Below are 72,089 nucleotides of genomic sequence, written 5' to 3' on the forward strand. Positions count from 1 at the left end.
TGTTTGTGCCGCCCATTTGTGTCGCTTAGCATAGTCATCCAGCGACCTCGGTGCACCACTTTTTTTTCTTTGCAATATGTGCTGTTTTTGCCAAAACCTTACCCGACTATGAGGTTACTGTGAAGTGGTGGGGAAGGCCATAATTTTTGCCAAGATTATGCGAAAACCCTCATATTACAAAATGTATTTCAAAATGTATTTTTTTTTTTAATTAGTTATGTTTGAATAGTACACCTGTACTCATTTTCTTTGTATGTGGCACATCTAGAAAACAGAATGGCACTGCAGTGGCAGAAGGGTATCAGTTTCATTAATTGTGAAACTGAAACTGTTTGTAATCTACAAAATAAGTTTGTCAGCAATACTCCAAACAGCGCATAAAGGAAAGAGGTGCAAGATGAAACTGTCCTTGATAACTCCAATGCACCCTTATGTAGGTCCGAAACTAGGATTTTTGTCACCCGGGGCAAGGCAGTAAGCTGGCGCCCACCCAGGTGTAAATCTGTGTGCGTATATATATATATATATATATATATATACTAGATGCTTCATCACACCCTACGGGTGCTCTTCACGCCGTCGCAAGGGGCTATGCCCCTTTAACCCTTGCATGCCTATATGGGGTTCAATATTTGTATTATATGGAGTATTACCTGCATTTCTTTGTTAGTGGTTAAATATTGCACAATGAAAGGGCGTGCAATGGTGAAGGAGGCGCAGCCCCTTGCGACGGCGTGAACAGCACCTGCGGGGCATGATGTACAGAATGAGCGTGTGTGGGGGGGACTGCGGATAGGGGAGGGTGTCTGTAAATGCTGCAGGTGGAGGGGGCAGATGTGGGGGGGCACGGATGGGGAAGGGTTGGGACGTGCTGCTGGTGGGGGACAGACAGAATAGTGGGGGCTGTAGATGGGGAAGGAGTCTAGAGGCACTGCAGGTGGGGGAGGGGCAGGGGTGCCATGGGGAGGGGCAGGTGCAGGGATGTTGCAGATGGGTGAAGGGTTCTGGAGGTGCTGTGGGATGGGAAGGGGCGGGGGTGCTGGGGGTGGGGTCGGGGGTCCGGAAGCACCGCAGTGGGGGAGAGGCAGGTGCGGCGGATGGGAAAGGGGGTCCGAAGGTACTGCAGGTGGTGGAGGGGCAGGTGCGGAGGTGCCGTGGGTGGGTGAGGGGGGAACTACGAATGGAGGAGGGTGTCTGCAGATGCTGTGGGTGGAGGGGGGTTGGTGTGGAGGGAGACATATATGGGGGGTGGATGGTGGAGGGGGTCTGGAGGTGCTGTGGGTGGTGGGGGAGTGGGAGCCGCTGGTGGTGTAGGGGGTCTGGAGGCACAGCGTGTGGGGGAGGGGTGGTTTCGCATGTGGTGAAGGGGAAGGTGCGGAGGTGTGGTGCATTAGGGAGGTGTCTGGAAACGCTGCGGGTACTGTACCTGCCAAAAAGTAGTTGAAGGGTATGTAGTAATAGGGCCAGGACAGGGGTGACGGGGCCAGGACAGGGGCGACAGGGCCAGGGTAGGGGCGGCAGGACCAGGATTTGGTTGACAGGGTCAGGATAGGGGTGACAGGGCCAGAATAAGGGTGACAGGGCCAGGATATGGGTGACAAGGCCAGGATATGGGTGACAGGGACATGACAGAACACAGGGCACGGGAGAGATTGGTATTAGGGACAGAACAGTGGTGACAGACAGATGTGTCTTACCGGAGTCACTGCTGCTGCTCACAGTTTTAGGGGAGCCGCCAACTGGAGTAACTCTGTCCCAGCTCTGAAGCTCCCTCGTTCTGCCAGTAACAGCAGCAGCATTGTGCTGCAGTCAGCACACGCTGCTGCGTGTTGGCAGGTCTGTGGTGTAGCAGGGAGGCAGCAGCCTCCCTGCTTTCTTCTGCCTGTGTGGGTGTGTAAGGTGGAGCAACCACCCCCTCTGGATTTACCCCTAGCTGAGGGGCCAAAATCCCATTAAAAAAAACCACACTGGAATTTGCATAAGGGGGAGTGGTCACGAGGGGCACAATTAGGCCACGCCCCCAAACCCACAGCAGGCACAGCAATGAGATAGTGTTCCTGTCTCAAGTGCTCTGGGCACCCCGGACTCATAATCTGCCGCTGGGGGCATGCCAGCAGCTCACAGAGCGCTGGGCATGCCCCCTCACTGACGAAAACAGGGGCATGGCTCGCGATCGCGGGTCGGCTCGCGATCGCGGGTCGACCCGCGAAACCACGCCCCCTTTCCCGTTGCCCATGCCCCCTTTTTGCTGTGCGTGTCTCTCCTGCCTGAAGAAAGTTGGGAGGTATGCACCCCTGCCTGTGCCATGCCCATACCATCTGCTCCTGCTCCAAGTCTCCTATAGATTTGCCCCGATCTGTGACTCATTTGACTAACTCCGCCCATTGTTTTTACTCCGCCCAGCGTTAGCAAATGAAGCACAAAGTCACAGATCTGGGCTATTATATAGGAGATATATATATATATATATATATATATGCACACAGTATGTACTCTATTCCTGTGCCCGGCACTCCTCGTGTATAAATACCGTTCCTTGCTGCAGTGCCTTCCCAAGTGTGTCAACCCTGTGTGGCGCAATGAGGCGGCACTCACCAGACTTGCAAATAATCATAAGCATCCTTTATTGGAGTCCTACGTTTTGGGCCTCCGTCCGTCGTCAGGGATAAGTATCACTACTGATTATTTGCCAGTCTGGTGAGTGCCACCTCATTGCCACAAATATATACAGTATGCATATATATATGGGATGCAGTTACATGGCCTATGCATGGGATCCCTGTGGACAGCATATTGATGCCACGATCCTGAAGACTGAGAATGCCGCCAGGCAATACCAGTTAACAGGTGCTATTTCCAGTCATGGGTGTCAACAGAACAGAACCTGTGGTGAGCGCAGCAAGCCCACAAGGGGCTTTGTTGTGCTTGCCCCCTGCCGGCATTCTGGCATCGGTATGCTGACCGTGCACCGGTCACGTAACCCCAACCCATATATATATATACATAGATATAAAAACTCCAAAAGGTCAAAGGGCTGGTAGCTGCTGTAAAGCTTCTTATCTAGACATTTAGCTGGACTTGGTTAGATATTTGGGCTACAGATAAAGTAGAAAAGGAAATAATTAGTGATGAGCGGGTTCGGTTCCTCGGAATCCGAACCACCCCGAACTTCAGCCTTTTTACACGGGTCCGAGGCAGGTTCGAACCTTCCCGCCTTGCTCGGCTAACCCGAGCGCGCCCGAACGTCATCATCCCGCTGTCGGATTCTCGCGAGGCTCGAATTCTATCGCGAGACTCGGATTCTATATAAGGAGCCGCGCGTCGCCGCCATTTTCACACGTGCATTGAGATTGATAGGGAGAGGACGTGGCTGGCGTCCTCTCCGTTTATAGAGAAGAGAGTAGAGAGTTAGAGACACTATTTAGTATTTACTAATTTTGGGGAGCATATTAGGACTGGAGTACTACTACTTGCTGATAGTGTGACCAGTGACCATTGACCACCAGTTTAATTAATCCGTTCTCTGCCTGAAAAAAAATGATACACAGTGTGACACAGTCACATACCATATCTGTGCTCAGCCTCAGTGTGCTGCATCATCATATGTAATACTGTATATCTGACTGTGCTGAGTGCTCACTGCTCACACAGCTTAATTGTGGGGGAGACTGGGGAGCAGTTAGAGCAGGAGTACATAAATAATATATTTTAAGTTCACTGCACACTTTTGCTGCCAGAGTGCCACACTGCCAGTGTAACTGACCAGTGACCACACTGACCACCAGTATATTGTGATTGTCTGCTTAGGACGGAGTACTACTTGCTGATAGTGTGACCAGTGACCAGTGACCACCACCAGTTTAATTAATCCGTTTTCTGCCTGAAAAACGATACACAGTGTGACACAGTCCCATACCATATCTGTGCTCAGCCCAGTGTGCTGCATCATATGTAATACTGTATATCATTATCTGACTGTGCTGAGTGCTCACTGCTCACACAGCTTAATTGTGGGGGAGACTGGGGAGCAGTTATAGCAGGAGTACATATTTTAAGTACAGTGCACACTTTTGCTGCCAGAGTGCCACTGCCAGTGTGACTGACCAGTGACCACTGACCACCAGTATATTGTGATTGTCTGCTGACCACCAGTATATTGTGATTGTCTGCCTGAAAAAGTTAAACACTCGTCGTGTGGTGTTTTTATAAACGCATTCTGCAGACAGTGTCCAGCAGGTCCGTCATTACATAATATATACCTGTCCGGCTGCAGTACTAGTGTGATATATATATATATATTTTAATTTTATCTCATTATCATCCAGTCTATATTAGCAGCAGACACAGTACGGTAGTCCACGGCTGTAGCTACCTCTGTGTCGGCAGTCGCTCGTCCATCCATAATTGTATACCACCTACCCGTGGTTTTTTTTTCTATCTTCTTGATACTAGTAGCTTACTTTAGGAGTCTGCAGTGCTGACAGACAGTGTCCAGCAGGTCCGTCATTACATAATATATACCTGTCCGGCTGCAGTACTAGTGTGATATATATATATATATATATATTTTAATTTTATCTCATTATCATCCAGTCTATATTAGCAGCAGACACAGTACGGTAGTCCACGGCTGTAGCTACCTCTGTGTCGGCAGTCGCTCGTCCATCCAAAATTGTATACCACCTACCCGTGTTTTTTTTTCTATCTTCTTGATACTAGTAGCTTACTTTAGGAGTCTGCAGTGCTGACATACAGTGTCCAGCAGGTCCGTCATTACATAATATATACCTGTCCGGCTGCAGTACTAGTGTGATATATATATATATATATATATATTTTAATTTTATCTCATTATCATCCAGTCTATATTAGCAGCAGACACAGTACGGTAGTCCACGGCTGTAGCTACCTCTGTGTCGGCAATCGCTCGTCCATCCATAATTGTATACCACCTACCCGTGTTTTTTTTTTCTATCTTCTTGATACTAGTAGCTTACTTTAGGAGTCTGCAGTGCTGACAGACAGTGTCCAGCAGGTCCGTCATTACATAATATATACCTGTCCGGCTGCAGTACTAGTGTGATATATATATATATATATATATATATATTTTAATTTTATCTCATTATCATCCAGTTTATATTAGCAGCAGACACAGTACGGTAGTCCACGGCTGTAGCTACCTCTGTGTCGGCAGTCGCTCGTCATCCATAAGTATACTAGTATCCATCCTTCTCCATTGTTTACCTGAGGTGCCTTTTAGTTGTGCCTATTAAAATATGGAGAACAAAAATGTTGAGGTTCCAAAAATAGGGAAAGATCAAGATCGACTTCCACCTCGTGCTGCAGCTGCTGCCACTAGTCATGGCCGAGACGATGAAATTCCATCAACGTTGTCAACCAAGGCCGATGCCAAATGTCATAGTACAGAGCATGTCAAATCCAAAACACCAAATATCAGTAAAAAAAGGACTCAAAAATCTAAAATAAAATTGTCGGAGGAGAAGCGTAAACTTGCCAATATGCCATTTACCACACGGAGTGGCAAGGAACGGCTGAGGCCCTGGCCTATGTTCATGGCTAGTGGTTCAGCTTCACATGAGGATGGAAGCACTCAGCCTCTCGCTAGAAAAATGAAAAGACTCAAGCTGGCAAAAGCACAGCAAAGAACTGTGCGTTCTTCGAAATCCCAAATCCACAAGGAGAGTCCAATTGTGTCGGTTGCGATGCCTGACCTTCCCAACACTGGACGTGAAGAGCATGCGCCTTCCACCATTTGCACGCCCCCTGCAAGTGCTGGAAGGAGCACCCGCAGTCCAGTTCCTGATAGTCAGATTGAAGATGTCAGTGTTGAAGTACACCAGGATGAGGAGGATATGGGTGTTGCTGGCGCTGGGGAGGAAATTGACAAGGAGAATTCTGATGGTGAGGTGGTTTGTTTAAGTCAGGCACCCGGGGAGACAACTGTTGTCCATGGGAGGAATATGGCCATTGACATGCCTGGTGAAAATACCAAAAAAATCAGCTCTTCGGTGTGGAAGTATTTCAACAGAAATGCGGACACCATTTGTCAAGCCGTGTGTTGCCTTTTTCAAGCTGTAATAAGTAGGGGTAAGGACGTTAACCACCTCGGAACATCCTCCCATATACGTCACCTTCAGCGTATTCATAATAAGTCAGTGACAAGTTCAAAAACTTTGGGCGACAGCGGAAGCAGTCCACTGACCAGCAAATCCCTTCCTCTTGTAACCAAGCTCACGCAAACCACCCCACCAACTCCCTCAGTGTCAATTTCCTCCTTCCCCAGGAATGCCAATAGTCCTGCAGGCCATGTCACTGGCAATTCTGACGAGTCCTCTCCTGCCTGGAATTCCTCTGATGCATCCTTGCGTGTAACGCCTACTGCTGCTGGTGCTGCTGTTGTTGCTGCTGGGAGTTGATGGTCATCCCAGAGGGGAAGTCGTAAGACCACTTTTACTACTTCCACCAAGCAATTGACTGTCCAACAGTCCTTTGCGAGGAAGATGAAATATCACAGCAGTCATCCTGCTGCAAAGCGGATAACTGAGGCCTTGGCATCCTGGGTGGTGAGAAACGTGGTTCCGGTATCCATCATTACTGTAGAGCCAACTAGAGACTTGTTGGAGGTACTGTGTCCCCGGTACCAAATACCATCTAGGTTCCATTTCTCTAGGCAGGCGATACCGAAAATGTACACAGACCTCAGAAAAAGAGTCACCAGTGTCCTAAAAAATGCAGTTGTACCCAATGTCCACTTAACCACGGACATGTGGACAAGTGGAGCAGGGCAGGGTCAGGACTATATGACTGTGACAGCCCATTGGGTAGATGTATGGACTCCCGCCAGAAGAACAGCTGCGGCAGCACCAGTAGCAGCATCTCGCAAACGCCAACTCTTTCCTAGGCAGGCTAAGCTTTGTATCACCGGTTTCCAGAATACGCACACAGCTGAAAACCTCTTACGGCAACTGAGGAAGATCATCGCGGAATGGCTTACCCCAATTGGACTCTCCTGTGGATTTGTGGCATCGGACAACGCCAGCAATATTGTGTGTGCATTAAATCTGGGCAAATTCCAGCACGTCCCATGTTTTGCACATACCTTGAATTTGGTGGTGCAGAATTATTTAAAAAACGAGAGGGGCGTGCAAGAGATGCTGTCAGTGGCCAGAAGAATTGCGGGACACTTTCGGCGTACAGGCACCACGTACAGAAGACTGGAGCACCACCAAAAACGCCTGAACCTGCCCTGCCATCATCTGAAGCAAGAAGTGCTAACGAGGTGGAATTCAACCCTCTATATGCTTCAGAGGTTGGAGGAGCAGCAAAAGGCCATTCAAGCCTATACAATTGAGCACGATATAGGAGGTGGAATGCACCTGTCTCAAGCACAGTGGAGAATGATTTCAACGTTGTGCAAGGTTCTGCTGCCCTTTGAACTTGCCACACGTGAAGTCAGTTCAGACACTGCCAGCCTGAGTCAGGTCATTCCCCTCATCAGGCTTTGGCAGAAGAAGCTGGAGACATTGAAGGAGGAGCTAAGATAGAGCGATTCCGCTAGGCATGTGGGACTTGTGGATGGAGCCCTTTATTCGCTTAACAAGGATTCACGGGTGGTCAATCTGTTGAAATCAGAGCACTACATTTTGGCCACCGTGCTCGATCCTAGATTTAAAACCTACCTTGGATCTCTCTTTCTGGCACACACAAGTCTGCTGGGGTTCAAAGACCTGCTGGTGAGAAAATTGTCAAGTCAAGCGGAACGCGACCTGTCAACATCTCCTCCTTCACATTCTCCCGCAACTGGGGGTGCGAGGAAAAGGCTTAGAATTCCGAGCCCACCCGCTGGCGGTGATGCAGGGCAGTCTGGAGCGACTGCTGATGCTGACATCTGGTCCGGACTGAAGGACCTGCCAACGATTACGGACATGTAGTCTACTGGCACTGCATATGATTCTCTCCCCATTGAAAGAATGGTGGAGGATTATATGAGTGACCGCATCCAAGTAGGCACGTCAGACAGTCCGTACTTATACTGGCAGGAAAAAGAGGCAATTTGGAGGCCCTTGCACAAACTGGCTTTATTCTACCTAAGTTGCCCTCCCACAAGTGTGTACTGTCAGCAATCGGCGTACGAGGTTACTTCCAGAAAATGTGGAGAAGATGATGTTCATTAAAATGAGTTATAATCAATTCCTCCGTGGAGACATTGACCAGCAGCAATTGCCTCCACAAAGTACACAGGGAGCTGAGATGGTGGATTCCAGTGGGCACGAATTGATAATCTGTGAGGAGCGGGATGTACACGGTGATATATCGGAGGATGATGATGAGGTGGACATCTTGCCTCTGTAGAGCCAGTTTGTGCAAGGAGAGATTAATTGCTTCTTTTTTGGTGGGGGTCCAAACCAACCCGTCATTTCAGTCACAGTCGTGTGGCAGACCCTGTCACTGAAATGATGGGTTGGTTAAAGTGTGCATGTCCTGTTTATACAACATAAGGGTGGGTGGGAGGGCCCAAGGACAATTCCATCTTGCACCTCTTTTTTCTTTAATTTTTCTTTGCGTCATGTGCTGTTTGGGGAGTATTTTTTTGAAGGGCCATCCTGCGTGACACTGCAGTGCCACTCCTAGATGGGCCAGGTGTTTGTGTCGGCCACTTGGGTCGTTGAGCTTAGTCACACAGCTACCTCATTGCGCCTCTTTTTTTCTTTGCGTCATGTGCTGTTTGGGGAGTGTTTTTTGGAAGGGCCATCCTGCGTGACACTGCAGTGCCACTACTAGATGGGCCAGGTGTTTGTGTCGGCCACTTGGGTCGCTTAGCTTAGTCATCCAGCGACCTTGGTGCAAATTTTAGGACTAAAAATAATATTGTGAGGTGTGAGGTGTTCAGAATAGACTGAAAATGAGTGGAAATTATGGTTTTTGAGGTTAATAATACTTTGGGATCAAAATGACCCCCAAATTCTATGATTTAAGCTGTTTTTTAGGGTTTTTTGAAAAAAACACCCGAATCCAAAACACACCCGAATCCGACAAAAAAATTCGGTGAGGTTTTGCCAAAACGCGGTCGAACCCAAAACACGGCCGCGGAACCGAACCCAAAACCAAAACACAAAACCCGAAAAATTTCAAGTGCACATCTCCAGAAATAGTATCCCATACATTGATAGATATGTAAAATCACACACATTCATACTGTCACACATCTAAACACATACACGCATGCATGCATACATTCACTCACATACATACAGTCCATGAGCAGCCCTTGGTGCAGGCAAGCAGTGCCTGCACCCGGGGCGCTGCGGCCTGGGGGCGTGGCTGCAGGCACCGCCGCCTACCCGCACTCCGCTCCCCGGCTGCAGCGGACACCGTGGGTTGTGTGGGCATCCGCTGCAGCCGGTTCCAGTGACAGACACTAGAGGTAATTACTGACCTCTAGTGTCTGTGCGGTGCTGCTATGGGAGAGACGTCATAACATCTCTCCCATAGAGGAGCCGGAGGCTAGACGGAGCGGCAGCATCGGTCAGGAAGTAGGAGCGGGGCAGTGGTAAGTATTGTCCTCCCCTAGTCTCGGTGGTTGTCCTGCTTTCTCTGGTCCTGCGTTCTGAGACCTGCAGCAGCTGAGCTGAGCGAGGACTCGGAGGTGGAGCTGAGGCTGCTGCTCACTCATTCATCAGACAAGTAATTTCTTCTTTATCCACTTCACGCATCCTCTCGCACAGAAACCAAGAGGAGCCCGGGCCTGGCTATGGACACATAAAAAGTAATATACTTTCCAACACAATATAAATGTTATTTACACATGGGAACATGACAGCACACACACCTCCGCCCCCGCCGCACACTATAACGGTCAGTGTAAGGATATGCATATAAATAGTAGCAGCCTTTTCATACATTGCTGCCAAGGGGTTTAGGAATTGCTGGGTGATGGGGATCGGGCGATGCTGACCTGCATGCACAATGGGCATAATCCTCTATTGTGCATGGTGTGGGAAGGATGGGTGGTGGGTGACAGTGCTGCTGCTGCATGTGATCGTATGCGGGGACATAATCATGAGTGTGGATCGGATGTGTCTGAGGTGTTCTGGCATTATGTCTGATATTTAGCTCATGCTTTCTCCCTAGTAATGTGCTGGTGGCTTTGTAGCATCCAGCTGTAAACTACATGTACTCTACTGCATGGAAGTGGGACATCTTGCTAATGCGACAGGGGACACAACTACTGCGGGCAAAGCGACGGGACACAATTACTGGGGGCACAGCAACAGAGAGCACAGCTACAGGGGGCAAATCTACTGGGGGCAAATCAACTGGAGGGCACAACTACTTGGGGCAAATCTGGGGGCATAGCTGTGCCCACGCGCCTCCCCTATGAAGCCACGCCCCTACTTTTTGAAACACAGGGAGTGGGCTCCAGTGGAAACTTTTGCACTGGGCGCCACAAGGTGTAGAACCGGCCCTGATACAGTCACACACCTGTATACTGTATATACAGATGGAGCCATGCTCATCTGAGGCGGCTCCATCGTAGGTGTGCACTCCCAGCGTGACTAGGTGATCCATCCGCCTTGTCATGCCGGGAGTCCACCGAGAGGCTCCCATTCTGAGCATCTCCGTCTGAGCGCATGCGCCTGCCCAGACGGAGATGCTCTTCATTCAATTGAACATATAGGTATATACATACATACAAAATACAGTGACACACAAGCACACATAAAGATTTATGGTGACACACCTATTCACATACAGTCACACACATGCACACATTCATACACACATATATAGTAGTTGCACACACATACAGTGCCCCTTCACTATAACACACTTACTATTTAGGCTGTGCTGTGCTGCTCTTCTCTCCACTCCTCTCTCCGCTGGTGCTGGCTGCCTTGGCACTGAGTACAGTGCCATGTAGCTCCGCCCCCTTTTTGGAACTCCGGCTGTCACTTCACTTTCCAGCTCAGCAGTGCAATAGTGCACTGCTGCGCGGATCAAAGGATGCAGGGGGAGGCTGGGGTAACTTATTCCCTGTGCCCCCTCTTAGGGCAAAACAACCAGCCCACGACTGTCCACATAGAAGAAACTGAAAGTAAACTACAGCTCCCGCTGCAAGGGCTTCTGGGTGCTGTAGTTTATTTTAAGTTTCATCACAGTAGGCGGCAGCTAGTAGAGTCCGGGCTGCCTTGTGCAGCTCTGACGTCTCTAAGGGACCTGTGCGCATCGGGACTCCGAGGGGGTGTTAGGTGGGTCTAAGTGACCATTGCGGCGCCCCCTTCCTATCCGGCACCCAGGTCACATGCCCCCCTAGCCCCCCCTTAGTTGCGGCCATGCCTTATGTTGTACATATTAAACAGGACATGTACAGTTTAACAAACCTATAACTTCAGTAACAGGGAGTGCCTCTTGTGGCTGAAATGATTGCCAATGTGCAGCGAACATTGCTGGCAGTGATCTCAAACTGGCTCTCCATAGGCAAAATGATGTCATTGTCATCATCATCCAATTCCTCATCCTCATCAGTGTGTACATCATATTCTTCACACAATATTAATTCATCCGTGCTGGAATCCACCATTATAGGCGCCTCTATATTTTTTTGGACGGATTTGCTGGCAAACGTCTTTCTTGTGGAATTGGTTTATTCATTTTGATGATGAACATCATCTTTTTACATGTTTTAGGGAAGTAACCTCCTAAGCTGATCGCTGACAAGGTTCCCGGCTGCACTGAAAACTATTTCTGAGTACACACTGGAGGGGTGGGCAACTTAAGTAAAGCAAAGCCAGTTTGTGCAAGTGCCTCCAAATTGCTTTTTTTCCTGCCAGTATTGAAATGTACTGTCTGAATGCCTTTTTGGAAGTTATCACTAAAATAATAATTAAGCATTCTTTGAATGGTGACCATGTCCGATGGTGTCACGGTAGACACGTCAATAATAGTAGGCAGTTCTTTTTGGCCCAACCAGATTTCATAATGTTTTGCTGACTTATCTGTATCTGCACCATTGGGTCTCTTAGGAAATATTTTTTTTCCTGGCAGCCACAGTTGCAGAGAAACTGAAAGAAGAGATGTTGCCATGTCACATGCTGCTTTAGCTGACAATTTTTTCACCAACAGCTCTTTGCACCTCTTCAGAATGTTGTCCGTCAGAAAGAAAGATACATTATATGACTTAAACATAGAATTAAGTATGGTAACCAAAATATAGTGATCTGATTTGAAGAGATTGACAACCCTTGGATCCTGGCAAAGCAAAATAAGGGCTTGATCTACAAGTCCAACATAATTAGCTGAAAAGCTCCATATCAACTCCTCCTTCACTTTCTCCAGCTGCTTTTGCAAAAGTCTGATTAGGGGAATGACCTTACTCGAGCTGGCAGTGTCTGAGGTAACTTCACATGTGGCAACTTTAAAGGCTTTGTGACCATGCACAACATGGAAATTATTGTCCACTGCACTTGACTAAGGTGCATTCCCACTCCTTTTTCTATTTCATAGGTCGATGTGTAGCTTTGGTTGGCCTTTTGCCTCTCCTCCATCTGCTGAAGCATATAGAGGGCTGAATTCCACCTCATTACTACCTCTTGCTTTAGCTGATGGCAGAGCAAACTCAACAGTTGCTTGCAAGTACTGCAAACTTCTACATGCACTTGCAGAATTATGAAATGTCCCAAAAGTTTCTGTGCCATAGACAACATCTCCTGCACACCTGTTATTTTTGAAAAAAAAATGCATCACCAAGTTAATTGGGTGAGCAAAACATGGGACGTGTTGGAATTCACGCAGATGTACTGCTCTCACAATGTTGGTGGCAGTGTCAGATATCACAAATCCTGATAAGAGTAAAAGTGGGGTGAGCCATTTTGCAATGATTTGCCTGAGTTTTTCTAAGAGGTTGTCAGTGGTATGCCTTTTACTTAAACTGGTGATACACACAGCAGCCTGCCTCTGAATGAGATGGCATTTGTGAGATGCTGCTTCTGCTGTTGTTGGTGCTGCTGAAGGCAATACATCTACCCAGTTGGCTGTTACAGTCATGTAGTCTTTAGTTTGCCCTGTTCTGCTTGTCCACATATCTTTACAGTTGGACAGTGGGTACAATGGCATTTCTGAGGACACTAATAATGCTTTTTTAATGTCCTTGTACAGGCTGGGAATTGCTTTTCTAGTGAAGTGGAATCTAGATGGGATTTGGTACTGGGGACACAGTACCTTAATTGACTGTCTAAAACCCACTGCATTAATGGTACTTGCAGTAGTTGACAATCCTTTGCAAGGAGGACTAAGTATGACAGCAGTCACCCAGTTGCACAGCAGATTACTGACACCATAACAACTATGCTGTATGCAGTATGCATGTCTAATACCAGCATAGTTGTTATGGTGTCAGTAATCTGCTGTGCAACTGGGTGACTGCTGTCATACTTAGTCCACCTTGCAAAGGATTGTCAACTACTGCAAGTAGTCTTCCTGGTCCGCTTTCTGGATAGCAGCAACAGGCATAGCACTTAAGGATCATTCTGAGGAATCCCGGATAGGAGATGAGTCAGTCATCCTATTGAAATTGGATGCAGGACTACTTCCAATCATGACTGAGGATGTTGATGATGCAGTTGTGGTGGTGGAGATTGCAGGCCCTTGGATCTAACAGAGAGAAAGGAGCAGCTGTGTAATGCTGGACTGGCTGTTACTCTTTAGCCAAAGTTTCTGAATTTGAAAAAAACTTTTGATAAATGCGCTGCAAGTGTTGTAACATGGAGGATGTTCTTAGGTGGTTTAAGTCCCTACCTCTACTTACTGTGGCTTTGCAAAGGCTACAGATGGCATGACAGTTGTTGTACAGATTTGAGTAGAAATAATTCCACACATAAGAGGTGGATTTTTTTGTCTTTTGGCTAAGCAGGACAAGGGCTACGGAGAGCTGGCGGCAGCGGGCCAATCAGTGAGGATGCAGGGAGAGACGTCATCACGTCCCCCTCACCTACCAGAAGTGCCACGGTCCACGGCTCCCAGTCCCAGGAGGATGCCGGCGGGGAGGGGAGGACAATTTCATCATGCACCTCTTTCCTTTATGCGCTGTTTGGAGCATTGCTGACTATCTTCTTATGTAGATGACAATCAGTTTCAGTATCACTATTACCTAAACTGATACCCTTCTGCCACTGCAGTGCCGTTCTGTTTCCTAGATGTGCCACATACAAAGAGAATAAATGCAGGTTTACTATTCAAACATAACCAATTAAAATAATACAGGTTGAGTATCCCTTATCCAAAACGCTTGGGACCAGAGGTATTTTGGATAACGGATTTTTCCGTATTTTGGAATAATTGCATACCATAATGAGATATCATGGTGATGGGACCTAAGTCTTAGCACAGAATGCATTTATGTTACATATACACCTTATATACACAGCCTGAAGGTCATTTTTGCCAATATTTTTAATAACTTTGTGCATTAAACAAAGTGTGTCTACATTCACACAATTCAATTATGTTTTATACACACCTTATATACACAGCCTGAAGGTCATTTAATACAATATTATTAATAACTTTGTGTATTAAACAAAGTTTGTGTACACTGAGCCATCAAAAAACAAAGATTTCACTATCTCACTCTCACTCAAAAAAGTCCGTATTTCGGAATATTCCGTATTTCGGAATATATGGATATGGGATACTCAACCTGTAATACATTTTGAAATACATTTTGTAATATGAGGGTTTTTGCATAATCTTGGCAAATATTATGGCCTTACCCACCACTTCACAGTAACCTCATAGTCGGGTAAGGTTTTGGCAAAACCAATACAAATCCAGGACATACTGTAGATACAGATCAAAATCTAAAACCAAAAACCTATGATTTGGGCCAGCGCACAACCCTAATAATATTCAGATACATTATTTTATGGTAAATAAAATAATTTCACAGTTTTTTTATCAGAGGGTCAAGGGAGGATTTATAAACTTTAAAAATGTGCATAATTTATATTTGTTCAATATGTTTTATTTACTTTAATGTTAATTAATGTGAAAAAAAACTTTTTCTCCAAACTTCATAACATTTTTTACTATTGTAAATTCAAAAAGTTTGAGCAACATTGAAACATGTGGAAAATGCAACTAAACATTATCCATCACTATAAGTAAAGGGATGTTTGACATGTTATTGGAAATAATATATTTAATCATTTATTACAAATTGCAATTCGCAGGCTGGTTACACACTATGGAGGTTATTCAGAGTTGTTAGCAAACCAAAAAAGTTAGCAATTGGGCAAAACCATGTTGCACTACAGGTGGGGCAGATGTAACATGTGCAGAGAGAATTAGATTTGGGTGGGTTATATTGTTTCTGTGCAGGGTAAATACTGGCTGCTTTATTTTTACACTGCAATTTAGATTTCAGTTTGAGCACACCCCACCCAAATCTAAATCTCTGTGTACATGTTAAATCTGCCCCACCTGTAGTGCAACATGGTTTTTCCCATTAGTGTGCCCATCCAATTGAGAAGTATGGCCAAACAAATCATGCAACCAATCGCTAAGTGTATATGCTTACCAGAATTGGCCTGCGGATACATGGCGGGTCAGTAATTTGTGTATCCAGCCTTATATTCCTGACTCTATAAAATTTATTAACAAACTGTATCTTTGTGATTGATGTCTGCTAACTGAACTATTTTGCTTTGGCTTTACTTGTTATTTTTATCAAATATACAGCCCAGTAATCTACACTGTAGAAAAGTTGTGTTAAATGACTTCATACTGTTTGGAGACAACGCTCCCATGACACTTCTGAACAAAACTTTGCAAACAAAAGAAAGTTAATATAATACAGAAAGTTAAGTTCAATGAAAACCAGTGATGTCATTGTCCAACTTTCTTCTGTTCCCAAAAGGTATAAATTCTGTTTAAGTATGAGCACTTCTTTGAGGTAGAGGCAGTATATGGTACTGCCTTTATCTCCTCTGTGTAGCACGAAGCAGAACACGGAGATCTAATGTGTGAGGTCTTATTGGTAAGTTCTGCTTTTTTTCTGTATCATGTTACTATGCAGAAGATTGTGGGTAACAACAAAATACTCAATAGATGGTAGAAAAGGTTCATTATTTAAGAAGTAATGTAATTCAATTTTATTGTTACAGCAATATTGTTATAAACTTATATGGATCAATTTACTTATATGCTATGTGTATCCTCTATACTGTAAGTTTTCACAATCTTGGTCATCTCTATTCTATATCTACCTCAATTTATTTGTTATGTTTTTATGTTTACATTTGTAAGATTGTTTTGTTCAATTTGGAATGATTTATTTTCTACTTGAAAATTTGCTACTTAAAATTATGCTTGTGGGGTTTATACTAATTTTGCCATAGAAATTTACAACGATGATGATCAGATGCCTTTACCTTTGTTAGTAGCTTGTAACTTCTAATGAACAAAAATGATTTCAGCAGTGTGCAATCTCTTTGTGCTTTAAGTATACCATTTAGTATTTAGCCTCATTAATCCAGCTGTTTTCTTCTTTTCACTCATGTTTATAAAAACATTTTTACGGATACACATCTTGTATTTACTCTGAAGCAATTATTTGTTCTCTTGCCTCTATATGTATCACATGAGAACTTGTTCTGTTTAGTGTATTGGTCACTGTGGGGGTCTACAGTATAGGAACTCATACTCAGACAATTGTATTAATAAATCAAATACATTTTACATTTCTAGTAAAATACTTGTCTTATTGGCAGAGGAGATTAAGCATTCACATACTGTAGTATCCTACAAGAACACTGTCAGAGGAATAACATGTAGTGTTAGTGTTAAGATAAATGTTCATATATTCCACACCTTTATAGTTATTTGTGCTGTGTCTCTAATATGAAAGTTTATACACAAAGATACAACAAAGTGCAGATCGGCGGGGCACCACCAACTACACTTAGCTAACACAGTGCTGAAAAACTACACATACCTATTTAAGAATAACCAAAAATTGTCGATCAACCATAAGTGCACATTCTCATTGGATTACACAACAACTAATACCCTTACAACATAAGGATAGATCCAACATCAGCTGAGTGCAAATTTTTCTTGAATCATCAAACACTTACAGCAATTGTCTTTTCCATTTTTTATTTAGCTATTTAATTTAGTTTTTATGTTACATTTACATTTTTTTGTGTTTTTGCTTTTGAAAATATTTTCTATTCTGCAGTGTTATACAGTATATTGATTTGATCATGTAATTACCTATATAATTCTTAATTAATTTAAGAAGTATCCTTTGGTCACTGGTTAATATTTATTCTATCTCAGTATAGATATTTTATTATTTTAGATACATATTGATCCAACTCCCAGTTTGCATAGCACTTCAGTGGTTGTGCGCAGTACAATTATCCACTAATCATTGTTGCATATAGATAGGGTCACCTATAAGTATGGCAGTTCAACAACCCCCATTTAGCTCACTGGTTTAGTGCGCAGAAACAAAAAACAAAAACAAATATTCATTACATTAAATAAATAATGTTTCTAATACCTTAGTGAATGTTTACCCTCTTAATGTTAACCAAGCCTCCTGCTTTGCATTGTTAGATTCTAAACTTTCTCATTATAGAAAGGGTATGTTATCCTTGCAGGGAACTTTAATATAGTGCTTCATTATAAATACAATTGGTCTCATCCTCTGTCCCTTCCTTAGCTTCATCTATTAACTGTAATTCCAATGCCCTCCTTTCATTCCTTAATAATAATTTATTATTTGATCCCTGGAAAGTTGAAGACCCACTAGCAAAAGACTACATTTACTTTTCCCAGGTTCCTAGCAGTGACTTGCGGTGAGGTGAGGCTAGTTAGGCAGAGACTTTCCTTTTATACTAACTTATGTGCCAGAGTTTTGACTATATAGAGTACATGTAAAATACAAGGAATATATTATAAATATCTTCTTTGTATTATTCTAATCATTTTTATAGTCAAACCTCTGGAGTAAAATGTCTATGGCAGCCGAGGCAGTGCTTCACTTTCCTACTTTTTATTCTCATCTCTGATCAAAACCTACCAAATTTCCAGCATTTTATACTGCTGCACCTTTGTATAATGCCAACATGAACCATTGGCCTCATATATTGTGTGCAATTCTGACTATGGTACTAGCCAGTGCTTCCTCTGCCATTTACCTCACCACACGTCAATGGTTCCTAGTATTTATACCTGATTTGGTATGTTCTTTATCAGCCAGGTGATGTCCACCAAAATGAATGTAGTCACAATTCATCCTATTTCATAGTCCGATCACACCCCTGTATCTTTTAAGTCATCCACTATATCCCTTATCTCCTCTTACTCATCTTACAAAATAATGAAGTCACATCACAGATTACTCAGTTGTCATCAAAAATGTTCTTCATTAATCAGTTTCTGGATGTTGGTGATATGCCTCTGTGGGAGGCTCATAAAGTGGTATTACGCAGACACTTTATTCAATTTGTCTCATGTCTCATGTCTTAAACACCACACTCAATTCATTCTAGACCTGACTTACCAATTACATTGCTTAGAGGCCACACATAAGTCATCTCTTAGCCCATGTGACCTGGATAGGCTAAGAAAAGTCCAAGGTGAACTCAACATTCTACTATCTGAAAAAAACAAAAATTGTCTTAGACATCATAATCAATTTTATTGTAAAATAGAGGATAAGGCTGATAAACTTTTGCAAGGAAATTAGGAGCTAAAATTTCTTCTGAAAACATTTTATCTATCAAAACTTAAAATGGATTTTTAGCTGATGATGCTGCTAGGATTGTCAAATAATTTGAAGTGTAAACTCTCTACAACGCCAAGAACATCTTGGACCATCCACCTCTGAATAAGATATTAATACTTTTCTAGCTCAATGTAGTATTCCTAAATTCAGCTGATTCAGTGGTTCTTAGGTTGTGCTCAGAGATCACATTGGAAGAATGAGAGGGGATTTTAAATCTACAGAAATCTGTAAAAGCCTCTGGGTTTAACATGCTATATGAAGTTCAAATCCATATTAAGTTTAGTTTTCTTAAGGGTGAACCGTAGTCATTCTGTGCCTTAGAAGTAAGATGTGCTCTGGCTCAAATCTCAGGTTTTGTTTTCTTGTTTTGGATCTGTATTTCCTTCGTGTTTTGGATCTGTATTTGTTTTGGATCTGTATTTAAAAAAAAGAGAACAAATCATAAAAACAGCTAAAATCACAGAATTTGGGCCTGTTTTTGTTCCTACAGTATTATTTACCTCAATAACATTCATTTCCACTCATTTCCAGTCAATTTTGACTACATCATAATATTGCAGGTTTTGAATTCCATATAGGGGAGTAGCATCCGGGTCTTGGTGCGATTGCATTCCCTTTGCCACAATGTCTGCAATAAAGTGGAAATATGTTGAATTAATACAAACATTAGTTGTGAATATTGGTAATTTTTTTTTTACATGGTACAACATACTGTACCTTGTGTAAAGCTGGACGAAGCGGAACTTACTTCAGGTCGAACATTACTTTCAGGAACTGATCCTACGTTGAGGCAGAAAATAATCTGTACAGATGATTACAGCATCTAAAAATATATATTGTACAATATATATTTTCATTGTTTGTACTGTGGTCAAAATTGCCTGGAAATGCATGGAAATTAATGTTATTGGGGTTAATATAACTCTAGCTACAAAAAAGTCCAAGCTATGAGATTTTAGCTGATTTTGGAAATTTTTGGGGGGAAAAAGAAACCAAAATCAGCAAAAATGGTTTGACACTGATCTTTATCAATAACTAGACCACAGGCCCAAGGAAGGTAGAGTAGGTATGTATGTAGTGGAAGGAAGGATTGATTAGTAATTTTTTTTTAAATTGGTGACGGTCTTTAATGCATAGACAACAGTTGTTATTAGTTATGTTATTGCACTAATCTGATTTTTACTAATCAGACTTTTACTTTTTATTTTATTTTACATACCCTGAATTAAGCTATCTTTTCCTCTCCTCTCAATTATTTGTCCTCCATATCTATAAACAAACACGAACTAAGTGGGGTACAGCACAAACTTCAATTTGTACCAAAAATGTACCACCTACAGTGTCACAATATGTGTATGATTCAGAGATAATAATCTAACCCTACGGTTTAATTTCACCAACAATGTCGCACAATATTTATCAATGATCTAGGAATAGGCCTGGAAAGCACAGTGTCAATCTTTGCAGATGACACTAAACTGTGTAAGGTAATTAACTCAGAAACCGATGTGGAGTCTCTACAGAATGACTTAGTTAAACTGGAATTCTGGGCATCTAAATGGAAAATGAGATTACCCACCCTTTTTCACTTCACTTTAAAGAAATTCACAATTGCTCTACGGATCATATTACATCATTTTGGGCTATAGAATTAACTAAGGATCAATGGCGAAACAATAATAAAGAGATCAGATTAGCCAAAAGTGAAATGAGGTGGATTTATAATGTAGAATCACTCATACCTACTGGTTTGAATCATGAATTCGAGTTAAGATGGTTTCTATGATGTTTCTGTATTTTTCAGTTGTGATGCACAATTACAGTCCCAAGGGGTTAGTACTATAAAGATGGGATAAGAGGGATTTTAACCCTTTTTGTCGTTGATGATACAAAGGGAAATTTCATATACACATTAATGTATGGATTGGAGGTATATTTATGCACGTATTAATGTGCAATACTATTAATTAAAAAAGATATAAGATCCACCAAATATTAGCTTATTCCCATCGTTGCCAGTGTTTACTTACACAGCAGACATCAGGTTTATCCATTATGAAAATGGATATCTATTCCGTGGCAGTGTGTGTTTTCACGCACTACCATGGCAACCCCTACAGGAAGTGACGTCCCTGCTGGGGGAAATAGTAGATTCGCATAAGTGACACCTCCCTGTTCATATTCAGAGTTGAGGTTGTCAGTTACATTTATTCGTCCTGTAGGCACTATAACAACAAGGTTAAATAGTCATATTCCTGTTTCTCTGTGGCGGCCCGTAGCGGTACGTGTTGCCATGGAAATGGTGACAGGAAGTGACGCCACGCCACTACGGGCGGAAGTGATCTTCTCGTCCGTGGGCGATGATGCCCATACAGGATGTTAACTCATTTTAATTTAACTCCCAGAACACTTATTTGTTCTGCCGGCACTATAGCAACAAGGGCAAACAGTTTAATTCCTGTTTCTCTGTGGCGGCTCGTAGCGGTACGGGTTGCCATGGAAATGTTAACAGGAAGTGACGTTACGCTACGACGGGCGGAAGTGAGCTTCTTGTCCGTGGGCGACGATGCCAATACAGGATGTAATTCATTCTAATTAACTCCCAGTGCATTGTGGTCCCACGTGGATAGGAGTTGCTATAGCAACACAGCTGATATAATTGAATTGTATATGAGTCAATTTCCGGATATTTCATTTAAATAGTAGATAGTTATAGACACTCTTGTTCCTTGAAAAAGCCCCATTTATGGGGAGAAACGCGTTGGAAAGGTGCAGAACAGGTAGTATCACATATATTGAACACTTGGGAGTGTAGTTGTGCATTACATCTGGCTGGGATTGCCGTTTTCGGCCGGCGGCTTTACACTGGCTTTGTCACTTCTACCCCTGAGTTGATATATGTGTGGTCTCCTGTTTATTTTGTTTTTATTCCTATTTTAATAAACTAGTTTTTATCAATACTTCACTTGTCCATGATTGGATCAGAACATCTAAAGAAACCGTTATGGGAGGATCCAAACCATATTCTGAGTGAGTAATGGTACGCTTTCAATGCTATTGAATATCTTCATTATCCAGTCTAAAAAGATACCGTTATGTGTGGAGTCATACTCTTTCCATTGTGAGTGGGGTACGCCACCCTTGAATATTTGGCTTAATTGTCTGAAAGAATATTGAAGTGGTATTGGACATACTACACCATGATTTTCCATTTGTTTTTCCATTGCATATCATCGTGAGTTATCTGTGGATCTGAAGATTCAACAGCATCTCTACAGGAGGTTCTTATTGAAGTTGGACTCTTCTTTCCATTATCGTACATATGGACTTTAAGTATTGAATATTTTTGACTGTATGAAACCACACTCAGCGCCTATTTTGAGTATTTGTTTTTTGTAAATGGAAAATGAGGTTCAACATAGAAAAATGCAGTTATGCATTTTGGGACAAAAAACACACTGGCATCCTACACTCTAGATGGAGAAAATCTAGGGGTAACTATGGTGGAAAAAGATTTGGTGGTGCTCATAGACCATAGGCTTAGTAACAGTACACAATGTCAAACTGCAGCAAAGAAGGCAAGTAAAGTGCTTGCGTGCATTAAACGGGGCATTGAGACCAGGGATGAGGATGTAATTCTGCCGTTGTACAAATCATTGGTACGCCCACACCTGGAATATTGCGTTAATTTCTGGGCCCCATATTACAAAAAGGATATTGGGGAACTAGAAAGAGTTCAAAGATGAGCTACTAAATTGATTAAAGGGTTAGAGACACTGGAATATGTGGAGAGGCTTACTAAATTAAACATGTATTCACTAGAAAAGAGGAGACTAAGAGGAGACATTAATATCTTCAAATATGTAAAGGGTCATTACAAGGAGTTAGCAGCAGATATGTTTATTAAAAGAACTCTGTATAAGACGTGTGGGTACTCACTGAGACTAGAAGAGAGAAAATTCCGTACACAACGTAGGAAAGGGTTCTTCTCCGTAAGGGGAATAAAAATTTGGAACTCACTGCTGAAGAAGGTAGTAATGGTAGACTCTAATTTCATTTAAAAATGGATTGGACACATTTCTAACAGGAAAACGTATCAAGGGCTGTAGCATTTAGCATATTGACATTAATATTCTGGGAGTGGTTGGAATCATTGCTGTAAATCGGTACTAAACCAATACTTCGGCATGCACAGTATAATATGAACAGATTAACACAGAATACAGGTTGAACCCGATGGGCATTTTGCCTCTTTTCAACCTCACTGACTATGTAACTATGTAACTATGTAATATGTGTATGAGTAGGAAATAAAATATATTACTGTGGTACCACCTTCACCCACAGTGTCACACAATATGTGTGTGTATCAGAAATAGTAATCAAACACTGCTGTTGACCTTCACCAACAGTGTCACACAATATGTGTACAAGTAGGAAATAAAATATATTACTGTGGTACCACCTTCACCCACAGCATCACACAATACATATATGCATAAGAAATACTAATCGAACTGACCTTCACCAACAGTGTCGCACAATATGTATATGAGTACGAAATAAAAATAAACTGTGGTCTTACCGGCAGTGTCACAGTCAGAGGTAGAACTCTGGGAGGCAACGGAGTCATCGGCCGCCGGGCTCCTGCTCTCCTTCTATTCTGTGACACCATTGAATTAAGTTAAATGATAGTTGTCTTTTCTGTGGCCGACTTCCTCACTGTTCCCTGCACCTTACAAATCACACCCTCTTTATTATACACATTTTACAAGTGTCACACCCAGGATTAGAAACCACAACCTATTACACTGGAAGCAGACACCTTACTGATGAAGCTGTTTGCTCCTGCATAGGAAATATGAGAATTTTAACTATATGAAGCTACTTCTCTGACAATTACACGTAACTTCATATAGTTAGAATTCTCATGCTTCCTCTACAGGAGCAAATAGCTCCATCAGTAAAGTGTCTGCTGTTAGTGTAACAGGCCATGAGTTCTAATGCTGGGTATGACTGCTAAGAAATGTGTAATTTAAAATAAAAGACAAATAAATGTATTAATACAGTATATAATTTTTTTTCAGAACACTCCACACACACACACACACACACACACACACACACACACACACACACACACATACACACACACTATATTTATCTTGATATAGGAAATAGGGGGCACCAATATTTATCTTGCCTCCGGGCAACTGGGATGAACTTACAACACTGGTCACAGTACTTGTGAAAATGAACTAAAACTTGTATAGTACACTGGGGTACAGCACACAAAAAAATTATAATTATATTTGTATGCTTTTTGTTTTTAGCTTTTATTAATTTCAATTTACACTGGGGCGGAGCACCTGGATGAACAGACAGATCCCCCTTTCAGTTACAACAGACAGAGCACCCCTTTCAGATACAGCAGACAGAGCACCTCGCCTGGACTGATACAGTAGAGCACGCCTTTCAGATACAGCAGACAGTGCACCCCATCTGTGTTAATACAATAGAGCACACCTTTCAGAAACAGTAGACAGAGCACCCCTTTCAGATACAGCAGATAGAGCACCCAATCTGGACTGATACAGCAGAGCACACTTTTCAGAAGCAGCAGACAGAGTACCCCTTTCAGAAACAGCAGACAGAGCACTGCCCTACACCAGACAACATATTACTTAGATGGACACGTCTGTCCAGTACACTCTCCACAGCTGGAGTGAAGATGGCACCAATCAGCAGGGACCTTTATAGATGCCAAAACCCGTGATAATCCAACAGTGGGAAGATGATGTTAAGCCTCGATTTGGAATCCGAGTAAGGCGGGAAGCCCTGAGCCAGACACGGATCGGGTGGGTACAGTTCTCTGAGAACTGGACTCGCTCATCTCTAATTAAAAGCCAAAATTTTTTAATTGTTAAGCAGGGGGAGGACCCTAGTGCCTCTTCTAGTTACAGGCCCATCTCTCCCCTCAACAACAATATTAAACTGTTCTCTAAAATCCTGGCTAAGAAAATGAATATGGTTCTTAACTGCTTATTTATGAGGATCAAGAGGACTTCATCCTAGGCAAACAAAATAGTTATACTACTAGAAGAACAAAATATCTAATTCATTAATTTAAAAACCATGGCACACCTTCTCTGCACCTTTCATTAGATCCTGGGAAGCCATTTCATAAGATTGTATGATCTTTTATGTTTACTATTCTTAGGGGGTTTTCCTGGGAGAAAGCCTTCAAACTCTATATTTCAATCCAACAACTAGGTGCAAGTACTATAAATGATTGTGATTTTAATATTTTTAATAGTTGTAATGGTAATAGTCAGGGGTGCCCTCTTTCACCACTGATATTTGCCTTATACAGTATAAAGAGTCTACTGATTACTTCCTCCCACTCCTACCTCCAAGATTTTTCATGTGCTGCTCCATTTCTCTGGAATTCCCTACCTCTCCCCCTCAGACTCTCCACCTCTCTACAAAACTTCAAACGGGCTCTCAAAACCCACTTCTTCACCAAACCCAGCCAAATCTCATTGTAACCCTCTGTTCCATGCTCTCTATGTACCCCGTCTGTGTCACCCTGTCTGTCTACCTCTCCCCTTTAGAATGTAAGCTCTCCTGAGTAGGGCCCTCTTCCCTCATGTGCTTATCCTTTCTCTTACTTTAATAATCTTTAACTGCACCAAATCCAGCAGACTTCTGCCACCTGATACTTATTCCAGTGTCATCTGCTGATGTAGCTATGTTTATTTACCCTGTACTTGTCCTATATTGTCATCAACTGTACGTTGCTGTTTCCTGTTTTTGGTTATTAGTTTATGTACTCTGTAATTGGGCACTGCGGAACCCTTGTGGCGCCATATAAATAAAGGATAATAATGATAATAAAAGAGTGCCTTGCATACTTAATCCTCTCCATCCCAGATATTAAAGGATATTTTGTCGAGGATAAGGAATATAAATGATTATTAGTTGCTGTTAATGTACTGCTCACTCTTTCCTCCCCTCACAGCTCCATACCAAATCTTTTTCAGAATCTAGTACACAATTCAATACCCTTCCTCCTGCACATCAGAAGCTGCCTAAAAGAAAATCCTATTGAATATACACAATATAAAGCAATACACAGAAAAAAATAGGTTACTACAGTTATCAGCCAGACAGGTTCTTAAATAGTCTGCAATAGTTTAATCTGTTAAAAATCCACCATGCACTCGACAATTACCTCACAAGAATGGAAAGGGATTTGTTGAAGCGATCAACACAAAACAATAAATGGATAAACTCCAAGGTCCAGCATGTACCAGTCACAGAGTTGGACAAGATCACTGGTATCTACATTAACTTGGTCTGGATGAAGATAGACAGCAAGAAACTTCCAATAATGTAGAAGTTTTATTATAACATATTTAAATCTTCTGCATTACTGGAAGTTTCCTGGCACGGATGGAGACAGGAGGGCGACTTTGTTCACATATGTGTACTTGTCCAAAAATTACCCCTTAATGGGCTGATTTCAAGAAGCTGTTGGGCGATATATTGCAAACTTCAGTTCCTCTAAGTCCCTGGACAGCATTGTCGGGGCTCGCAGTTTAAGAATTTAGTAACTCCTCTAATAAACTTATTCTCAATGTTCTCCATCCTTAGCCGAGTTTTGGAAAAACTCTTCTCCCCAACCCACACATCTGGAAAAAAAAATTGGTTTATTGCAAGAGTGGAAATTACTTTTTCCCTCTATGATAAAGTGGACAGGTTTGATGATCTAGGAACGATGGTTTACGTATGCTTCCGGTTTTACTCCTACAAGGAATCTATCCAGAGACTTTAATTATGGCTATGTTTAGAGTTATTTTCTTATATCTTTCATTGTATCTATTGTCTCTTTTAATATTAATTCAAGATGACATTACAGGGAAATATTAAAAGCTGTTGTACTCTACAGAAGGAAGAACATCCAGAATCCATTATTCTGCTAGTAAATACTTAATTGTAAAAGAAAAGAAAGCTAAGTACAATATGTAATAGTGAATATATTTTTCATTTTGTGCTTGGTAAGACATTTCGTTAAAGTACTTACGTGGCTAAAATTAGTATAATCCAATCTAGATAAGTATTTGGATTTCTTCCCTTTTGAATCTCTCTCTCTTTCTAAAATAAGTTGTTTTTGACAACTGGCGAACCATTTAGCCATAGTTGGGTTTTATTCCTGCCTATGTACTTTCCTAATTAATCAGTAATATTGTTTTTCTTTTTATAGAATTTCATGAATAGGTTATGGACAATCACACCTCTTTTTCCCGGTTCAAAATAGTTTTTATTTTAACTTCATCAGAATATAAATCATATTTCTTCTCTGTCGTACTTATGTTATATGTGATTGGGGCATTAGCAAATTCTGTTATAATAGCAGTCGTATATAATGATAATCACTTACACACCCCAATGTATCTATTTCTCTGTAATTTGTCCTTCATAGATCTTTGTTACACAACAGTCACCATCCCTAGGCTTCTGTACATGTTACTGTCTGGGGATTACACAGTGTCCTTCATACAGTGCTTTACCCAGATGTATTTTTTCTATGCATTTGCCGGCACAGAAGCTGCTCTTTTATCCACAATGGCCTATGACCGGTATGTTGCTATTTGTAAACCTCTACACTATCACTGTATATTCAACAGGAAACATTGTGTTCAACTCACTGCTGCCATATGGCTATCTGGATATTTCAATGCTTTATTTTTTCTATTTATAGCCACAAAGTTATTTTATTATTATTCACACATAATCCACCAATACTTCTGTGATGCTATATCTCTCATGAACAACTCAAGCACCAATAAGAAAGTGTTTTTGATTTTTATGTATGCTGAATTACTGGTATGTGGACTATTTTCCTTTTCCGGCAATTTGACGTCTTATATAAAAATTATTAGTGCAATCTTGAAAATTAAATCCAGAGATGGCAGGAGAAAAGCCTTCTCCACCTGCTCATCCCACCTCACGGTCCTCACCATATTCTATGGGACAGCTGTAGGTGTGCACATTATAACACCATCAGACCACAACAAAGTCTTGGAGCTGATTTTCACCCTATTGTACACAGTATTTACACCTGTGTTAAACCCGCTGATATACAGTCTACAAAATAATGATATAAAGAAAGCATTGAAGGAATTATTGAGTTACAATAAGGCAACATTTGAAATAACATAATTAATCATGATTAAATTATTAACAATATTCATTAAATATTACAGGTATATCCTAAACATTTAAAAAAATATTTTAGGCCTAATGCAGACTTTGATCTTATGTTGATCCCAATAAAAAATAATAGGAAATTCCAGTATACACTAACTAGCTGCTGGTAATACACACAAATGTACCATAAGTCAACAAGATAAATTAATTATTGCATACAGCAGTGCTTTGGTGATATGAGGTTTTGCTCAGTGTACTATAAAAAGGGGCGGATTGGCCATACGGTTCACCAGGAAGATTCCTGGTAGGTCAACATGTCTGTAGAGCATGTTTTGTTTGTTGTCATGTGGCCCCACCCCCCACATGTCAGGGACCCCCACCACACTCAGTACACTGCATTGTCCCCATTCATTCTGTTATTCCATCTCTGCAGTACTGCAACTCTGCCAACCAGTGAAGCTGCCATGGCTACACGGTATGTTATACCTCTTGTGCTGCTCATGTTTGGGGCAATTCTACAACAATTTTACAGAGCCACTTTTATTTCCCAATACACCCCTGGTCTCAGACAAAACTGCAGCAAAAGATGCAAGGAAGGCCACAATTGTGTGCGGTCAGGCCCTATGAGGTTGAATCCCACCCCCCTCCACAGACCCAATCCACTCAAAAGACGGCACCCTCTTTAGGGCTTCTTCCATAAATTTCCCAGGCAGGTTTTCTAACCCAATCTGCCCCTGACTGTAAATTTGTCATAATATCCTCCAATTAATGTTTTGTACATAAAAAGAAAAACAAAAAAACACAAATTAAATAATGTCAAGTGTATCAGAATAGAAAGAACACTGCCACCTTTGGACATATTTATAAATTGACCTATCACTGGAACTCAGGATCAATCAAGGATAAAAGACAAAAATAAATCTGGCATAATGCGCTTAAGTTTATGATTCCATTTATTAATTTCACACACATCAAATATGACTGAGTAGAAAGTTCAGGAAATAAGACAGCGTATCACCGCAAAGAGTCCCAGACACTCACCCTGGTTGCAGTCCACCTCGATAAAGAGTCAGTCCTCTGATTGGTAGTGGCATGTCACTCTAGCCTGTACTATATTAGGTATGCATTCATTTTGCAAAAAGTAAAGCTTGAAAAAAAATTTAAAAAAATTAATTGGTGATCTTCAAATTGACATGGAATTTTTAATAAACAACGGTGGTAAAAACAAAACAAAAAAAACTTTCCTGTTAATTTGCATGTCCAATGATGTACAGATTTTAAAATGTATGCAGTTTTTTTTTCTTTTTAACAGAAGGTTTCCTTGTGTAAGTATGGGAAAGTGTTACTGATGCCCAAGGATTGTGGCACAGTAAAGAAGGAAAACCGATACCACACAGCTCTCTCCTAGTTGCATTGGCTGGGATGTCAAATAAAATATCTTATGTTGGCAAGATGATCATGGTAAGTTTAATGCAAGGCTTATATGGGGTGGGAATGGCATGCCAAGGGAAATTTGAGTTGAGTAAATAAATATATACTAGATAAGGAATAATAATGATAGCTCTAGTGACCAATGTCAGATTAACATAATATAGTTTAACTACCCATAAATGGGTTATGCAATAAAAACAAGTATAAACAGTTAGTTCACAGTCTCAGTTGTAAGGCAAAGAAAATAGAAATAGAGAGCGCAAAACAAACTTAAATTTGTATTTCTATTGTATTTATTGGTAATACTCTGCTAAAACCATTCATTCAGTTAAAACCTTAGCATTCTAAAAATGCAATACACAAAGTGGAAAGCTGCTCAATCAGATTGTAATGTCACTCAGGTGCTAAAAGGGGAGGGGTAATTCTGTGTAGGAAAAAAAAAAACTGTGTTCCCTAATGCACACCGAGTGAATAATATTTCTACATAATAATAGTCAGATAATACGGAGATCTTAGTTGCGTATATCTGCAGATATAGGGTTAAGCCCCCAGGCCAATCGACAAGGCTTCTCCGTCACTGGGGGTCCCTAATACTAGGTATGGGCAGGGGGTGCAGGACCCCACGATGTCGCCACAGGTCGGCCACCCCAGGTCAGCACACAGGTGAAAATTAATAAGGGTTAATAAGAAGCACAGAAGTGCTATGTAAGTGGTGTGATTAAAATAATATATACAAAGTGATAGGAAAAATAATAAGTGTTAATAAAGTGTTAGGGTGTGCCGACCTGAAGCAGTCCAGCCATAACGACACAGGGGCCACAGCACCCCACACCCACCCCATAAATAATTACAAATATATCTGGGTTAAATTCCCAGTGTAAGGCCACATGGTAATGGCACCTACAGCATCTGAGAGCCAGCTTACCTGGGAATACCCCTGGCTTCCCCTATGGCACTTCTGGAGTCAGCAATCCCTCCTAATGCTGACCCATTTATGCCTCTCTATATACAATACACAAAGTGGAAAGCTGCTCAATCAGATTGTAATGTCACTCAGGTGCTAAAAGGGGAGGGGTAATTCTGTGTAGGAAAAAAAAAACTGTGTTCCCTAATGCACACCGAGTGAATAATATTTCTACATAATAATAGTCAGATAATACGGAGATCTTAGTTGCATATATCTGCAGATATAGGGTTAAGCCCCCAGGCCGATCGACAAGGCTTCTCCATCACTGGGGGTCCCTAATACTAGGTATGGGCCGGTGGTGCAGGACCCCACGATGTTGGCACAGGTCGGCCACCCCAGGTCAGCACACAGGTGAAAATTAATAAGGGTTAATAAGAAGCACAGAAGTGCTATGTAAGTGGTGTGATTAAAATAATATATACAAAGTGATAGGAAAAATAATATGTGTTAATAAAGTGTTAGGGTGTGCCGACCTGAAGCAGCCCAGCCATACCGACACAGGGGCCACCGCACCCCACACCCACCCCATAAATAATTACAAATATATCTGGGTTAAATTCCCAGTGTAAGGCCACATGGTAATGGCACCTACAGCATCTGAGAGCCAGCTTACCTGGGGATACCCCTGGCTTCCCCTATGGCACTTCTGGAGTCAGCAATCCCTCCTAATGCTGACCCATTTATGCCTCTCTATATACAATACACAAAGTGGAAAGCTGCTCAATAAGATTGTAATGTCACTCAGGTGCTAAAAGGGGAGGGGTAATTCTGTGTAGGAAAAAAAAACTGTGTTTTCTAATGCACACCGTGTGAATAATATTTCTACATAATAATAGTCAGATAATACGGAGATCTTAGTTGCGTATATCTGCAGATATAGGGTTAAGCCCCCAGGCCGATCGACAAGGCTTCTCCGTCACTGGGGGTCCCTAATACTAGGTATGGGCCGGGGGTGCAGGACCCCACGATGTCGGCACAGGTCGGCCACCCCAGGTCAGCACACAGGTGAAAATTAATAAGGGTTAATAAGAAGCACAGAAGTGCTATGTAAGTGGTGTGATTAAAATAATATATACAAAGTGATAGGAAAAATAATAAGTGTTAATAAAGTGTTAGGGTGTGCCGACCTGAAGCAGCCCAGCCATACCGACACAGGGGCCACCGCACCCCACACCCACCCCATAAATAATTACAAATATATCTGGGTTAAATTCCCAGTGTAAGGCCACATGGTAATGGCACCTACAGCATCTGAGAGACAGCTTACCTGGGGATACCCCTGGCTTCCCCTATGGCACTTCTGGAGTCAGCAATCCCTCCTAATGCTGACCCATTTATGCCTCTCTATATACAATACACAAAGTGGAAAGCTGCTCAATCAGATTGTAATGTCACTCAGGTGCTAAAAGGGGAGGGGTAATTCTGTGTAGGAAAAAAAAAAACTGTGTTCCCTAATGCACACCGAGTGAATAATATTTCTACATAATAATAGTCAGATAATACGGAGATCTTAGTTGCGTATATCTGCAGATATAGGGTTAAGCCCCAAGGCCGATCGACAAGGCTTCTCCGTCACTGGGGGTCCCTAATACTAGGTATGGGCCGGGGGTGCAGGACTTCACGATGTCGGCACAGGTCGGCCACCCCAGGTCAGCACACAGGTGAAAATTAATAAGGGTTAATAAGAAGCACAGAAGTGCTATGTAAGTGGTGTGATTAAAATAATATATACAAAGTGATAGGAAAAATAATAAGTGTTAATAAAGTGTTAGGGTGTGCCGACCTGAAGCAGCCCAGCCATACCGACACAGGGGCCACCGCACCCCACACCCACCCCATAAATAATTACAAATATATCTGGATTAAATTCCCAGTGTAAGGCCACATGGTAATGGCACCTAAAGCATCTGAGAGCAAGCTTACCTGGGGATACCCCTGGCTTCCCCTATGGCACTTCTGGAGTCAGCAATCCCTCCTAATGCTGACCCATTTATGCCTCTCTATATACCAGCGGTGGCCAACCAGTGGCTCTTGAGCCGCATGAGGCTCTTTCTGTATTTAAATGTGGCTCCCAAAACTCTAAATCATGTGACAACAACAGATACAGAAACTGCTACACTCCAGCCAGACATGCAGCAGCACTACAAGGACTGAAAATTGAAGGAGCCAGATACTAGAGGCGAGACACCCACTGGCAAACAGAGAACACATTAGGGGCTGCAGCAATGGCACGACTTGGTAGGGGAACTTTAGTGACACATGAGGGTGGGCTAGAGTGACACAAGGCGGAGCTGGCTGGATTGACACAGAAGGGTCCTTGCAGGAGTGACACATGGAGGAGCTGACTGGAGTGATGAAGGAGGGTGCTGGAAGTAGTGACACATGGGAAAGCTGGCTGGAGTAACATAGGAGGGTGGTAGCAAGAGTGACACATGGGAGAGCAGACTGGAGTGACACAGAAGGGTCCTTGCAGGAGTGACACATGGAGGAGCTGACTGGAGTGATGAAGGAGGGTGCTGGAAGTAGTGACACATGGGAAAGCTGGCTGGAGTGACATAGGAGGGTGCTAGCAGGAGTGTCACATGGGGAGCTGGCTGGAGTGAAACATGGGGGAACTTAAGTTTATTATGTGAATCTGGCTTTTTCAATTATTTTATGTGAAAGTGGCTTTTTCAATGGATCTGACTTTAATTTTTTTTTTTTTTTTATGTCGTTCTGGCTTTTTCATTGTATTTTATACCAGGGGCGTGGTCTAGTAGGCACAAGGCCACATTCCATTTTTGTATGTGCACCTTCGGCTCAATGTCGGCTCTTTGACATACCTAACAAGGGCCCTCATTCCGAGTTGATCGCTCGCAAGGCGATTTTAGCAGAGTTGCTCACGCTAAGCCGCCGCCTACTGGGAGTGTATCTTAGCTTCTTAAAATTGTAAACGATGTATTCGCAATATTGCGATTACAAACTTCTTAGCAGTTTCAGAGTAGCTTCAGACTTACTCGGCATCTGCGATCAGTTCAGTGCTTGTCGTTCCTGGTTTGACGTCATAAACACACCCAGCGTTCGCCCAGACACTCCCCCGTTTCTCCGGACACTCCTGCGTTTTTTCCGGAAACGGTAGCGTTTTTATCCACACGCCCCTAAAACGCCGTGTTTCCGCCCAGTAACACCCATTTCCTGTCAATAACACTACGATCGCCGGAGCGAAGAAAAAGCCGTGAGTAAAAATACTATCTTCATTGTAAAATTACTTGGCGCAGTCGCAGTGCGAATATTGCGCATGCGTACTAAGCGGAATTTCACTGTGATGCGATGAAAATTACCGAGCGAACGACTCGGAATGAGGGCCAAGGTTTTTTGGCTCTTTGTCACTGCCTGGTTGGCCGCCCCTGCTATATACAATACACAAAGTGGAAAGCTGCTCAATCAGATTGTAATGTCACTCAGGTGCTAAAAGGGGAGGGGTAATTCTGTGTAGGAAAAAAAAACCTGTGTTCCCTAATGCACACCGAGTGAATAATATTTCTACATAATAATAGTCAGATAATACGGAGATCTTAGTTGCGTATATCTGCAGATATAGGGTTAAGCCCCCAGGCCGATCGACAAGGCTTCTCCGTCACTGGGGGTCCCTAATACTAAGTATGGGCCGGGGGTGCAGGACCCCACGATGTCGGCACAGGTCGGCCACCCCAGGTCAGCACACAGGTGAAAATTAATAAGGGTTAATAAGAAGCACAGAAGTGCTATGTAAGTGGTGTGATTAAAATAATATATACAAAGTGATAGGAAAAATAATAAGTGTTAATAAAGTGTTATGGTGTGCCGACCTGAAGCAGCCCAGCCATACCGACACAGGGGCCACCGCACCCCACACCCACCCCATAAATAATTACTATTATTATGTAGAAATATTATTCACACGGTGTGCATTAGGGAACACAGCATTCTAAAAATGGAAACATCAGCATAAACATGTAACACTTGTTAATACACTGTTGCAAATCACCTGGATACTGTATCATATGGATATCAATCACAATTTGATAAAATGCACTGGTTGTTAAAATTTAGCCATGATCTCTTGATGCACTCTACATCAAGCTACACGGACATATAGGTAAAGGTGCTATTTCCCAGATGGTTAGATTTATCCTAAGTCATAAATCAGTTTAAAGGCTCTCCAGTGCTCAAGGGCTAGTTAGGAAAATTCAGACAGCCGATTCATTTTGATAAAAAAAAATACACCAAAAATCTGGCCTGACCAAGACAATAAATGAAAAAGAAATGTTTTGAGAAAGAATAAAAATGGTGTCTTTAATTTGGATTTGCATATAGAGTGAAATATGCAGGCAGAGAGATAGCAGTGGCAGAGGGCTCATTTTAAAGAATTATTTTCAACAAAAATGGCAATACCCATTCTGTACAATAGGGCAACATGAAATTAACCATGGGCATTCCCACCCTCCATTATGTTATACGAGTATATTAAAATGGACATGTAAGTTTATTAAACAAAGTAGTGGTAGAAGTGCTTGGTTTGTTTGCATTCTTACAAAACAAAGAAAACATTTAGTTGATTAATGTTGCTTGTTGGAAAAAAGAATAGCATAAGCAAGGACTATAACAAGTTGTTAATGGGCTCTATGTTTTCAGAGGTCATCTACCTCAATAAAAATGGGATAATCATCTTCAAACTCTTACAAAATGCTTTTTATGGTACAGGTTGAGTATCCCCTATCCAAATATTCCGAAATATGGAATATTCTGAAATATAGATTTTTTTGAGTGAGACATAGATAGTTAAACCTTTGTTTTCGGATGGCTCAATGTACACAAACTTTGTTTAATACACACAGTTATTAAAAATATTGTATTAAATGACATTCAGGCTGTGTGTATAAGGTGTATATGAAACATAAATGCTATCTGTGCTTAGACTTGGGTCCCATCGCCATGATATCTCATTATGGTATGCAATTATTCCAAAATATGGAAAAATACGATATCCAAAATACCTCTGGTTTCAAGCATTTTGGATATGGGATATTCAACCCATATTAACATTTGTAGGAGAAGCTGAAGCAGGGGACGTATTATCTGCAAACTTAGCCAATACCTTAGCAACAAGGAACTGCCAGTTCATAAAAAGTTGCCAAATTGCACTGATCTAACTAAAAGATGCAGCAAATCTTTGGTGTATGACAAAACAAATACTTGATCTACAAATCCATCATTTTTAGTAGAATCACGTTCATATTGTGCTTCATATTTTCTTGCTTCTTTCTTGTGGTTTGATTAGGGGTATGACATAACTCAGAATGGAAGTGTCTGAACTCACTTTATTTGTTACACTTTCTAATGGTTTCTGTATTTTGTATGAAACTAAAAAGATTCTGAAGGGTGCTGCATGTCTCTCCTCTACCTATCTAATGGCTAAATGTGTAGCTCTTGGTGGAATGTGTCTTTTCCTCCATTTGCTGAAACATATAAAGTGTGGCATTCCACCTCATTACTAGCTCTTGCTTTATGCTTGTGGCATGGCAGATTTTATTTGTATCTGTTGTAATTTTCTACATGTGGTCACTAAATGACAAAGGGCCTAATTCAGACCTGATCGTAGCAGCAATTTTGTTAGCATATTGGCAAAATCATGTGCACTGCAGGGGGGGGGGGGGGCAGATATAACATGTGCAGAGACAGTTAGATTAACACATGGTTTTACCCATCTGCTAACAAAATTGCTGCTACAATCAGGTCTGAATTAACCCCAAAATGCAGAGAAATTTTATGGGCCACAAACAGCATTTCCTTGAAATTCAATTTTTTTTTGACAAAATCCTTAACCACAAAGTTTGTTTACAAAGCACAGTACATATTGACCAGTCATAATGTACACACAATGGTGGTTATTCCGAGTTGTTCGCTTGCTGCCATTTTTCACAGCACAGAGAACAGGTGGAAAATGCGCATGTGCATGGTAGTATTTTAACATCAAACAAAGCAATTTTACCCAGGTCTGAGGGACGCTTTTCAGTCGCTATGCTGATCGGTGAGTGATTGACAGGAAAGGGGCGTTTCTGGGAGGTAACTGGCCATTTTCAGGGAGTGTGCTAAAAAACTCAGGCGTACCAGGTAAAAACGTAGGAGTGGCTGGGGAAACGGGGGAGTGGCTGGCCAAACGCAGGGAGTGTTTGTGACGTCAAACCAGGAACTAAACAGACTGAGGTGATCACAGTCTAGGAGTAGGTCTGGAGCTACTCAGATGCTTGAACATGATGCTGCCGGAAGGACTTCAATGGGATGTTTGGAAAGATCAAAAAGTGGTATGGAGAAGTCCTTCTTGGCGCTTCTAGTATAACGGTTGCTGCCTACAAAGTACACGGGTAACCCTATCCCGAAAGGTAAAAGTAATAGAAAGATCTGTGTTTGTGTGGACTAGATGGCGCTACCGTTCAAGTAGTGAAGGTGGAGAGAGCGGAAAAAAACGCTTAGACTTAACTTGAGGTTGAGGTCTGAGATGTTCTGTTCCTGGTGACCGCTCCAGATGCTCCGGTGTGCGTAGGAAAAAAATATTTAAACAGTACAATGTGTGGTAAGGTCTTTTTAAGAGCAAAAGGTAGATGTTTAATATACTGTAAAAGGTTTATTCACTTATATCGTGAATAATAGGAGACTACTGAAAACACACCTTACTTACACAAGCAAAGGTATGAGAAAACATATAAAGGTATCTTTCTTGATATTTCCCCGATTATATAGACAGATACTGTAGGAATTTCAAAGCCAGTTGTCTATAAAAGAAACGTCGATAGGTAGTTATGTACCTGGCACTCACAGTTAGAACTGTTATGATCCTCATATAGCGGTTTCTTTAAATGGCGATCTGGACACATATGTTCTTTCACCCTGATGCAGAGTTTTGATTGGACGCTCGAATATATGTGAAAGAATACAAAACACAATATGTGTAGTTCTGTTATGATTTCAAGGAGTACCGCTGTGGGGAAAATTAAACCCACTCGCAGTAGTACCAGTAAGCAAGAGGTGGTGTCCTTTGAATTACAAGGGATCTTGTCCCAAAACACACACCTGACTTACACTGGAGAGATGTTTTACAAGCTTATAAAGGTATCTTTTTCACCGTCACAGCTCAAATTGGGCCGGTCAATATCAACCAGTATTCGATAAACCAAATGGAATAAAATTGGTATCAGCGTACCTAGCACTCACAGTTCAAGTGAATCGGATCCTCCCATAGCAGTTTCTTTGGACATCATTACGACCGTATTCATAAAAAATATATTTATTCAGTACAAAAATTAATAACAAAAAAAAAATGAATTAAACAGCATAGAGAACTATACTGTATGGGGGTGTGAGAGGCTCTGAGTGAAGTAGGAACCTGGGGAACCAAAAAAGTGGCCAACTTGCGTCCCAAAAAACAAATAAATACTGATAAAAAATTGGTATCCTACCTTCCTTCAGAGTGCTGCACACAAATCCACCAGTATAGTACCCCTCTCGGCCAACGCGTTTCGGGTCTCTGGGGACCCTTTTTCAAGGCATGAGGGGAAATGCCCATCTCTGGGCTTTATATAGCAGTATATGTAATTGATAGAGGGTTCACTTCCAGTTCCGGAATCCTAACCGGAAGTGCGTGGTCCGCGACCGGAAGTGAGCGGGTCGCAACCGGAAGTGCACGGAACGCAATGTTAAAGTAATGGATATTAAATTCTTAAGGTCTCCTCTGGTATATATATTATATCCACCAGTGGAGCTTGAATAACCTTACTCATACTCCCTTGTTTAAATGCAATTAATTGTAACCGGAAGCGGAGGCATTCTGGGTACTGTAGTTTTTGTTGTTGTTTCAAACCGGAAATGAGCGGGCCGTAACCGGAAGTGTGCGGGCCGCGACCGGAAGTGCACAGTTCGTGATGTTTAAGTTATAAGTACATGTTACTTTGAGTCCACGCTTAGTATTATGGGTTTATTCAATCCCCTAGCGTTGCTCAAATGGACTTTCTTGCTTGTTTTCATATATTTATTCGTCACCGGAAACGGAGGCATTCTGGGTGATGTAGTTTTCTTGTTGTTGGGACTGAAGGCTGAAAACACAGAATCATCACATCCGGAACCGGGTTTTTTGGGAAATGTAGTTCTTTCTGATAATGTAATGAATACAATAGGAACAGAGTCTCTTTTTATCGAAAATGATGATATCCCAAGGGTAGTAGTTAAAGTGAATATCTAAAAAAGAACCAAAATAAATCAAGATTCTTTAGACATTAAAAAAATATAATATAAACTAAAATGAAAAATAAAAAAATAAAAATTTTTTTTCAAAACCAAAGGCTGATAATATAATCTATGGTTGTATATAACTAGTAATTTTGGAAAAATATGGTAAGTAGATCCTCAGCTTTATGGCTAATAAGACCGGTGAAGCAATATGGATTTTTGCGAACAATGATTGTGGTAAATCACATTATGAGATGGTATAATATATTATGCCTGTAAGAAAACTCAGGTTATAAATATTTTACCATAATATAAATATTTTCCGTTATTGTGCTCATTATGTGGGTGACTTCTAGCGAAAAAAAGATTGGAAGGAGGTGCTCAGAAAGGGAGCTATTTTTATATTTTTAGAGAAACCATTTTAACTCGAAGTCATGGTTTAAACCGTTCGGAGTGAGGGTATTCAATGAGAATATCGTTTTCATTTCAAGAATGGCTAAGTTCTTTTCAATGTTCTTATCCCTCCATGTCGACTTGACATGTTTTAGTCCGACAAATTTGGTTATATGTTTGGTAGAGCAGTCGTGTTTATTTTTGAAATGATTGGAAAGATGGTGAGTTTCAACTCCTTTTTTCACATTACGCAGGTGTTCACCTATTCTTATCTTTAGCGGTCTGGTGGTCCTTCCGATATAATTCAAACCACATGTGCATTCTATCATATAAATAACGTTGGCAGTGTTGCACGTTATGAAGTCTTTGATATTAAAACGTGTGCTATTAATGGTTATCTCGCAGTGTTTGCTTGTTGGGTCTTTTATATTTCTGCATCCAATACAGAGTCCACATCTGTGGAACCCCTTAGTCCTTGTGAGATTGCGGGTCTGTATGGGTAGTGCGCTTCTGACGAGTTGGTTTTTTAGGTTTCTGGATTTTCTATATATGAATTTCGGTTTATTGGGTATAATGGTTTTTAAAATGGGGTCTTTCGTAAGGAGGTACCAATTTTTTGTGATGATCTTCTCAACTTGTTTGTATTGGGCATCATATTGTGTTATAAATGCCCATTTTAATTGGTCATAGGATGAATCTTCTCTCTCCTTTGTGTTCCGTTGTAATAGAGTTGTGCGATCAATTGATTCTATCGCCGTGATTACTTTATCCAGATCTTCTTTGTCATATCCTTTATCGATGAAATTATTTTTCATTTCTATTGTTTGTTGTTTGAAAACTTGGTTTTCAGTACAATTTCTTCGTACTCTCATAAACTGGCTTTTGGGGACTTCTTTGAGCCATATGTTATGATGTTGGCTGTCTCTGGGGATGTATGTATTTACATCCGTAGGTTTATGGTACGTCATCGTATTCAATTTATTGTCTTCCTGGTAGATGGTAAGGTCAAGAAAGTTGATCTTCTCTTGGCTACTGGTGAGGGTAAACTTTAAATTCATGTTGTTCTCATTTAGTTGTTCAAAATACTCTTGTAGATCTTCCTCCGTGCTCGTCCAGAATAAGAGTATGTCGTCAATGTACCTGTACCAATGTGAGAGGGACCTACCCCAAGCTATGCCACCGTATATGGTGTTGTGCTCCCAGTAGCTCATAAACAGGTTGGCATAGCTTGGGGCAAACTTGGTGCCCATAGCTGTGCCATTTTTTTGCAGGTAGAACTCTCCATTAAAGAAAAAGTAATTATTTTTTAAAATAAATTCAATGGCTTCTAAGACAAAATCCTTTCTTTCTTGTTTGAGGTCCGTTTTCTCCAGAAACCATGATGTTGCTTCTAAACCTTGTTCGTGTTTGATGCAGGTATAAAGAGATGTGACGTCTGCGGAAGCCATATACATCCCTTCCTGCCAACAAATGTCCTGTAGTTTGTTGATGGCATCACCAGTGTCTTTTAAATAGGAGGGGTTGGAAATAACAAGGGGTTGTAGAATGGAGTCCACTAGAGATGACAAATTCGATGTAAGGCTACCAACTCCCGCTATGATCGGCCTGCCTGGTGGGTCCACTAAACTTTTGTGGACCTTGGGTAATATATATATAGTGGGGGTGACAGGATTGTCGATGTTCACATAGTCAAATTCCTCTTTTTCTAGTCCCTTTTGAAGGTGATGTTTGTTCAATAGTGTCAGGAGTTTGTCTTTTATTGCGCTGGAGGGATCGTTCTTTAATTTGGTGTATGTTTCTCCATCAGCCAGTTGTCTATTCACCTCTTTGATGTAATCTTCTCTGTTCAATATCGCAATGCCTCCACCCTTGTCGCACGGTTTAATGATGATACTTTCATCTTTACTTAATTCTTCAATGATCTATTTTGGGTTTTTTAAGGTTTTTAACCTCGTCGAGCACTATTTTGGAAAAGGTTTCGATGAAATTCCCTTTAATGTGTGTGGGATAGAACTTTGATTTTTTCTTTTTGTTACTTGCATTCCTTAGTGTGTCTTCACCCGCAGTTCCAGGGGTGTCTAAATTCTCCTCCAATGGCCTTTCTGTGTGCTTCTCTTTTTGTGCAAATAATTTTTTCAAGGTGATCTTCCGGATGAATTTCTGAATATCTATATATTTGTCAAAATCATTCATATAAGTGGTTGGAGCATATTTTAAACCCTTATTTAGGACCCTCAATTCTTGATCTGTGAGTATTCTCTTACTTAGATTGAAGACTAAGTTGATGTTGGAGGGTTCTTTCTCAATAGGGTTGGGTTTAGGTTTGCTTCTCTTTCGTTGTATTCCTCCTCCTCTACATCCCCTTTTCTTGTAATGCGATTTCTTCTTTGGATTAGGTGTTTTGGTGATGGATTTTTTTGACTCTGCTCGGGTTTTTTGGTTACTGTGTTTCCTCTGGGGACTCATGTTCGATACGTTTGCGGAGATCTTTCTCCTAAAAAAGATTGTCTATTTGATGGTTCCTCGACTTTCTCCAGGGATCTCTTTCTGTCCCTCCTCTGTTTGGTTTGTTGGCAGTCTATATTTCTTCGTCCATAATGAATGTGCCTTGGACTGTAACGTCCCTCGGTTGGTCGCTCTCTTTGATAATTCCATTCTTGGCTGCTTCTTCGTTGGTGTCGTTCTTTTGAGGGCGATCTGCGGTGACCTCTATAATAGGTTTCCTTGTCTTCACGATGGTATTCTGACCCATATTGATATCGTTTCCTTGAAAATGATCTGCGGTGACTTCTATAATGAGTGTCCCTATCTTCATAACGGTGCTCTAATTTATGTTGGTAGTTCCTGTTGAAATTGTTTCTATAATGATTTTGCTCGTAGTAGTTTCTTCTTTCCCGTGTAGGGGTGATATTCCCTTGCCTTCTCCCTCTATTGTAGGTGTTCCATTGTTTCTGTTCGATCCTTGTGTCGTAATGTTGTCTTGTATCCAAGTGATCGTGGTGATACCGTGGATTATACCCTTTTTGATGTGTCCTATAGTTAAACCTTGCTCTACTTGTGCTAGGTTTTTGTCTTTCCCTGATAGGATCGTCTCTTTGTCGTCGTGTCTGATCCTTTCTCTTGTTACCTCTGATTATTCCAAATTTATAGAAGTCGTAGTCTCTCTGAAGTTTACCCTGTTTTTTCTTCTTAAGGAAATCCGTATTTTTGTGTATTCTTTCTATGATATCTTTCTCCAAATTAGCGAATGTAGGTAATTTGTTGAATGGTTCTATAAGTGTCTGTAAAATTTCTATTCTTTCGTTAGTTTCTTTTAGCCTGATTCTTCTTTCTCTTAATATGATCGAAAGGAGTGAGAGTGAACACTTTTCTAGAATGTTATTCCATTCGTTGTGGAATTCCTCTGAGCCATCTTGAAAGGTTGGTGGTTTGGTGATCCTGAGGCCCTTTGGTACGATTTGTTCTGCTTGATACTTTTCAAGGGTAGCAATTTCCCACCAAAGTCTATTTTCTTTTAATAGCCAATCTCCCAGACGATCCATAGCTGTTTCAAGATTATCGTCAGTCATTTCGACCTCATCACCTTTAAAATTCATTTTAAGTGCTTCTTCAATGATGGCTGTTCTTCCTTCACGATGCTTGAACATGATGCTGCCGGAAGGACTTCAATGGGATGTTTGGAAAGATCAAAAAGTGGTATGGAGAAGTCCTTCTTGGCGCTTCTAGTATAACGGTTGCTGCCTACAAAGTACACGGGTAACCCTATCCCGAAAGGTAAAAGTAATAGAAAGATCTGTGTTTGTGTGGACTAGATGGCGCTACCGTTCAAGTAGTGAAGGTGGAGAGAGCGGAAAAGAACGCTTAGACTTAACTTGAGGTTGAGGTCTGAGATGTTCTGTTCCTGGTGACCGCTCCAGATGCTCCGGTGTGCGTAGGAAAAAAATATTTAAACAGTACAATGTGTGGTAAGGTCTTTTTAAGAGCAAAAGGTAGATGTTTAATATACTGTAAAAGGTTTATTCACTTATATCGTGAATAATAGGAGACTACTGAAAACACACCTTACTTACACAAGCAAAGGTATGAGAAAACATATAAAGGTATCTTTCTTGATATTTCCCCGATTATATAGACAGATACTGTAGGAATTTCAAAGGCAGTTGTCTATAAAAGAAACGTCGATAGGTAGTTATGTACCTGGCACTCACAGTTAGAACTGTTATGATCCTCATATAGCGGTTTCTTTAAATGGCGATCTGGACACATATGTTCTTTCACCCTGATGCAGAGTTTTGATTGGACGCTCGAATATATGTGAAAGAATACAAAACACAATATGTGTAGTTCTGTTATGATTTCAAGGAGTACCGCTGTGGGGAAAATTAAACCCACTCGCAGTAGTACCAGTAAGCAAGAGGTGGTGTCCTTTGAATTACAAGGGATCTTGTCCCAAAACACACACCTGACTTACACTGGAGAGATGTTTTACAAGCTTATAAAGGTATCTTTTTCACCGTCACAGCTCAAATTGGGCCGGTCAATATCAACCAGTATTCGATAAACCAAATGGAATAAAATTGGTATCAGCGTACCTAGCACTCACAGTTCAAGTGAATCGGATCCTCCCATAGCAGTTTCTTTGGACATCATTACGACCGTATTCATAAAAAATATATTTATTCAGTACAAAAATTAATAACAAAAAAAAAAATGAATTAAACAGCATAGAGAACTATACTGTATGGGGGTGTGAGAGGTTCTGAGTGAAGTAGGAACCTGGGGAACCAAAAAAGTGGCCAACTTGCGTCCCAAAAAACAAATAAATACTGATAAAAAATTGGTATCCTACCTTCCTTCAGAGTGCTGCACACAAATCCACCAGTATAGTACCCCTCTTGGCCAACGCGTTTCGGGTCTCTGGGGACCCTTTTTCAAGGCATGAGGGGAAATGCCCATCTCTGGGCTTTATATAGCAGTATATGTAATTGATAGAGGGTTCACTTCCAGTTCCGGAATCCTAACCGGAAGTGCGTGGTCCGCGACCGGAAGTGAGCGGGCCGCAACCGGAAGTGCATGGAACGCAATGTTAAAGTAATGGATATTAAATTCTTAAGGTCTCCTCTGGTATATATATTATATCCACCAGTGGAGCTTGAATAACCTTACTCATACTCCCTTGTTTAAATGCAATTAATTGTAACCGGAAGCGGAGGCATTCTGGGTACTGTCGTTTTTTTGTTGTTTCAAACCGGAAATGAGCGGGCCGTAACCGGAAGTGTGCGGGCCGCGACCGGAAGTGCACAGTTCGTGATGTTTAAGTTATAAGTACATGTTACTTTGAGTCCTCGCTTAGTATTATGGGTTTATTCAATCCCCTAGCGTTGCTCAAATGGACTTTCTTGCTTGTTTTCATATATTTATTCGTCACCGGAAACGGAGGCATTCTGGGTGATGTAGTTTTCTTGTTGTTGGGACTGAAGGCTGAAAACACAGAATCATCACATCCGGAACCGGGTTTTTTGGGAAATGTAGTTCTTTCTGATAATGTAATGAATACAATAGGAACAGAGTCTCTTTTTATCGAAAATGATGATATCCCAAGGGTAGTATATAACCAAATTTGTCGGACTAAAACATGTCAAGTCGACATGGAGGGATAAGAACATTGAAAAGAACTTAGCCATTCTTGAAATGAAAACGATATTCTCATTGAATACCCTCACTCCGAACGGTTTAAACCATGACTTCGAGTTAAAATGGTTTCTCTAAAAAAATAAAAATAACTCCCTTTCTGAGCACCTCCTTCCAATCTTTTTTTCGCTAGAAGTCACCCACATAATGAGCACAATAACGGAAAATATTTATATTATGGTAAAATATTTATAACCTGAGTTTTCTTACAGGCATAATATATTATACCATCTCATAATGTGATTTACCACAATCATTGTTCGCAAAAATCCATATTGCTTCACCGGTCTTATTAGCCATAAAGCTGAGGATCTACTTACCATATTTTTCCAAAATTACTAGTTATATACAACCATAGATTATATTATCAGCCTTTGGTTTTAAAAATTTTTTTTATTTTTTTATTTTTCATTTTAGTTTATATTATATTTTTTTAATGTCTAAAGAATCTTGATTTATTTTGGTTCTTTTTTAGATATTCACTTTAACTACTTCCCTTGGGATATCATCATTTTCGATAAAAAGAGACTCTGTTCCTATTGTATTCATTACATTATCAGAAAGAACTACATTTCCCAAAAAACCCGGTTCCGGATGTGATGATTCTGTGTTTTCAGCCTTCAGTCCCAACAACAAGAAAACTACATTACCCAGAATGCCTCCGTTTCCGGTGACGAATAAATATATGAAAACAAGCAAGAAAGTCCATTTGAGCAACGCTAGGGGATTGAATAAACCCATAATACTAAGCGAGGACTCAAAGTAACATGTACTTATAACTTAAACATCACGAACTGTGCACTTCCAGTCGCGGCCCGCACACTTCCGGTTACGGCCCGCTCATTTCCGGTTTGAAACAACAAAAAAACTACAGTACCCAGAATGCCTCTGCTTCCGGTTACAATTAATTGCATTTAAACAAGGGAGTATGAGTAAGGTTATTCAAGCTCCACTGGTGGATATAATATATATACCAGAGGAGACCTTAAGAATTTAATATCCATTACTTTAACATTGCGTTCTGTGCACTTCCGGTTGCGGCCCGCTCACTTCCGGTCGCGGACCACGCACTTCCGGTTAGGATTCCGGAACTGGAAGTGAACCCTCTATCAATTACATATACTGCTATATAAAGCCCAGAGATGGGCATTTCCCCTCATGCCTTGAAAAAGGGTCCCCAGAGACCCGAAACGCGTTGGCCGAGAGGGGTACTATACTGGTGGATTTGTGTGCAGCACTCTGAAGGAAGGTAGGATACCAATTTTTTATCAGTATTTATTTGTTTTTTGGGACGCAAGTTGGCCACTTTTTTGGTTCCCCAGGTTCCTACTTCACTCAGAGCCTCTCACACCCCCATACAGTATAGTTCTCTATGCTGTTTAATTCATTTTTTTTTTGTTATTAATTTTTGTACTGAATAAATATATTTTTTATGAATACGGTCGTAATGATGTCCAAAGAAACTGCTATGGGAGGATCTGATTCACTTGAACTGTGAGTGCTAGGTACGCTGATACCAATTTTATTCCATTTGGTTTATCGAATACTGGTTGATATTGACCGGCCCAATTTGAGCTGTGACGGTGAAAAAGATACCTTTATAAGCTTGTAAAACATCTCTCCAGTGTAAGTCAGGTGTGTGTTTTGGGACAAGATCCCTTGTAATTCAAAGGACACCACCTCTTGCTTACTGGTACTACTGCGAGTGGGTTTAATTTTCCCCACAGCGGTACTCCTTGAAATCATAACAGAACTACACATATTGTGTTTTGTATTCTTTCACATATATTCGAGCGTCCAATCAAAACTCTGCATCAGGGTGAAAGAACATATGTGTCCAGATCGCCATTTAAAGAAACCGCTATATGAGGATCATAACAGTTCTAACTGTGAGTGCCAGGTACATAACTACCTATCGACGTTTCTTTTATAGACAACTGCCTTTGAAATTCCTACAGTATCTGTCTATATAATCGGGGAAATATCAAGAAAGATACCTTTATATGTTTTCTCATACCTTTGCTTGTGTAAGTAAGGTGTGTTTTCAGTAGTCTCCTATTATTCACGATATAAGTGAATAAACCTTTTACAGTATATTAAACATCTACCTTTTGCTCTTAAAAAGACCTTACCACACATTGTACTGTTTAAATATTTTTTTCCTACGCACACCGGAGCATCTGGAGCGGTCACCAGGAACAGAACATCTCAGACCTCAACCTCAAGTTAAGTCTAAGCGTTCTTTTCCGCTCTCTCCACCTTCACTACTTGAACGGTAGCGCCATCTAGTCCACACAAACACAGATCTTTCTATTACTTTTACCTTTCGGGATAGGGTTACCCGTGTACTTTGTAGGCAGCAACCGTTATACTAGAAGCGCCAAGAAGGACTTCTCCATACCACTTTTTGATCTTTCCAAACATCCCATTGAAGTCCTTCCGGCAGCATCATGTTCAAGCATCGTGAAGGAAGAACAGCCATCATTGAAGAAGCACTTAAAATGAATTTTAAAGGTGATGAGGTCGAAATGACTGACGATAATCTTGAAACAGCTATGGATCGTCTGGGAGATTGGCTATTAAAAGAAAATAGACTTTGGTGGGAAATTGCTACCCTTGAAAAGTATCAAGCTGAACAAATCGCACCAAAGGGCCTGAGGCCCTTTGGTGCGATTTGTTCTGCTTGATACTTTTCAAGGGTAGCAATTTCCCACCAAAGTCTATTTTCTTTTAATAGCCAATCTCCCAGACGATCCATAGCTGTTTCAAGATTATCGTCAGTCATTTCGACCTCATCACCTTTAAAATTCATTTTAAGTGCTTCTTCAATGATGGCTGATCCTTTCTCTTGTTACCTCTGATTATTCCAAATTTATAGAAGTCGTAGTCTCTCTGAAGTTTACCCTGTTTTTTCTTCTTAAGGAAATCCGTATTTTTGTGTATTCTTTCTATGATATCTTTCTCCAAATTAGCGAATGTAGGTAATTTGTTGAATGGTTCTATAAGTGTCTGTAAAATTTCTATTCTTTCGTTAGTTTCTTTTAGCCTGATTCTTCTTTCTCTTAATATGATCGAAAGGAGTGAGAGTGAACACTTTTCTAGAATGTTATTCCATTCGTTGTGGAATTCCTCTGAGCCATCTTGAAAGGTTGGTGGTTTGGTGATCCTCAGGATCACCAAACCACCAACCTTTCAAGATGGCTCAGAGGAATTCCACAACGAATGGAATAACATTCTAGAAAAGTGTTCACTCTCACTCCTTTCGATCATATTAAGAGAAAGAAGAATCAGGCTAAAAGAAACTAACGAAAGAATAGAAATTTTACAGACACTTATAGAACCATTCAACAAATTACCTACATTCGCTAATTTGGAGAAAGATATCATAGAAAGAATACACAAAAATACGGATTTCCTTAAGAAGAAAAAACAGGGTAAACTTCAGAGAGACTACGACTTCTATAAATTTGGAATAATCAGAGGTAACAAGAGAAAGGATCAGACACGACGACAAAGAGACGATCCTATCAGGGAAAGACAAAAACCTAGCACAAGTAGAGCAAGGTTTAACTATAGGACACATCAAAAAGGGTATAATCCACGGTATCACCACGATCACTTGGATACAAGACAACATTACGACACAAGGATCGAACAGAAACAATGGAACACCTACAATAGAGGGAGAAGGCAAGGGAATATCACCCCTACACGGGAAAGAAGAAACTACTACGAGCAAAATCATTATAGAAACAATTTCAACAGGAACTACCAACATAAATTAGAGCACCGTTATGAAGATAGGGACACTCATTATAGAAGTCACCGCAGATCATTTTCAAGGAAACAATATCAATATGGGTCAGAATACCATCGTGAAGACAAGGAAACCTATTATAGAGGTCACCGCAGATCGCCCTCAAAAGAACGACACCAACGAAGAAGCAGCCAAGAATGGAATTATCAAAGAGAGCGACCAACCGAGGGACGTTACAGTCCGAGGCACATTCATTATGGACGAAGAAATATAGACTGCCAACAAACCAAACAGAGGAGGGACAGAAAGAGATCCCTGGAGAAAGTCGAGGAACCATCAAATAGACAATCTTTTTTAGGAGAAAGATCTCCGCAAACGGGTCGAACATGAGTCCCCAGAGGAAACACAGTAACCAAAAAACCCGAGCAGAGTCAAAAAAATCCATCACCAAAACACCTAATCCAAAGAAGAAATCGCATTACAAGAAAAGGGGATGTAGAGGAGGAGGAATACAACGAAAGAGAAGCAAACCTAAACCCAACCCTATTGAGAAAGAACCCTCCAACATCAACTTAGTCTTCAATCTAAGTAAGAGAATACTCACAGATCAAGAATTGAGGGTCCTAAATAAGGGTTTAAAATATACTCCAACCACTTATATGAATGATTTTGACAAATATATAGATATTCAGAAATTCATCCGGAAGATCACCTTGAAAAAATTCTTTGCACAAAAAGAGAAGCACACAGAAAGGCCATTGGAGGAGAATTTAGACACCCCTGGAACTGCGGGTGAAGACACACTAAGGAATGCAAGTAACAAAAAGAAAAAATCAAAGTTCTATCCCACACACATTAAAGGGAATTTCATCGAAACCTTTTCCAAAATAGTGCTCGACGAGGTTAAAAACCTTAAAAAACCCAAAATAAAATTCAATCTTAACCAACGAGAGAGGAAGATCATTGAAGAATTAAGTAAAGATGAAAGTATCATCATTAAACCGTGCGACAAGGGTGGAGGCATTGCGATATTGAACAGAGAAGATTACATCAAAGAGGTGAATAGACAACTGGCTGATGGAGAAACATACACCAAATTAAAGAACGATCCCTCCAGCGCAATAAAAGACAAACTCCTGACACTATTGAACAAACATCACCTTCAAAAGGGACTAGAAAAAGAGGAATTTGACTATGTGAACATCGACAATCCTGTCACCCCCACTATATATATATTACCCAAGGTCCACAAAAGTTTAGTGGACCCACCAGGCAGGCCGATCATAGCGGGAGTTGGTAGCCTTACATCGAATTTGTCATCTCTAGTGGACTCCATTCTACAACCCCTTGTTATTTCCAACCCCTCCTATTTAAAAGACACTGGTGATGCCATCAACAAACTACAGGACATTTGTTGGCAGGAAGGGATGTATATGGCTTCCGCAGACGTCACATCTCTTTATACCTGCATCAAACACGAACAAGGTTTAGAAGCAACATCATGGTTTCTGGAGAAAACGGACCTCAAACAAGAAAGAAAGGATTTTGTCTTAGAAGCCATTGAATTTATTTTAAAAAATAATTACTTTTTCTTTAATGGAGAGTTCTACCTGCAAAAAAATGGCACAGCTATGGGCACCAAGTTTGCCCCAAGCTATGCCAACCTGTTTATGAGCTACTGGGAGCACAACACCATATACGGTGGCATAGCTTGGGGTAGGTCCCTCTCACATTGGTACAGGTACATTGACGACATACTCTTATTCTGGACGAGCACGGAGGAAGATCTACAAGAGTATTTTGAACAACTAAATGAGAACAACATGAATTTAAAGTTTACCCTCACCAGTAGCCAAGAGAAGATCAACTTTCTTGACCTTACCATCTACCAGGAAGACAATAAATTGAATACGATGACGTACCATAAACCTACGGATGTAAATACATACATCCCCAGAGACAGCCAACATCATAACATATGGCTCAAAGGAGTCCCCAAAAGCCAGTTTATGAGAGTACGAAGAAATTGTACTGAAAACCAAGTTTTCAAACAACAAACAATAGAAATGAAAAATAATTTCATCGATAAAGGATATGACAAAGAAGATCTGGATAAAGTAATCACGGCGATAGAATCAATTGATCGCACAACTCTATTACAACGGAACACAAAGGAGAGAGAAGATTCATCCTATGACCAATTAAAATGGGCATTTATAACACAATATGATGCCCAATACAAACAAGTTGAGAAGATCATCACAAAAAATTGGTACCTCCTTACGAAAGACCCCATTTTAAAAACCATTATACCCAATAAACCGAAATTCATATATAGAAAATCCAGAAACCTAAAAAACCAACTCGTCAGAAGCGCACTACCCATACAGACCCGCAATCTCACAAGGACTAAGGGGTTCCACAGATGTGGACTCTGTATTGGATGCAGAAATATAAAAGACCCAACAAGCAAACACTGCGAGATAACCATTAATAGCACACGTTTTAATATCAAAGACTTCATAACGTGCAACACTGCCAACGTTATTTATATGATAGAATGCACATGTGGTTTGAATTATATCGGAAGGACCACCAGACCGCTAAAGATAAGAATAGGTGAACACCTGCGTAATGTGAAAAAAGGAGTTGAAACTCACCATCTTTCCAATCATTTCAAAAATAAACACGACTGCTCTACCAAACATATAACCAAATTTGTCGGACTAAAACATGTCAAGTCGACATGGAGGGATAAGAACATTGAAAAGAACTTAGCCATTCTTGAAATGAAAACGATATTCTCATTGAATACCCTCACTCCGAACGGTTTAAACCATGACTTCGAGTTAAAATGGTTTCTCTAAAAAAATAAAAATAACTCCCTTTCTGAGCACCTCCTTCCAATCTTTTTTTCGCTAGAAGTCACCCACATAATGAGCACAATAACGGAAAATATTTATATTATGGTAAAATATTTATAACCTGAGTTTTCTTACAGGCATAATATATTATACCATCTCATAATGTGATTTACCACAATCATTGTTCGCAAAAATCCATATTGCTTCACCGGTCTTATTAGCCATAAAGCTGAGGATCTACTTACCATATTTTTCCAAAATTACTAGTTATATACAACCATAGATTATATTATCAGCCTTTGGTTTTAAAAAAATTTTTTATTTTTTTATTTTTCATTTTAGTTTATATTATATTTTTTTAATGTCTAAAGAATCTTGATTTATTTTGGTTCTTTTTTAGATATTCACTTTAACTACTTCCCTTGGGATATCATCATTTTCGATAAAAAGAGACTCTGTTCCTATTGTATTCATTACATTATCAGAAAGAACTACATTTCCCAAAAAACCCGGTTCCGGATGTGATGATTCTGTGTTTTCAGCCTTCAGTCCCAACAACAAGAAAACTACATTACCCAGAATGCCTCCGTTTCCGGTGACGAATAAATATATGAAAACAAGCAAGAAAGTCCATTTGAGCAACGCTAGGGGATTGAATAAACCCATAATACTAAGCGAGGACTCAAAGTAACATGTACTTATAACTTAAACATCACGAACTGTGCACTTCCGGTCGCGGCCCGCACACTTCCGGTTACTGCCCGTTCATTTCCGGTTTGAAACAACAAAAAAACTACAGTACCCAGAATGCCTCCGCTTCCGGTTACAATTAATTGCATTTAAACAAGGGAGTATGAGTAAGGTTATTCAAGCTCCACTGGTGGATATAATATATATACCAGAGGAGACCTTAAGAATTTAATATCCATTACTTTAACATTGCGTTCCGTGCACTTCCGGTTGCGGCCCGCTCACTTCCGGTCGCGGACCACGCACTTCCGGTTAGGATTCCGGAACTGGAAGTGAACCCTCTATCAATTACATATACTGCTATATAAAGCCCAGAGATGGGCATTTCCCCTCATGCCTTGAAAAAGGGTCCCCAGAGACCCGAAACGCGTTGGCCGAGAGGGGTACTATACTGGTGGATTTGTGTGCAGCACTCTGAAGGAAGGTAGGATACCAATTTTTTATCAGTATTTATTTGTTTTTTGGGACGCAAGTTGGCCACTTTTTTGGTTCCCCAGGTTCCTACTTCACTCAGAGCCTCTCACACCCCCATACAGTATAGTTCTCTATGCTGTTTAATTCATTTTTTTTTTGTTATTAATTTTTGTACTGAATAAATATATTTTTTATGAATACGGTCGTAATGATGTCCAAAGAAACTGCTTTGGGAGGATCCGATTCACTTGAACTGTGAGTGCTAGGTACGCTGATACCAATTTTATTCCATTTGGTTTATCGAATACTGGTTGACATTGACCGGCCCAATTTGAGCTGTGACGGTGAAAAAGATACCTTTATAAGCTTGTAAAACATCTCTCCAGTGTAAGTCAGGTGTGTGTTTTGGGACAAGATCCCTTGTAATTCAAAGGACACCACCTCTTGCTTACTGGTACTACTGCGAGTGGGTTTAATTTTCCCCACAGCGGTACTCCTTGAAATCATAACAGAACTACACATATTGTGTTTTGTATTCTTTCACATATATTCGAGCGTCCAATCAAAACTCTGCATCAGGGTGAAAGAACATATGTGTCCAGATCGCCATTTAAAGAAACCGCTATATGAGGATCATAACAGTTCTAACTGTGAGTGCCAGGTACATAACTACCTATCGACGTTTCTTTTATAGACAACTGGCTTTGAAATTCCTACAGTATCTGTCTATATAATCGGGGAAATATCAAGAAAGATACCTTTATATGTTTTCTCATACCTTTGCTTGTGTAAGTAAGGTGTGTTTTCAGTAGTCTCCTATTATTCACGTTATAAGTGAATAAACCTTTTACAGTATATTAAACATCTACCTTTTGCTCTTAAAAAGACCTTACCACACATTGTACTGTTTAAATATTTTTTTCCTACGCACACCGGAGCATCTGGAGCGGTCACCAGGAACAGAACATCTCAGACCTCAACCTCAAGTTAAGTCTAAGCGTTCTTTTCCGCTCTCTCCACCTTCACTACTTGAACGGTAGCGCCATCTAGTCCACACAAACACAGATCTTTCTATTACTTTTACCTTTCGGGATAGGGTTACCCGTGTACTTTGTAGGCAGCAACCGTTATACTAGAAGCGCCAAGAAGGACTTCTCCATACCACTTTTTGATCATCACATATCACCCCCCTTTCAACGTCCACCTCATAGCGCTCCCCTTTCCTCTATTATTCATCTCACAGCACTTCCACTGGTTGCTTCACTGTCCACCCCAAAGAACTCCCCACCTTTAATAACCACCTCACAGCTTCTTGCTTGTGCCTCCAATGTACACTTTCCAGCACTCCCCCCTTCAATGTCTACCTAAATGCACTACTCCCCTTCAATGCCCACCTCTCACAGCACTCCCACCTTCACTATCCACCTCCACCCTACACAGTACCCCCCTTCAATGTCCACCTCACAGCACTCGCTCCTTACGTCAATGTCCACCTCACAGCATCGCTCCTTCAATGCACTATCCACTTTTAAAAAACCACCTCACAGCAAACCTCACTCCCAGGCCTCCTCATTGTACATGCATAGCACTCTTCCTCCCCATTCAATGTCCAACCCTAAGCCCTGTCTCTCTTTCATCCCCTCCACAGGACACCCCCTGTCCCTCCAATAATCACACCACTGAAACCCCCTGGCAGCACAAGCAAACTTACATGCTATACTTTGGCCTAGTCTCCTGTTCTTCCATGGCTTACAACTGTTCTTCCCCAGCAACAGCTTGCTCAGCTCCCCAGCAGTGGTTCTCAGCAACTCAATGCACTTGCAAAGTTCCACTTGACTATCAGCGAGAGGAACTCAGGGAGGTGGAGCTGCCCAGCTGCTCTAATTTTGTTATTGCACAAAGCGGCTGGGCAAGGAACATGTTCTCTATCTGCCTCCTTCCTGCCTCCCACAGTCAGCCATGTATATGCAGAGTCCTTCTACAGGTGGTTCAGAAGCACAACAACTGTACTGGTCCAGGAGGCAGATGGCACCCTGCCCCCCCCCCCCAACCTATCCCACCCCCCCATCCCCAACCTATGCATAGTCGCCGCACACAGGGGAGTGTATTTTCGCTTTGCAAGTGTGTGAACGCCTGTGCAGCCGAGCTCTGCAAAAACATTTTGTGCAGTTTATGAGTAGGTCGGAACTTAATCAGCCCTTGCGATCACTTCAGTCTTTTTGGTCCCGGAATTGAAGTCAGACACCCGCCTTGCAAACGCTTGGATACGCCTGCGTTTTTCCAAACACTCCCAGAAAACGGTCAGTTGCCACCCTCAAACGCCTTCTTCCTGTCAACTTCGTTGCAATCGGCTGTGCGAATGGATTCTTCGTTAAATCCATCGCTCAGCAACGATCCTCTTTGTACCCATACGAAGCGCCTGCGCATTGCAGCCCAGACGAATGTGCAGTAGTTACCTGATTGCTGTGCTGCGAAAAACTGCAGCGTGCGAACAACTCGGAATGACCCCCAATGTGTTTTGTGCGCACACATGAACTTCATCCTGTTTTGCAGTAGACTAAATAGGGGAGGAAATTTACAAAAGAAATTGGAGCTGGATCAACCAAACTTTTGTTTTTAAACTAATAATGATTATGTCTATTTATCCACTATTTGTAGACCCAGCGAGCCAGGAGGCCTGGTCTTGCCCAACCTGATGTTTTTATTTATTATGACTCACACTTAGTACATTTAAATCCTGGTTATTGGACATACTGTACAGTAGGATATTATGGTCATCAGTGGGTGTTGTTATAAAGGGAGGGGAAGATACTTACTCCATTACAACACTTTTGGTTGGCAAACCCTCTAAGAGATCTGTCTGTCTGTTTTTTTCAGGCAGTAAACTTTGGTGTATATTACATATGTTGGTGCATACATAATTAATCTGGAGCTAGTGTATAGGGACGAGGAGTGCTCACAGGCCCGGCGCTACCCACTCAGCAAAGGGATGCAGTGCAGGTAGGCGACAGGCATGAGAGGCGCTCTTCCAGCCCTGCATCCCCACTGCTTTGCCGCCTGTCCCAAGGGGCGATGCTATAAGGGACCAGGCTGATCATGAGGAGGAACAGGAGGATGGACAGCTCCGGCCAGCCAGACTTCCTTTTGGTAAGAAGATGTAAAGAGAGTGAGTGAGCTTGAGAAAGTGTATGTGTGTATCTGTTTGTGTATGTGTGTTTGTGTATCTGTTTGTGTGTGTGTGTGTGTGTGTGTGTGTGTGTGTGTGTATATCTATGTGTGTGTATGTGTGAATGGGTAGGCAAAATGTGTGTAAGCAGCACTACCACAGGTGGAATTTTGTTTAATTGGCACTACTACAGGAGGGATTTTGTGTAAGTGGCACTATTACAGGGTGGGATTTTGTGTAAGCGGCACTAATACAGGGTGGGATTTTGTGTAAGCGGCACTAATACAGGGTGGCATTTTGTGTAAGCGGCACTACTACAGGGGGAATTTTGTATATAAGAAGCACGGCTAGGTGCGGTGTTATGTGAATAAGATTGTGCTACTGTCGCGCAATTTGAAATGGGGGTACTATTGTGTGGCCATGTCCCTTCTGTGTAAGACCACACCCCTTTTTTAGTGTGCACAAAAGACGTACGCTATCCCTTTGTAAAGTATGTGAGGGCACAAATTTGTAGTTTGCAGGGGGGCACCGAACACCCTAACACTGGCCCTGGGCACACACACCCAATCACCCCCCACCCCACCCCTATACAAGGAGTACCTCTGCCCCGTGGGTGTCTCTGGGGTGACAACTTTATGTGGGTCAGTGGGGCCTGGGAGCCAGCAATGCTGCATATGATCTGGCCGATGGCAGCAGATGATGCCCTTGCAGGCTTGGCACCGTATGCAAATGTGTACTTTGCCTAATAGGCCGGCCAGCCCTGAGTGGTACAACAGTCAGATGCTCGCTTGCATATCTGCCCAATTTTACCCTATTCTGATACTGCCACCTATGGCCTCTCCTTTCTGCTTACTCATAGACCCCATCATGTACCATGTACTTCCACCCCAGTGTATGCTATACCTGCATGCCTTACCTCCACTGTTTGCACACCTTGTCAGCATCACCTAGGACTTACATCTTATACATCATGCTTGAACATGTGCCTTTCCAAAGGCCCGTTGTGGTACACAATAACCTAATCTGTGGGGCTTTTTTTTAATAAAGTGTAAACATTTTTACACTATAGGTGTTATGATTCCCGTTCTCCAGACCAGAGGAGATCTTTATGGCAGAGGTCTGAGTACTGGAAAGATATGCTGGTACGGGAGCAGGAAAGCCTAGTAACCCCTGGCGCCCTAACTCCGTTGTCTCGCCCGTGTTATCAGAAATCCCCTGCGAGACTATGGTTGCTTGAGCCCATGGCAGCCGCGTTCGAAGGGCGGATTATGTCTGCCCAACCCCGATGCCCCCTCAGGTCTTAATGGGAGACAAAGGGAAATCCGAGACAGGGTGATAACAAGGGGCCCTCTGACTAAGCAACCAGGCCAGGGGTTACAAGCTATCTAACTTAAACCAAAAGTATGTGCGGACAAACCGCCAGGGAAAAGGACAACCAAAGATCCACTGATCCGTTACTCCTATCCAGCACCGCTGGATACCAGAGTGGATTTGTGGGAGCGGAATCCTCCGCAAAAGCTCCAGAACACAATAAACTAAATAATAAATAGTAAGCGGTCAAGCCGCAACACACGGCTACGCCGCGACTCACGAACACCACAGGATGTTAAAGGTGCTCGGTCGGACTCCAGGAATAGATGACAAATTCCGAGTACTGGATCACTGAGGACAGGAACAACCGGGTTGAGCAGGACTGGAAACTCTCTGTAACTGACACAGCAAACAGGAAGCTATCACCGGCGTCTGTGAGAAGTCCTGGGAGTGCTTTTAATTGGGAGCCCTCCAATCAGGATCCAGACAGGGTAATGATCAATCATGCCGTGCAGCTGCATGCTGCACGGCCAAGCTACCAATTAACTGATTTATTTAGACCCAGCAACGGGGAACGCGGTCCGACAGTGGCGTCCCCGTTGCTAGGGTCAGAGCGGCTCTGTGCGCCCGGCGTCTAGCGTTGCTAGGGAGCCGGCGGCTGTCTGCCTGCGGCTTCCCTAGTTGCTAGGCGCCGGGCCGCACTGACGGGCGGACCCTCGGCGCCTAACAGTACCCCCCCCTTGAGGAGGGGTCAAGGAACCCCTAAGGCCAGGTTTCTGAGGAAATTCTCGAAAAAATGCCTTTTTGAGCCTCGGGGCATGGAGATCCTCATCCAGGACCCAGGACCTTTCCTCTGGACCATAACCTTTCCAATGTACCAAAAAATAAAGTCGACCCCGAGACAACCTGGAATCAAGAACCTTCTCCACCAAGAACTCCTGCTGACCCTGTACATCTATTGGTGATTTCCCCTGAGAGATCTTGCGAGGAAATCTACTGGACGAAACATAGGGTTTTAACAAGGAGCAATGGAAGGTATTTCCGATCCGTAAAGTTTTTGGTAAACGTAACCGGAAAGCCACTGGATTGACTTTTTTGATAATATGAAATGGTCCAATAAATTTAGGACCCAATCTGGCTGAGGTTTGTCGAAGTTTAATGTTGCGAGTCGACAACCATACCCTATCTCCAACTTTAAAAGTGCACGGCCGCCGGAGCCTGTCAGAAATTTTTTTCTCCCGAAATGCCGCTTTTCTGAGAGCCAGGTGCACTTTTCTCCAAATGAGTTTGAGATGAGAGGTCAAGGTCAGCGAGGAGACAGAGGAATGTTGAAAAAAGGAATTAGCTCTGGGGTGAAAACCAAAAACTGTAAAAAATGGAGATACATTGGTGGAGGAATGACAGGCATTGTTGTAAGCAAACTCTGCAAACGGAAGAAACTCAGACCAGTCATTTTGGAGTTTGGCCGAGTACAAACGCAAATATTGTTTTAATGATTGATTAACTCGCTCAGTCTGCCCGTTGGATTGGGGATGGTAGCCAGACGTTAAAGATAATTTCATCTTTAATGAGGCACAAAAAGACTTCCAAAACTGTGCAATGAATTGTGGACCCCGATCAGAAACAATATCAGTGGGTAACCCATGGAGTCTGAAAACATGGCGGAGGAACAAGACTGCCAATCCCTGGGCAGATGGCAATCTGGGAAGAGCAATGAAATGGGCCATTTTGCTAAAACGGTCCACTACCACCCATATGACTCGGCATCCGGCTGACAGAGGGAGGTCCACCACAAAATCCATGGAAATATGAGACCATGGCCTAAGAGGAACATTCAAGGGCATAAGTTAACCGATAGGCAAGGAACGGGGAACCTTATGCTGTGCACAGACCTGACAAGAAAAAACAAACTCCTTAATGTCTTTGGAAAGACCAGGCCACCATACCGAGCGGGAAACTAATTCAAAAGTTTTAGCGATCCCCGGATGCCCGGCAACCTTGCTATCATGAAACTCCGTCAAAACCGTTGCTCTCAAAAACTCGGGGACATAAAGACGACCAGCAGGAGTATTTCCAGGAGCTTGATGTTGAAGCTGCTTTAACTGGGTAAATAAATCTTGTGTGAGACCTGCCCGAATGACTGAAGACGGAAGTATGGGGGTAACAGGACTGTTGTCTTGAACTGGAAGAAAACTGCGTGACAGGGCATCTGCCTTGGTATTCTTGGAACCTGGCCTGAAAGTGATAATGAACTTGAAACGAGTAAAAAATAAAGCCCACCGAGCTTGCCGGGCATTCAGCCGTTTAGCTGATTCAATGTATTGAAGGTTTTTGTGATCAGTCAAAACTGAAATGGTATGAGTGGCTCCTTCAAGCCAATGCCTCCACTCCTCGAAAGCCCATTTAATAGCCAGTAATTCCCGGTTACCAACATCGTAGTTGGATTCAGCAGATGAGAATTTCCTGGACATAAAGGCACAAGGATGTAATTCCAGGGAATCCGGATCCTTCTTAGATAGGATAGCCCCTACTCCAACTTCCGAGGCATCAACCTCAACAATGAAAGGCAATTCTGGGTTGGGATGTCTGAGGACCGGGGCTGAGACAAAGGCTTGTTTCAAGGCCTGAAAAGATAACTCCGCTTCACGTGACCAGTTGGTAGGATCTGCACCCTTTTTAGTCAGTGCCACAATGGGAGCAACTAGGTCAGAGAAAGAGTGAATAAATCTTCTATAGTAATTCGCAAACCCTAAAAAGCGCTGAATTGCTTTTAAATTGGTGGGTTGCGCCCAACTATGGATGGCTTGGAGCTTCTTTGGTTCCATACAGAATCCCCGAGGGGAAATAATGTACCCTAAAAAGGATACCTCCGTGACATGAAATTCACACTTCTCCAGCTTGGCATATAGGTGATTTTCACGTAATTTTTTTAGAACCTGACGCACCTGGGTAACATGTTGTTCAATGGAGTCAGAATATATCAAAATATCGTCTAAGTAGACTACAACGAATCTTCCAAGAAATTCACGGAGCACATCGTTAATGAGATCCTGGAAAACTGCCGGAGCGTTGGACAGGCCGAATGGCATAACCAGATACTCATAGTGGCCTGATTGAGTACTGAATGCCGTTTTCCACTCATCCCCTGACTTGATTCTGATGAGGTTATATGCTCCTCTCAGGTCAATCTTAGAAAAAATCACAGCCGAACGTAGCTGATCAAAGAGGACAGAAATCAGCTGCAAAGGGTAAGTATTCTTCACTGAGATTTTATTCAAGGCTCTAAAGTCAATGCAAGGTCTGAGTGATCCATCCTTCTTCTCCACGAAGAAGAAGCCTGCACTTAAAGGGGATTTAGATGGCCTGATAAATCCTTTCCCTAGGCTTTCTTTAACATACTCATTCATGGCCACAGTTTCAGGTCCGGACAATGCATATAACCTTCCCTTAGGCAAAGTGGCACCAGGAATTAACTCGATAGCACAATCATAAGGCCTATGGGGAGGCAGAATATCCGCATTGCCCTTGGAAAATACATCAACAAAATCCTGGTATTCCACAGGAATGGGTGCGGGAATGACAGCAGCTATTCTGATGGGAAGCGTAATACATTCCTTATTACAGATGGTACCCCATTGTAAGATCTCCCCCGACTGCCAATCAATGATGGGATTATGAAAGGCCAGCCAAGGGTGACCCAGAACCACAGGAACTGCTGGGCAATGGGTAAGGAAAAACTCAATCTTTTCAGAATGCAGAGCTCCTACTGAAAGTAGAACAGGGGGGGTACAGAGAGAAATGACCCCATTGGACAAGGGACTCCCATCTAAACCATGCATGGTGATATGCCTATCCAAGGCTACCTGAGGAATACCTAAGGCCTTAGCCCATGTTAAATCCATAAAGTTCCCTGCAGCTCCACTGTCCACAAAAGCCGAGACCGAGGAACAGAGGCTGCCAAAGGAAACTTTAGCTGGAACCAACAGTGAATTATTTGAGGAGATAAGCTGCAGACCAAAGTGAACCCCCTCACAACTCACTTGGTCGAGGCGTTTCCCGACTTGTTCGGACAACTACGGGCAAAATGTCCCTTACCCCCACAGTATAAACAAAGACCAGAATTTTGCCTTCTGGTTCTTTCTTCAGGAGACAGTTTGGAGAGGCCTATCTGCATGGGCTCCTCTATGTCCACAGGAATGGAAAAAACACAAGGAGAAGACCCGACAGATGCTCCTTTTTCAACCCTCTGCTCTCTGAGACGACGATCAATCTTAATAGAAAGCTCCATGAGTTTATCGAGAGTCTCAGGAGCGGGATACTGAAGGAGACTGTCTTTTATAGACTCGGATAAGCCGAGGCGAAACTGACTGCGCAGGGCTGGGTCATTCCATCCACAGTCGTTCGACCAACGGCGAAACTCCGTACAATACATCTCTGCGGGATTCCTACCCTGTCTGAGAGCACGCAACTGACTCTCAGCGGATGCCTCTCTATCAGGGTCGTCATACAATAGCCCTAAAGATCCCAGAAAGGCGTCTACAGACAATAAAGCCGGATCGTCTGTCTTTAAGCCAAAAGCCCAGGTCTGAGGATCCCCCTGTAGCAAAGAAATAATAATTCCTACCCGCTGAGATTCCGTACCTGAGGAGACTGGTCTTAAACGAAAATACAGTTTACAAGACTCTTTAAAATTAAAAAACTGCTTTCTATCCCCAGAAAAACGGTCAGGCAGATGCATTTTTGGTTCAGGAATGACCCTCGGGGAAGTCCGTAACAGATCTTCCTGTGACTTCACCCGAAGGGACAGATCTTGAACCATCTGAGTAAGCTCTTGAATCTGGCTAACTAAAAACTGGCCAGGATTTGGCCCAACACCGGAGGGATTCATGAGGCTGACTAATCTCCCAACAGAATAAGGGAAAAAATTAACTCCTGTTTAATTTTAAATTTTAGTCTGGCCGGTGATAATGTTATGATTCCCGTACTCCAGACCAGAGGAGATCTTTATGGCAGAGGTCTGAGTACTGGAAAGATATGCTGGTACGGGAGCAGGAAAGCCTAGTAACCCCTGGCGCCCTAACTCCGTTGTCTCGCCCGTGTTATCAGAAATCCCCTGCGAGACTATGGTTGCTTGAGCCCATGGCAGCCGCGTTCGAAGGGCGGATTATGTCTGCCCAACCCCGATGCCCCCTCAGGTCTTAATGGGAGACAAAGGGAAATCCGAGACAGGGTGATAACAAGGGGCCCTCTGACTAAGCAACCAGGCCAGGGGTTACAAGCTATCTAACTTAAACCAAAAGTATGTGCGGACAAACCGCCAGGGAAAAGGACAACCAAAGATCCACTGATCCGTTACTCCTATCCAGCACCGCTGGATACCAGAGTGGATTTGTGGGAGCGGAATCCTCCGCAAAAGCTCCAGAACACAATAAACTAAATAATAAATAGTAAGCGGTCAAGCCGCAACACACGGCTACGCCGCGACTCACGAACACCACAGGATGTTAAAGGTGCTCGGTCGGACTCCAGGAATAGATGACAAATTCCGAGTACTGGATCACTGAGGACAGGAACAACAGGGTTGAGCAGGACTGGAAACTCTCTGTAACTGACACAGCAAACAGGAAGCTATCACCGGCGTCTGTGAGAAGTCCTGGGAGTGCTTTTAATTGGGAGCCCTCCAATCAGGATCCAGACAGGGTAATGATCAATCATGCCGTGCAGCTGCATGCTGCACGGCCAAGCTACCAATTAACTGATTTATTTAGACCCAGCAACGGGGAACGCGGTCTAACAATAGGGTAAGAAGAAGACGAGGTCCTGATATGTTTACTCATCAGAGGCATTCTCATTTGCTTGAGGTACTGAAGATGTATAAGGAGGATACTGATAAGGTCTTCTTGGACTAAAATTATTTATGAAAAATAGAAATTTATCGCTCTTTCGTAATTGGGGATCACTTTTTCATTACTCGGTAGAGTTGTCTGTGGTGTGCAGAGATGGATTAAGACTTTGGGGGGGAGGGGAGGGCAGGGCACCTAAGACAGGGGTCCCCTATGATCTCAAATATATAACGTATACGCAAACATACAGTGATACAGTGTAAGATATAATAAACATTAAACTATACATTCACACAAACATGCACTAACCTCACTAACCTCAAGACCGTTGGCTGCACAGGTTCCAGCGCTGTTGACTGATCCATTTCCTTCTTCTACTGCTGAAATTGGTTTTGGAGGTCCTCTCCCGCCATACTTTTTACTGGCACAATGGATCCCCAGTGGCTGCACATTTCTCTTTTCAGGACTCTCAGTCTTTCTCCCCTTACAAAACAGCAATATTCCCCCTACCACAAGCTCTCCCTTGCCCCATATGCTCTCTCCTCCATCCTGTACCTCCTCTTTTCTTTCTTTTCTCCCCATTTTTCATAGCTTTCCCTCTTTTCCCAATTTATTATTATCTCTCTCCCCCAAGCTCTCTCTCTCTCTCTCTCTCTCTCTCTCTCTCTCTCTAACTAACTCTCTCTCTCTCCTGCTGCTATAACACTCTCCCCTCAGCCTGGTTTCTCCTTTCCTGTACTTTTGAATTAAGTGTCAGAGCTGCCTACTGTGATTGTTGTCCTGGAGCTGCAGGTGCTGTGGTTGGTCTAAGAAGTGCTTAGGCCAACCACAGCAATTGCAGCTCCAGGACAGCCAAACAATCATCAGATCCTCAAAGTACTAAATGCAGACCCAAAGTCATGGGACACTGCTTATCTGTCAGCTTCTAATGATTAGTTCTGCTTTATGACATACTCTGCAGCTGATGTCAGTGGTACGAACAGCTGTACATAGTTCCAATACAGGGTCATGTGTGGCTGTGGCCACCCCTGTATGATGCTTCAGCTGCACTGCAGCATTGACGAGGAGCCTGTGCTTCCTGTCCCACTGACCCAACTACTCACAAAGCCCACCACACTCCTTCTCTGTCCCACCCTACACCTCTTACGGCCTGCCCCACTCCTTCTCTGACCTGCCATACTCTTTCCCTGGCCTGCCCAATTCCTCCTACTGCCCGCCACATGCCTTCTTTTGTCCAGCCTAACTCCTCTTCAGTCCTGCCCACCCCCCCTTTGTCCTGCCCCACTCCTCATGCAGACCACTCCCACTCATACTAGGGCCCTTAGAAAACACACAGAGGCAGAGCTGCACAATACAGTGCAATGCTCTGAGTGCACAGGGCAAAGTTGGCATCAGGGATAAAATTCACTCCTGAGGAAGCTGGTAGTTAACATCAGCGAAACGCGTAGAGACGATACTGCTGGACAGATTTCACCGATTATCCCCTGCAAAATTGGAGAACTTTCTACTTTCGACTGACCCGGACGGCACAAATTAGTCTCTCCACCTTGGATCCTACCTGTTATGGTGAGATTGGAAAAAATCCCTACCTGCATGAAAAAGCTTGCACATTGTGCTTAAAAGAGGGACTTTCAAAAGTTGTCACTCACCAAATATCCATACTGTGGACCGTAATCTGGAGAGAATCCTAGCCTGGGGTACTATCTAATTCTCCTAGGGGAATAGTGAATGTCCTTGACCCATGAACTGAGCTTTTTTAAGCTGATGACCCATGAACTGAGTCTTTTTTAGCCAAATATAGATGTTATAAGTTCTATATGTTTTCAAATATTTTAATAAATTATTATATTAATTCAACATAAAACCTACCGTCCTTTTTGAATTGTATTTTCTCTATCATTAATTATGTCATTTTGATTCTTTGAGAGATTAGAGGGATTAACCCACTGGTACAACACAGCGCAGGTGTTTTTTCTTTCGCATCAGGGATAATAAATGCTTGTGGGGGGCCCCTGAGACAGGGGGGCACGGGACTACATAGCTCCAGCACACCTCCATTAATCTGGCTCTGGTGGTGGCTGATCATCACTAGCGATTTTATCTGCACCCCTGATTAGAGTGTAGGTGATACACATTCTGGTTATTGATCATTATTGATATTTGTTTGCTTAAAATTAATTGTTATAGTTATTGATATTTTTTATTTATTGTTATTACATTTTATAATGTTACAGAATTTAAAAATGTATTAATTTACATTCAATACATTATTTTTTCATAATGAACTGACAACATCTGATTCTTCATTTCTAACATATGCATATTCACAAAGAGCTAACAGTATGTAGCATATCCAAAAAAAACTACCTACAGAGCAAAATGAATTCTGCACGTAACAAAGCCTGACTTTTGAGGAAACATCCTGTTTTAGCTACAGTTGTTTCAGAGATGCAGTAGTACAGGAGATGTGACATTAGTAACATGGGGGGTAATTCAGAGTTGATCGCAGCAGCAATTTTGGTAGCAGTTAGGCAAAACCATGGGGTTCATTTTGACCTGATCGCAAGCTGCAGTTTATCGCAGCGGTGCAATCAGGTCAGAACTGCGCATGCGCGGGCGCCGCAGTGCGCCAGTGCATGCCAGATGGCGGAAGGCCGTCGCTGTGCAACGATCACTTCTGCCTGATTGACAGGCAGAGACGGTCGCTGGGCACGCGGGGGGGGGGGGGGAAGGCGGAAAGGCGGTGCTTGGCCGCCGTTTTGTGGTGCGACAGGACCATGTGGGGTACGGGTAGCGATGAGTAGCTCCCGGCCAGCACGCTAAAGCTGCGCTGGCTGGGAGCTGCTCCTAAAGTGCAAAACCATCACCGCTGTGCGATGCTTTTGCACTTCTGCGGGGGGGGATGGCGGGCTTCACTGACACGCAGAGTGGGATAGCCGTGTGCTGGGCATCCCCCCGCATGTCTATGGTCATGATCGTAGCCCTGCTAAATTTTGCAGGGCTACGATCAACTCAGAATCACCCCTCATGCGCACTGCAGGTGTGGCAGATATATCATTTGCAGAGAGAGTTAGATTTGGGTGGGTTATATTGTTTCTGTGCAGGGTAAATACTGGCTGCTTTATTTTTACACTGCAATTTAGATTTCAGTTTGAACACACCCCACCCAAATTTAACTTTCTCTGCACATGTTATATCTGCCCCCCCTGCAGTGCACATAGGGGTCATTCCGAGTTGATCGCTAGCAGATTTTGTTCGCTGCACAGCGATCTGCCAAAAAATCGGCACTTCTGCGCATACGTATGCAGCGCAATGCGAACACGCGCCGTACTATTACAACGAATTATGTAGTTTCACACAAGGTCTAGCGAAGCTTTTCAGTCGCACTGCTGGACGCAGAGTGATTGACAGGAAGAGGGCGTTTCTGGGTGTCAACTGACTGTTTTCAGGGAGTGTTCAGAAAAACGCGGGAGTGCCAGGAAAAACACAGGCATGGCTGGGCGAACGCAGGGTGTGTTCATGACGTCAAAACAGGAACTGAATAGTCTGAACTCATCGCAAGCACTGAATAGGTCTGAAGCTACTCTGAAACTGCACACAATTATTTTGTAGCCGCTCTGCGATCCTTTCATTCGCACTTCTGCTAAGCTAAGATACACTCCCTGTGGGTGGCGGCATAGCGTTTGCACAGCTGCTAAAAAACAGCTAGCTAGCAAACAACTTGGTATGATCCCCATGGTTCTGCCCAACTGCTAACAAATTTGCTGCTGTGATCAACTCTGAATTAGGCCCATGATTCGTCAGTAGCTTTGGCTATCTGTAAACCACAAAACGTCAGGAGGAAAGGTTCCAGCACAAATCATATATATTTTTTTACTTAAAGGGATAATAGTAATTTTCGTTTACAAGTGACAATGATTTTAATTATAATAGTGTTGGAAAAAACACACTTTACTCCATGGGTCACATGTAATGAGATGTGATTTGGTCAAAAATGCGAGTTTAGAGCTAAAATTATTAATTTTGACCATCTTGCAAATGTAATGGAGTGCATGTTTCCTGCAATCCTAAAACTCGCAATGGCAAAACTCGCATCCAGACGTTTTGCCATTGCAAACATAAAACTCGGGCAATGTAATAGGATGCAAGTTTACAACTCGCACCAAAAACATTACCAAAATTTGCTCTAAAAATAGATCAGCTTCTGGCTGGCGAATTTGACAGAAGCTTGCACAGATTAGTGATATATGTGAATGCTTATATATGTAAAATAGAGATGAGCGGGTTCGGTTTTCAGAGAACCGAACCCCCCCCCCCCCGAACTTTGGCTTCCGAGTCCAGATCCGAGCCAGGCTCGGATTTTCCATCTTGACTCGGAAACCTTAACTCTGCAAAATGTCATAATCCCGCTGTCGGATTTGGATTCCATATAAGGAGCCGTGCATCGCGGCCATTTTCACTCCAGTCTCGGAGAGTGAGAGGACATGTACTATTCAGCGTGCTCAGTGTCTGTTTATTGGGGCGGAAAAGTGGGTTGACAAGTGTTGTGCTGCTCAGTCCAGTCCATATAGCCAGTGTAGCTGTAAAGTAGGGTTGTGTTGTGCAGACCAGTCCAGTGAAGTCACTCAGTGTATTGTGCTGCATCAGTCCAGGCAGTCACAGTGTTGGTGTTCTCTGCTGCCATATATCCAGTGTCCTCAGTCATCAGTAACTCCAGTGACGATATACGCTGCTGCTATATATATCCACTGCTGCAGTATAACAAATTACAATTATATTATCATTAAAAACCTGTTGGGCTGCATCAGACCAGTGGTAGTGTGTGTCCTGTATCATCAGTAATTACAGTGGCGATATATGCTACTGCTATACATCCACTGCTGCAGTATAACAATTATAACAACCTGTTAGGCTGCATCAGACCAGTGGAAGTATCCTGTGTCATCAGTAATTCCAGTCATTCCTGTGACACATATTGGCCCTCATTCCGAGTTGATCGCTCGCAAGGCGAATTTAGCAGAGTTGCTCACGCTAAGCCGCCGCCTACTGGGAGTGTATCTTAGCTTCTTAAAATTGCGAACGATGTATTCGCAATATTGCGATTACAAACTTCTTAGCAGTTTCAGAGTAGCTTTAGACTTACTCGGCATCTGCGATCAGTTCAGTGCTTGTCGTTCCTGGTTTGACGTCACAAACACACCCAGCGTTCGCCCAGACACTCCCCCATTTCTCCAGCCACTCCTGCGTTTTTTCCGGAAACGGTAGCGTTTTTATACACACGTCCCTAAAACGCCGTGTTTCCGCCCAGTAACACCCATTTCCTGTCAATCACACTACGATCGCCGGAGCGAAGAAAAAGCCGTGAGTAAAAATACTATCTTCATTGTAAAATTACTTGGCGCAGTCGCAGTGCGAATATTGCGCATGCGTACTAAGCGGAATTTCACTGCGATGCGATGAAAATTACAGAGCGAACGACTCGGAATGAGGGCCATTGTCTCTTATAACTCCCAAAAAATTATGGAGAACAAAAATTTTGAGGAGAAAATAGGGAAAGATCAAGAAGGTCCACTTCCTCCTAGTGCTGAATCTGCTGCCACTACCCATGACATAGACCAGAGGTTCCCAAACTGTGTGCTGTGGCTCCCTGGGGTGCCTTGGGAAGCTTGCAGGGGTGCCCTGGGTTGGTGGTCCAGGACCAAATCAAATTATTCATAGTCAATATAATAGGCAAAACCAGTGCTGGTGGCTGCCAGTCATAAAATATGTGTCCAAAGAGAAGCAAATCTTGTCCCTCACCACACAGCTGACCCTAAGGATGACATATAAACGCAATCTACTAAATGTAATATTTCTTTCTAAATTTCTCAATAAGAAATGTTTGGCCTAGGGGTGCCGTGAAAAAAATTCTGATATTCTAGGGTGCCGTGATTCAAAAAAGTTTGGAAACCACTGACATAGACAATGAAATACCATCAACGTCGTCTGCCAAGGCCGATGCCCAATTTGATAGTAGAGGGCTTGTAAAATCCAAAAAGCCAAAGTTCAGTAAAAAGAACCAAAAAAATTAATTTCAATCGTCTGAGGAGAAACGTAAACTTGCAAATATGCCATTTACGACACGGAGTGGCAAGGAACGGCTGAAACCCTGGCCTATGTTAATGGCTAGTGGTTCAGCTTCTCTTGAAGATGGAAGCCCTCATCCTCCCACCAGAAAAATTAAAAGAGTTAAGCTGGAAAGAGCAGAGAAAAGAACTGTGGCCCTCATTCCGAGTTGTTCGCTCGTTAGCTGCTTTTAGCAGCATTGCACACGCTAAGCCGCCGCCTACTGGGAGTGAATCTTAGCTTTGCTAAATTGCGAACGAAAGATTAGCAGAATTGCGAATAGAAATTTCTTTGCAGTTTCTGAGTAGCTCGAGACTTACTCTGCCACTGTGATCAGTTCAGTCAGTTTCATTCCACGTTTGACGTCACAAACACACCCAGCGTTCACCCAGGCACTCCCCCGTTTCTTCAGACACTTCCGCGTTTTTCCCAGAAACGCCAGCGTTTTTCCGCACACTCCCATAAAACGGCCAGTTTCTGCCCAGAAACACCCACTTCCTGTTAAACACACTCCGATCACCAGAACGAAGAAAAATCTTCATTAAGCCGTGAGTAAAATAGCAAACGTTTGTGCTAATTTACTTGCCGCAGGTGCACTGTGAACATTGCGCATGCGCAGTTTGCGACTAATCGATCCATTGCAAAAAAATCTAACGAGCGAACAACTCAGAATGACCCCCAGTGTGCTCTGAGATGGTATCACAAATCCCCAAGGAGAGTCCAATTGTGTCGGCGGTTGCGATGACTGACCTTCCCAACACTGGATGGGAAGAGGTGGCTCCTTCCACAATTTGCACGCCCCCTGCAAGTGCTGGAAGGAACACCCACACTCCAGTTCCTGATATTCAAATGGAAGATGTCACTGTTGAAGTACATCAGGATAAGGATATGGGTGTTGCTGGCGCTGAGGAGGAAGTTGACGATGAGGATTCTGATGGTGATGTGGTTTGTTTAAGTCACACACCGGGGGAGACACCTGTTGTCCGGGGGACGAAGAAGCCCATTGTGATGCCTTGGCAAACTACCAAAAAAGCCACCTCTTCGGTGTGGAATTATTTCTCCTCAAATCCGGACAACAGGTGTCAAGCCATCTGTTACCTCTGTCAATCTGTTATAAGAGGGGTAAGGATGTTAACCACCTAGGAACATCCTCCCTTATACGTCACCTGCTGCGCATTCATCAGAAGTCACTGTCAAGTTCAGAAACTTTAGGTAAGAGCGTAAGCAGTCCACTAACACCTAAATCCCTTCTTCCTCCTGTACCCAAGCTCCTGCAAGACACACCACCAACTGCCTCAACGTCAACTTCCTCCTCAGTCAGTAACATCCGTAGTCCTGCAGGCCATGTCATTGTCAAGACTGAGGAGTCCTCTCCTAACCAGGATTCCTCCATAGGATCCTTAAGTGGTACACCTGCTGTTGCTGGCACTGCTGTTGTTGCTGCTGGGAGTCGATCGTCATCCCAGAGGGGAAGTCGGAAGACCACTTGTACTACTTCCAGTAAGCAATTGACTGTCCAACAGTCCATTGTGAGGAAGATGAAATATGACAGCAGTCATCCTTTTGCAAAGAAGATAACTGAGGCCTTGACAGCTATGTTGGTGTTAGAGGTGTGTTCTGTATTCACCATTAGTTCAGAGTCACTTAAAGATTTGTTTAAATTACTGTGTCCCCTGTATCAATTCCCATCTAGGTTCCACTTCTCTAGGCAGGCGATACCGAGAATGTACACAGACGTCAGAAAAAGACTCACCATGGTCCTAAATAATGCGGTTGTATCCAGTGTCCACTTAAACACGGACATGTGGACAAGTGGAACAGGGCAGACTAAGGACTATATGACTGTAACAGCCCACTGGGTAGATGTATGGCCTCCTGCAATGACACCAGTCGCAGCATCTTGCAAACGCCAACTCGTTACTTGGCAGGCAACGCTATGTATCACCACTTTCCATAAGAGGCACACAGCTGAAAACCTCTTACGGAAACTGAGGAACATCATCGCAGAATGGCTTACCCCAATTGGACTCTCCTGGGGATTTGTGAGATCGGACAATGCCACCAATATTTTGCGTGCATTATAACTGGGCAAATTGCAGCACGTCCCATGTTTTGCACATACAATGAATTTGGTGGTGCAGAATTTTTTTTAAATGACAGGGGTGTTCAGGAGATGCTGTCAGTGACCCGCAATTTCGGCATTCTTCCACTGCGTGCCGAAGACTGGAGACGCCAGCAACACTCCTGAACCTGCCCCGCCATCAGCTGAAGCAAGAGGTGGTAACACTTTATATGCTTCAGAGGATGTAGGAGCAGCAAAAGGCCATTCAAGCCTATACATCCACCTATGATATAGGCAAAGGAGGGGTAATGCACCTGACTCAAGTGCAGTGGAGAAAGATTTCCGTCTTGAGCAAGGTTCTCCAACCTTTCGAATTTGCCACACGTGTAGTCAGTTCAGACACTGCCAGCCTGAGTCAGGTCATTCCTCTCATCAGGCTTTTGCAGAAGAAGCTGGAGAGATTGAAGGAGGAGCTAAAATAGAGTGATTGCGCTAGGCATGTGGGACTTGTGGATGGAGCCCTTCATTCGCTTTGCCAGGATTCAAGGGTGGTCAATCTGTTGAAATCAGAGCACTACATTTTGGCCACCGTGCTCGATCCTAGGTTTAAAGCCTACGTTGTATCTCTCTTTCTAGCAGACACAAGTCTGCAGAGATGCAAAGACCTGCTGGTTAGTAAATTCTGAACTCAAGTGAAACATGACCGGTCAGCAGCTCCTCCTTCAATTTCTCCCGCCACTGGGGCTGCATGGAAAAGTATAACATTTCCTAGCCCACCCGCTGGCTGTGATGCAGGGAAGTCAGGAGCGAAAGCTGACATCTGGTCTGGACTGAAGGACCTGCCAACGATTACTGGCATGTCTGCTGTCACTGCATATGATTCTGTCACCATTGAAAGAATGGTGGAGGATTATATGAGTGACAGCATCTAAGTAGGCATGTCAGACAGTCCATACGTATACTGGCAGGAAAAAGAGGCAATTTGGAGTCCCTTGCACAAACTGGCTTTATTTTACCTAAGTTGCCCCCCCCCCTCCAGTGTCTACTCCGAAAGAGTGTTTAGT

The sequence above is a fragment of the Pseudophryne corroboree genome, chromosome 7 (genome assembly GCF_028390025.1).
Source record: "Pseudophryne corroboree isolate aPseCor3 chromosome 7, aPseCor3.hap2, whole genome shotgun sequence".
In the NCBI taxonomy this organism is placed as follows: Eukaryota; Metazoa; Chordata; class Amphibia; order Anura; family Myobatrachidae; genus Pseudophryne; species Pseudophryne corroboree.